Source organism: Macaca fascicularis, chromosome 2 (genome assembly GCF_037993035.2).
Source record: "Macaca fascicularis isolate 582-1 chromosome 2, T2T-MFA8v1.1".
In the NCBI taxonomy this organism is placed as follows: Eukaryota; Metazoa; Chordata; class Mammalia; order Primates; family Cercopithecidae; genus Macaca; species Macaca fascicularis.
Genome location: NC_088376.1, coordinates 10,764,318 through 10,835,277, shown reverse-complemented (window position 1 = coordinate 10,835,277; position 70,960 = coordinate 10,764,318). Strand labels below are relative to the sequence as shown.

Genomic DNA, 70,960 nt, shown 5'->3' with positions numbered 1-70,960 from the left:
CATTTTCTTCCTTAAGAGGCTGGGCCAGGTGCGGTGGCTCACGCCTATAATCCCAGCACTTTGGGAGGCCAAGGCAGGCAGATCACCTGAGGTCAGGAGCTCGAGACAAACCACCCAACATGGCAAAACCCCATCTCTACTAAACATGCAAAAAAAATTAGCCGGGTATGGTGGCCCATGCCCATAGTCCCAGCTACTTGGGAGGCTGAGGCAGGAGGATTGCTTAAACCAGGGAGGTGGAGCTTCCAGTGAGCCGAGATCGCGCCACTGCACTCCAGCCTGGGCGACAAGAGTAAAACTCTGTCTCAAAAAAAAAAGAAAAAAAAAAAAAAAAAAACAGGCTGGACATTTCTGCACACTCTTGACAACTTCAGAGGAGACTGATGCAAAAAACATACACCATCTTCCAAGAACCTACAACATAGGCTCCCAGAACTAAATAATCCTGAAACGAGACAATCTCCTTGTGGTTTGTTGTGGTGGTTTGTGGTGGTGGTTTGTTGTGGTGGTTTGTTGTGGTGGTTTGTTGTGGTGGTTCGTGGTGGTTTGTTGTGGTGGTTTGTTGTGGTTTGTTGTGGTGGTTTGTTGTGGTGGTTTGTTGTGGTGGTTTGTTGTGGTTTGTTGTGGTGGTTTGTTGTGGTGGTTTGTTGTGGTTTGTTGTGGTGGATTGTTGTGGTGGTTTGTTGTGGTGGTTTGTTGTGGTTTGTTGTGGTGGTTTGTTGTGGTGGTTTGTTGTGGTGGTTTGTTGTGGTTTGTTGTGGTGGTTTGTTGTGGTGGATTGTTGTGGTGGTTTGTTGTGGTTTGTTGTGGTGGATTGTTGTGGTGGTTTGTTGTGGTGGTTTGTTGTGGTTTGTTGTGGTGGTTTGTTGTGGTGGTTTGTTGTGGTGGTTTGTTGTGGTTTGTTGTGGTGGTTTGTTGTGGTGGTTTGTTGTGGTTTGTTGTGGTGGTTTGTTGTGGTGGTTTGTTGTGGTGGTTTGTTGTGGTGGTTTGTTGTGGTGGATTGTTGTGGTGGTTTGTTGTGGTGGTTTGCTTGCTTATTACAGCAATTATCTTATTGTCTGTCAATAGTATTTTGTAAGTCTGGCTCCTTGCAAAAGGCTTTGTTGTAAAATGACTTTCCTCAACAACAAAACCTGTGCCTTCTGGCCAGGAGCTATGACTCACGCCTATAATCCCAACACTTTGGGTGGCCAAAGTGAGAGGATCATTTGAGCCCAAGAGTTTGAGACCAGCCTGGTGAACACAGTGAGACTCTGTCTCCACACAAACACAAAAATAAGTTTTAAAATTTAGTTGGGCATGTTGGCATGCACCTGTAAGTCCCAGCTACTTGGGAGGCTGAGGTGGAAGGATCACTTGAGCCTGGGAGATAGAGGCTGCAGCTAGCCATGATTGCATCACTGCACTCCAGCCTGGGTGACAGAGTGAGACTCTGCCAGAAACAAAAACAAAAACAAACATCAAAAAGAACTTGCCTTCCTGTCATGGCTTCCCTAGAGAATTGCCTGGAAAATACTAATACAAAATACTTGTGAGACGTTGAATGCATATTGACTTTAGCCTCTGGTCTTACCATTGTCTGTCCTGCCTTTTTGAAGCCACATCTTACAGCTCACATCTTGTAAATTCTTCTTTAGATGTGTGTTTCTGCTTAGTCTCTCTCCATTGTCATCATAATGGACTGCCACTCTGATTCAGGACCATATTAGGTCTCCTGTAAACTGTTTTAAAATCTTCCTAACTAGCTTTCTCATCATTGATCCAGCCCTTCCCTCCACTCTCATCTGCCACTAACTGCTAACCTAGTCTCTTCCAATTTATTCTATACTGTACGGTCTGAGTCCAACTCTGAATACACATCTGATCATATCATTGTCTCCCTTCAAAACTTCAAATACAAATCACTGTTTCCAAAAAATACCCACACTCCTTATGCAGGTTTTTGAAGCCCTTAAGGATGTAGTTCCAACTTCTCCTCCTTCAGTTTTATTTCCCACTGATGCTTCACCCTTCAGAAAACATATGTGCTCACTATTTTCTAAAATGGTCCACAGATTTCAGTCTCAAACTGCTTGTCTTGTTCCATCTGTATGCAATACATTCGTGCCCATCTCCTTCTATCAAAGTCTACTTGCTCCTTAGAGAGCATTTCCAATTTCGTATCTTCCTGGAAGAAGTGGATCTTGATATTTGGAGACCTGGAACTTATACAATTTGGTATGGGGTAGGGAGCTTTTTAGGGGAAAAAAACCAAAATTATGAATAAAAATCTCTTCATAGAGAAAGTTTAACAGAGATTCATAGAACAAAAACATTTAAACATATTGAACACCAAGACTCTGAGATAAATGCACTGAAAAACAGCCGAGCAGGATGATTGTAAAGATAAGAGTAAAGTGCTTCTTCCTCTCAAGAAATGTATAACAGAGCAGGAGCTATGGAGACATGCTAACAGCTATCATACAGAACAGGATGAACTCATTAAGTGCGGACTCCAGAAATAGGTTGTGGCAATGTGCCAGATGATGTTCCAATGTCCTTAATGCTGTCTCAGGCTGTCAAAGACTACTTCCTAAAGAATGTCATTTGTTGTGGGACTTAAATAAAGGGAATAAGCAAACTTTCGGTGAAGATTGGGAGCCCAAGAATTGAAAGCTTGGAGATCCATGTGTTTGAGGACAGGGAACGGTAAAAATCTCCAGTGTGTTTCAGAGCAACACATAGTGCTATGGGACCAATGCCCTGTGACCACTTCTACGTTGGACCACAGTGCCAATGTACAAGTTGATGACCTGAGAGACGAGCCTGATACACTAGTTGTGGTTATGTTCAGCTTCAAATGACAAATAAATAACCATGGCTTCAAAAGCAGAGAAGTTTATTTCTCCCTCATACAAAATTTCAGGTTGATGGTTCAGGGCTAATAAGGGATGATATTAGCTACCAAGGTAACTTCTATTTTGTTCCTCTGCTGTGTGTGGTCTTGACCATGATCAAAGATGGTAACATCTGTGTTGAGGCAGCAGGATTGGAAAAATAAAGAATAAAGATGAAAGTGAAACACACGGTCATCATCTATAGGAGGTGATATTTTCCAATGGTTATTATAGTGATGTTCTTCTTACAATATGATTTTGACATATCTTCTATTGAAAGGTAGGGTCTTTGCCCCCAGTCTTTAAAACTAGGCAGATTTTATGACTGTTTTGATTAATAGGCTATATTAGGATTGACACTATGTGAGTTCGAAGCTAAGTCATAAAATAAATTTTTACTTCTGCGGTCCCCATTGAAATATTCATTCTTATTGCCTTCAGCCACTAGACCAGTTTAATTGCCCCAAGGTGGCCATGCTGTGAGGAAGTCCAAAAGCCCATATGGAGAGACTACCTGGAGAAGTCTCAAGACCCAGTGAAGGAAGAGAGTTACCCAGCCAGCCCTAAACACTGGTTGCAACTGCAGCTACTGTCTGACTGCAATTCCACAAAATACTCACAATCAGAACACCTTCCCATATTTCTGGCTCACAGCAACCACAAGAGATAAGGAAATGATTGCTGTCATTTTGTGTTACTAAATTTTGGGATGGTCGGTTACATAGCAATAGACGATCTAAACATTGTTTAAAAAGTTTTTCTAAATTTTTCACATTCAACTTCTGTGTAATTTATATTCCATTGGCCAGAGTTTAGTCACATAGCCATACCCAGCTGCAAAGGAGTCTGGGAAAAGTAGTCTTTATTCTACAAGGCCTTGTGCCCAGCTAAAATCTTACTCCTGTGGGGAAAAGGGACAACAGATATTATGAGACAACTAGTGATCTTCCACAGCTAGAAAAGTACCTCTTTTAAAAACCAGAAATGTATGAGTATAAAATACTAATTTTAAAAAATTATTTAAATATCACCTAATATGCATCTAAATCTGTATCAGTTATTTATTTATAATCATCTTGTTCAGTTAAGATTTACGTTGGTTTAAAGGAGTAGATTTTTAAAAGGCTAATTAGAAGTAGTAACTTCAGGTTCAAGATAGTGAACTCCACCCAAGCACCTACTATCCAAACCTCCCAAACGTTCCAAATTCTCTGTTGGTGCAATGGGAAAAATGCAAAGTAGGGAGAGATCTGTATTTACTGGAAGTCACAGATGCTCAATAGCAAATTTCTCAAATGTTTGGAGATGTATGTACTATATAGTAGCAGTCATGATAGGATTGATTTTGGACCAATCTGTGCATCTCCATATGCAAAGGAAAAGCTCCTTACAGGAATAAGAGAAAAAGACCTTTTCCTCCAACCCTAGAACGCAAGCACTAACTAATGTTTCCAAGCTGGGAGTGGCAGGGTGGGATATTGTGAAATATATATTTGACTTTGTCTTCATTTTCTGATATATATCTCTGAAAATTCTTGAAACCTCTGGAGTAGTAAGAGTGTCTTTTGCATGCAAATGAGATGACTGATGGCTGGCAACCCCTAGGTAACTTCAGGATGGAGGTTAGTCACCAGAAAGTCCAAGGTGAGGTTAGAGAGTCGGAATTTTTAGCTCTATCCACCCAACTTCTAGGAGACGAGAGGGGCTGAAGGTTGAGCTAATCACCAGAGGTCAATAATCTAATCAATCATACATACATAATAAAGCTTCCATTAAACTTAAAGAAGGCTGGGCACAGTGGCTCATGCCTGTAATCCCAGCACTTTGGGAGGCTGAGGTGGGCAGATCACAAGGTCAGGAGTTCGAGACCAGCCTGCCCAACATGGTGAAACCCCATCTCTACTAAAAATACAAAATTTAGCCAGGCATGGCGGTGCGTGCCTGTATCCCAGCTACTCAGAAGGCTGAGGCAGGAGAATTACTTGAACCCAGGAGGCAGAGGTTCAGTGAGCCAAGATCACGCCACTGCACTCCAGCCTGGGTGACAGAGCAAGACTCTGTCTTGGGGAAAAAAAAAAAATCAAAGAAATAGGATTTAGAGAGCTTCTGGATAGCTGAAAATGTGGAGGTTCCTGGAGAGTGGTGTGTCTAAAGAGGGCATGGGAGCTCTGCCACCCTCCCTCCATGCCTCGCCCTATGCATCTCTTCATCTGTATCCTTGAAATATCCTTTGTAATAATCCGGTAAATGTCAATGTTTCCCTGAGTTCTGTGAGCCACTGTAGCAAATTAATCAAACGCTAGGAGGGAGTCATAGAAACTCCCATTTATGGCCGGTCACCAAAGGTTCAGGCCACAACCCGTGCTTGTAACTGACATCTGAAGTGGGGGACGATTTTGTGGGGTTGAGCCCGCAGCCTGTGGGATCTGGTGCTATCTCCTCCCGGCAGGAAGTGTCAGAATTGAACTGAATGAGAGGACACCCAGCTGGTGCCCACCAGAGAATCGGCTGCAGATGTGCCGGAGACTCAGTTGACTATTGGTAGGGAGAAATCCCCACACATTTTAGTGACCGGAAGTTGTTATACTGAGAGGAGAAAATATATTTTTCCCCTGTATCCTCAGACAGGATCTGCAGATGAAGACAGGTGGAAGGACAGTTGATGGGGGCGAATCTCTATCCTGCCTCTAGAACTGCACCAGGTCCCCACACTCGGAGCATCTGGTCACTGTGCTAACTTCCAGATTAAATTCGCACGGAATACAAAGAGGAAGCTTCCAAAGTCAGTTCCTAATGAGAGTCTTCACGCCAGTCCGTGAGAGAGGCAGTATCCCCACAACTTGTTCTGTAGCAAAACATGAAAAGAAAATGCTTTGCCATGTTCCTATGGTCACGGAGGGAGGCTGCATCTGCGTGAAGCCCCCTTTCTACCACCCCCTTTGCAAGTCCTCTCTTGTGGTAAAGAAAATTTAGGCAAAATTGGCATTTCCCTTCTCCCTTTGTCTGAGACCAAGTATCTGAAGAAATACCACATAATCGCTAAACGAACTCTCGCAGTTCCATGTCCCCATAAAAATCAGCAGAGAAACTTCAGTAAGCATCTGCAAAATTGTAGTTCAAATACATAAAAACAATCTAAAGAATCAGAGGAAGTGTCTCTTTCGCCTGTGGACAAAGTTACTGCAAGAAACAATAAAACAAGAAAAAAGCCTTAAAAACTCTCCAGCTTATATTCTTTACAAGCTCTGTGAAGTTATTGCATATGTTTGTGTGTGCGTGTGTGTGTGTGTGTGTATGTGTGTGTATCATTGCATCAGGCAATGTGGAAAAATAAAAGAACATCGGGTTGATACCAGAATTTTACTTTGCCACAGTAAATTCCAGAGACATTGAAATAGTGCCTTCTAAGTTTTGAGAGGAAAAGAAGTTAAAAGTGTGATAAAAGAATGTAATGGTTGGCTGTGCCATTTTTTATCGGTAAAAGCTACAGAAAGTCGTTCCTAGAGAAGCATACCATCTATGTACCCTCTCGGAAAATGTTACTTTCCAAAGTACTTTAAGTAAAATGAAGAAAATAAGCAAAATAAAGAACTCAAAAGTAAAGTGGACTGGTTTAAAAACGATGAGGACAAAGAAACCTGTAAAGTTTAAAAGTTCATTACTAAACTTCTTATCAATATTATGGAATACAATGCATCTGCCTAATATAATTTGTGAAAGAGAATGTATGAGTGGTATTCTATGGCTTTAATTATAAAATAGTAGATTATTTTGACAAAATTGGAAATCCAGTTTGGCAGGGAAGAAGTTATGTTAGATTCCTTCCCACTTACCAAAAGAATTCATAGCTTATGCAAATATTTGAAATAAATATAAGAATATAGGTTAAAATATACATTTGTTTTACAACTTTCAATAGGAAAATGATTTTTTAAGGTCTAACAATTCTGTAAAATAAATGTTTAAAAGATTAAGAAACATCAAAACAAATTATTTTTACCCATAGGATTTTCCTTCTCCTTAATTTCTTGATCAGCCACAAATATTTTGTTTCATTTTAATCCAAAATTTAAAACATGCTTTTAAAATTTCCAGACACTCTAATTTTATTTTATTTTAGTTTGGTATTAATTTTTTTGTTTTGATTTCTCTGTTAAATATATTACAGTCAGAAACATTTTTTCTGCATGATTTTATTTCATGTAGGTTCATTGAGACATCTGAGAACCTCACAGACACTAGAAAAAGAAATACAGCATCCCTTTGTCAATGTCCTTTAGCCAAAGACCACCAGGAACATACCCATCACTGAACACAGCTGAGTTTTTTTGACACTTTGCTACAAGTGAGGATGCCCACAAGAATCATGAAGCATTTCAGTAAGAGCGTATTAAAATATACTGTGGCGTTTGAGCATATGTTAGTTGGTTTGGGAGGGAGGTTCACCTAAGTGGGGCTTTGTTCTGAATTGGTTGCTGTCAAAAAGTGAGAATCACTCTACGATTGGGTACTTAGTGAATCTTCCCTAGAAGGTGAAAGGAAAAAGCATGAAGCTTAAAGCTGTGATTGGTAAAGAAATAGCCACTCATACTGGCCAAGATACAGGGTTGTTTAGTCATATCATGGTTTGGACAATGTTCACGTCTCTATCTGAATTCAGACGTGACTATATAAGGTGGCCTCGGGCTTGCCTTGATCTGTCATCATCACAGAGTGGCCTTGCATGAGGCTGGTGTTCTGTGGAATTGTTTATGTACAATAGGAGAGACCTGCAGCCTGGCTGTGAGGCTCAGGCCATCCCAGGTGTCAGAGCCTGCTGCTCTCTTTCCCATCTTTTATATACCTACTTTGATAAGAGAATACACACACATATACATATATAGTCAAAGGTTTCATATACTTTATTTTCTCTTATTAGGAACATTTAACTTTGCTTAATGAATGTACTACATATAATGTATATGCATATATGTACATTTCTAAAGGTCTAATTCATTTTTATTGTAGAAACAAACAAAAGGAAACAAAAAAGCAAAAGGGAAACCGTCAGTACTATAACTGTTCTCAATTGAATTCAATATGAGTGAACAGTTGGGACCAGAAACAAATTGTTTGGTTAGACTGATTATTAAATTAGTTAGTTGACTTTATTTTCAGCATTAAATAAGCAAAGCTTTATGTTATTTGGCTAAAGTTATTAGTTTTGTGATTTGCAGCCCGGATTACCACTCCCCACAGCGCACTTAAAGAGATAATTTATTTCTGTACCTAAAGATGAGAACTGAAACGATTCTCAGTTATGTGAGTGAGAAACAAAGATGGGTGGAAAAAGATCAGAATGGAGGGACTGCTGAATTCTCCCATTCAGGGACTAGGTCTAACTATCTTTGTGGTCCTGAAACTTAGGACAAGCCAAGAATAAAATAGTCCAGAATAGATATATGTTGAACTATGAATGAAAATTAAAGAAATACAGCTGTATTCTTTAGAACATACTCCTTGCCTTGTTTTTCCAAGGTTGGTAATGGGTTCGTCATCCTCATTCCACTGTATTGTTGCACTGGTTCTCTGATTTGTAAACTACCAGCACAGCATTCTTTTGTGTAGTTTACTGTCCTCTTCATCAGGTACTCTGCAAACAACTGCCAACCAGTAATCAGTGAAAACCGTATTTTCTTACTCAACCATGCAAAATTAGCTCAAAGATTCACAAGGGAGTTATTAAGCACTGTCTTGCAACACCTACAATACAGATATAGTTATATGAAATAGACAGAAACAAAAATAAGAAGCCACTCGACAGGTCACACAGGCCTCATAAGAGGTGAGGAACAAATATTTATTCTATCTTAAAGCAACAAAGGTACATTATCACTGGAATAATTTCACACCAAACATCTACAAGAGTTCTTGTCCAAACCTTTTTTTTTTTTTTTTTTTTTTGAGACAGGGTCTGGCTTTGCTGCCTAGGCTGGAGTGTAGTGGTACAATCTCAGCTCACTGCAACCTCCGCCCCTTGGGTTCAAGCGATCCTTCCCATCTCAGCCTCTCAAGTAGCTAGGAATGCAGGCACACACCACCATGCCTAGCTAATTTTTGCATTTGTAGAGACAGGGTTTCACCATGTTGCCCGGGCTGGTCTTGAACTCCTGTGATCAAGTGGTCTGCTCACTTTGGCTTTGCCAACTGCTGGGATTACAGGCGTGAGCCACCATGCCAAGCTTCTCCTGAATTTCTCGTCAACTATCGTAGCAAACAATTTTTGCGCATTTCTCAGAAACATCTGTATCTAGATTTCTAGAAGTCTAACTTCCCTTTTTTGTCTTCGGATATTAGGTTTAAGTCCAGTTGTCATCCAGATGTTGGTGGGTAACTCTGCCCTCCAGGCAAGGTGCCACGGTCCTTGCCTACTATCTGAGCTGCGTCTCCATAAGTGTTCATGTTGCTCAAATAGGTTAATTTAGGCGGGGTGTGGTGGTTCATGCCTGCAATCCCAGCACTTTGGGAGGCCGAGGTGGGCAGATTGCTCGAGCTCAGGAGTGCAAGACCAGCCTGGGCAACGTGGTGAAACCTCGTTTCTACTAAAGGTACAAAAAATATCTAGGTGTGGTGGGGGGTGCCTGTAGTCCCAGCTACTTGGGATGCTGAGGAGGGAGGGTCATTTGAGCCCAGAAGGCGGAGGTTGCAGTGAGCTGAGAATGCACCATTGTACTCCAGCCTGGGCGACAGAGCAAGACCTTGTATAAGAAGAAAAGAAAAATAGGTTTATTTAATTTTGTATTTCTTAGCAGTCTGGGCTCCTGTATCAGGTTTAAACTAATTAGCTCACTAGGCTTACAAAACTGGACATCTCACAAAACCTCAGTTTCCCCTCTGTAAGTGTGAATAACTATAGTGTATATGTCATGGGTTTTTATTAAACAGAAATTAAACATAAAAGCTAGCACAGAGCCAACATTTCCTTCCCGTCCAGCTTGGGGGTATGAAGTATTGCAGTGCATGAAATATATACAACATTGTTCTTAGGGAGAGGAAGGATGTAATTGGGAACATTGCATCTAACAAGACAAGAACTTGATCAGTGAGCCATTCTGATTAAACAGTTACTCTAAGCCAGGTGCTGAGGATAGAAAGATTTAAAAAAAACCTGACAGCGATGGGCAGATACACCTGCAAACAAGTAATGACAACACAGCACGCCAAGGGCAGTAGCAGAGGTAGCCTCAGGTGGTGAAATCCCAACACTGCCTGGGGCTGTGAAAGAAGGCTCACAGGAAAGCCAATGCTCAAACCAAGCAAGACTGAAGGAAAAACGTTTGAAAACCAGTGGGGTAAGGTGTTCCAGGGAGAGGGAACAGTAGAATTTGAAGGGCACTGGCTTAATTGCAGTAGCAGGATGGTACAGTGGTTGAGAACTCATGTTTTGGGGTTACGGCAACCCTGGATTTCAACGTTAGCCCTGAGATTTACTAACTAGGTCACCATGAGCCAGTTTCTTACCTTCTCTAAGCCTCAGCCATAAAATAGGGATAAAATAATACCTGCCTCGAAGGATTGTTTTCAGAATTCGATGAGTTAATGCACATAAAAGTGCTTAGCATAGCATTTCATGCACAGTAAATAATTGTAATAGCAAATGTTTATGGATCTCCTTCTCCACAAATGTTATTTTTTATTATTTTCTGGAAATGAAGTGTACCTGGCTAATGAGACTAAGTTTTACCCAATGGCAGGAGGGAGCTCTGGAAGAGTCCAAGCACAGGACTGTGTGCATCATACATGATCATTAGAAAATCACCCTGGGACGGTGGCAGAGTGGAGAGTGGAGTGTAAGGAAAGAGGCTATAGGCATAAAGATTATTAAGGAGGCTACTAAGCAAGAGACCCTAAATGATTGGATTTGGGCAGCAGTAGGGGAAAGGAAAGAAAGGAGACCAACCCCAGAGGGACTTGGGAAGAACAATCAACAGGACACGAGACATGGTGACCAATTATTGTGGGGTGGGGTAGGGCCATGAGAGAGGATCAGGGGACACTACCCGGATTTCTGAGAAGTAACAGAAGTGGGTTTGGATGGCAATGTGACAGGCCCAGCTTTAGTCATGCTGCCTTTGATGGGAATGCTCTGTGAACAGGCCAATTGGTCTGTGGGCCTGGAGCTCACGGAAATGCTTAGAGAAGCCATGAAGACCAGGAGTTCCTATGGGATGAACATGCTGGAAATTATGAGTGAGTATGTTACTGAGAAAACATGAGCAGAGTGAGACGAGACTCCCAGGATGGGTGAGGGAAAAGCTCCCACAAAGAATATTACAGTGTAGAGAAAAATGAAAGAGCAGATGGAGGAGCAAGTACTGCTGTGGAATCTTCAAGGAGGGAGTATAAAATGCAGCAGGCACATCAAGTAAGATGACTACAGACAAGTGGCCAATGGTTTGTCTCTAACTTAGAACGCCTGTGGTCATTCAGGTGTCTATCATTAGATTGTCTGAGGTCACCCAGGTGTCCCTATCATTAGAATGCCTGGTATCAGTGAGGAGTGTCTCCCATTAGAATGCCTGTGGTCGGCCATGAGTCTCTATTTTTAGAATGCATGAGGTCGCCCTGTTGCTTCTACCCTTAGAATTCCGGGGATTGCCCGGGTGTCTCTATCATCAGAATGCCTGGGGTTGGCCAGCAGTCTCTGACCACAGACAAGTGGCTAATGGTTTGGCAGTGGAGTGTTTAGTGACAGTTTCAGAAACATGAAAATGAGATTTCCATGGATTCAGGAGTAAATAAAGAGATGGAGATAAATGTAATCTACTCCTTTGAGAAAGCCTGATTTTGAAAGAATTTTCTTTTTAATGAATAGTCCAAGGGGAATGTGGAATCAGAGCAGTGTCTTTCTAGTTAACTATGGAAAAGACACAGGTGTATTTATATACTGAGAAAATGAGCTGGTAGAGAAGGAGAAGTAGAATATGTTTATCTTTCGTTTTCCCAGATCCCATCTCTTTTCATCTGTTCTAGCCCCCTTGTCCTCACTTCCATTTTCAGTGGCTCATCATCACCCAACTCGCAGTCCTCACCACAGATGCCCCAGCCTTGCTGACCCTCTGAGGCATGACCTCTCCCTTGACACAGTCTTGGCTGTTTATCCTTACCCCCATCAACCACAATTTCAGTAAGAGATGCTGCTGATGCCACTTCATCCCAATCCTGTCCCTTCATGTTCCTTAAGATTCCCAGGGTTGGCCAAGTTCTCTGGAGATCACTTGACTCCCAGGCTCTTTGATGTCCATTTTCCCAGAAACCACCATGCACCTGCAGCGGGCAATGGCCCCGAGGGGCATACACCCTGCACTGGCCCCACTGAGCACCTTCTGCAGTTGACAAAAGTGAATCCAGAACCTCACGTGCCTGCTAATTTACAACCACCCCAGCCTGATGCTCTTCCTGTACCCTTTTGCTGAACCCAACCAAATAAAGGCAGAGGTTCTTTCAGATTGCCTAGTTCTTTGCTCTTGCAGGTCCACAGAGAAATCTGATGAGCCACCAGGATTCCGTTGTCAGTGCTGGAGAAGAGTAAAGCCAGCCTGGGGAGACAGATAGCAGGTGGGGCACAGTACTCAAAGCAGCCCCTCTCTGAGAGCACATCTAACCAAACACTCCATCCCTGAACGTCACCTTCAGCTCTCAGGTCCCACTTGGGGGCTCTGAAGGTGGGCTGTAGAAAGATGTGAATCTCAGGGGACAATTAAGGGTGTGAATAGGAGAGTTTCTGTTTCCAGTTCCAGACAATGATGAACACAGTGTCATCGGACCCCAGCTCATGAGTCAAACTGCCCGCTTCACAGCGATGCCTGAGGGAATGGGCACAGCAAATGCATTTACCTTGATGGGGTGGTCCCATGGACTACCCAAAGGGGAAGGTGCTGGGGGACAGGTGCTGTCTGCCTCCACTTATGCCTCCCCTTGGGCATGACCTCCCCTGCATGGAGACACATAGCCCTGCTCTCACCTGGAAGATCCACACCTGCAGATCTGCCTCATCTGCCCCTTCTCTCACCATCTCCAGGAACTAGGATGGCTATCAAATTTGCCACAGTGTATTTTCATACAGAATGACGGAGAAGAATCTCCCTGCATCGTGGGTAGCTAGTTGTGCCATGTCCTACCACATCTCCGCTGAGCACAGGAACGTATAAACACACTTTAAAACATGTGTATGGGCCAGGGCTGGTGGCTCACGTCTGTAATCCCAGCACTTTGGGAGGCCGAGACGGGCGGATTGCTTGAGGCCAGGAGTTCAAGACTAGCCTGGCCAACATGGTGAAACCCTGTTTCTACTAAAAACAAAAAATTAGCCAGGCATGATGGCGCATGCCTGTAGTCCCAGCTACTCAGGAGACTGAGGCAGGAGAATCATTTGAACCCGGGAGCTGGAGGTTGCAGTGAGTCGAGATTGTGCCACTGCACTACAGCATGGGCAGCGGAGTGAGACTCCATCTCAAAAAAACAAAACAAAACATGTGCATGATCCACCCTGTGATCTGCTTCGTATCCCAGACCCAGTTGACCAGACCCACTTTCCGTCTCCTCTCCAAGCACCCACCAAACCAAGACATGCACACCGAGCTATCATCTTGCAATGAATTTCCGCAGGTCCCCCAGCTGCCTTTTGGGGCATGGCTTCTTTCAGTGAAAAAGAAAAGCTAGAAGTTGTGCTTCTGCTGAGATTCTTGCAGCCTCCTTACAGCTAAGTGTTGCCTGACTGGGACTCATCTCTGATATCAGGGCATCATGCAGCCAAGCCTGCTACAGCATGGACTTCCATGTTCAGGTCAGGATGGTGGATGGCTAACACAGGGCCTTCTGGAAGCATTCTGCCAGCCCAAGTACACTTCACAGCTTTGATAACATTCTACAGGATACCAAGAAAGTTTATAAGGAAGTGCTAGCGACGTCACAAGTCTACGACTGACTCCCTATGAGAGCACTGCCAAGAGAAGTAGTCACTGAAACCCACCTGAGGAGCATCCTAAATTAAAACATTTTATGACCTTGCCCGTCTCAAGAAACGCAGGCCCAGCCTAATACTCCATAAGGAAGGTGGCCTTGCTGAAGGCATAGTCTCTATGCCATCTATACTCCTGATCTTGTTTTCCCTTTCCCTTGTTCTCCATTTCCTCCTTCGCAGTCCACCTCGGTTTCCAACACTTGTCTCAACCTTCCATTTCCTTGACAACTATTCTTGGACACACTTTTCTGTCTCAAGCTTGTATTTCCTTCAAGATACAGCAATGGGCCAGGAGTGGTGGCTCATGCCTATAATCCCAGCACTTTAGGAGGCTGAGCAGGACAGATGTTGGAGCCTAGGAGTTCGAGACCAACTTGGGCAACGTGGAAAAAACCCCATCTCTACAAAAGAAATACAGTAATTCCAGGTATGTCGGGGTGCCCCTGTGGTCCCAGCTACTCATGAGACTGAGGTGAGGGATCACTTGAGCCTAAGAGTTCAAAGCTGCAGTGAGCTGTGACGGCTCTACTGCACTCCAGCCTGAACAACAGAATGAGACCACGTCTTAAAAAAAAAAAAGACACAGCTGTGGCATTTATGGTCTCTGAACCCTACAAAGGGGCTGTAAACAACTGGCAATTGGCACCCCACTCCTATGGTCTACTTTCTTTCCCAGACCTAGCTGACCAGACCCACTTTCTTCCCCCGCCCCCTTCTCCCCCACTTCCACCCCACCCCCCACCACCAAGACAGAGTCTTGCTCTGTCACCCAGGCTGGAGTGCAGTGGCGCGATCTTGGCTCACTACAACCACCGCCTCCCGGGTTCAAGCAATTCTGCCTCAGTCTCCTGAGTAGCTGGGACTACAGGTGTGCGCCACCACACCCAGCTAATTTTTGTATTTTTAGTAAAGGCAGGGTTTCACCATGTTGGTCAGGCTAGTCTCAAACCCCTGACCTCGTGATCTGCCCACCTTGGCCTCTCAAAGTGCTGGGATTACATACAGGCGTGAGCCACCATGCCCAGCCCAGACCCACTTTCCATATCCTCCCAGGAAATAAGGTAAGACAACACAAGGACCTGCAGATGCTGCTCAACAGAGAGCCACAAGCACAGAGGACATCTATTTACAGTATTTATCTACCTTTACCACACCCCACCCCACCTTTACCTGCCCCCAGAAGGCTTCATGTTGCACCTTTAAACCTGTGCCCACCTCTTAGTGGTAGAAGTCCACATACATTTAAGTGGGAATTTCAAGTTCTGGACCGGAGTTCACCAACAGAAATTTCTGTAATGATGTTCTATATCTGTACATTGCAATATGTTAGCCACTGGCCACATATGGGTACTGTGCACTTGATATGTGGCTGATGTGACTGAGGAACTGAATTGTTAATGTTATTTCATTCTAATTAATTTAAATTGAAATAGCCACATATGGCTAGCGGCCAACATATTGGACAGTGCAGCTCTAGACAATTCCAGCCAAGCTGACCCTAGAACCAGAGTAAAAATACTAAGTTTCAGAACAATGGGAGCAGGCTCTCCAGGAGAGGACCAGGTACCTTGTCCCTAAGCCTTGAATGGGGCCACTGCCCTCTCCAAAAGGAAGCAAACCAGGATGGGCAGAGGCAGCTGAATGTGAGTTTGAGGACGAGGCAGGGTTAAGACAGAATCTAATGGGGTCATAATGGGGGATGATATATGGAAATGAAGCATAAGGAGAGGTAGAGATGGAGGTGAAGGAGGGAAAGGAAGCAGGTCCCTCCTTGTTGACTTAGTACTAGCACCAATCTTGGCAAGCTCTAAAACCTTTATTACACCCTTTTCCCCTTCCCCCCTTTATTGCCACATCCAATGAAAGAATCATTACATATCTTCTAATGCAATCCCCTCATTCCACAGATGCATAAACTGAGGCCCAGAGAGGTGACCGGGCTGTCCAGTCATATGTTGAATCTGCAGCAGGATCAAGATCAGACTGTGTCCTCCCCACTCTCAAGCCCATGTGTCCTCTCCCACCCTTAACCAGCTCCACTAAAGGAAGGCAGGGCTGCGGAAGGAGAACTGCAGGTAGACAGCGAGCAGGCAGAGAGAGGCCCAGAAGAGGCACCAGCGAAGAGACAAGAAGTTATAACCGGATCCCGCCTGGGCCCTCGGCTTGGAGGCTTCAGAGAATGTGTAGGCGGTCGCTTCCTCCTCCAGCAGCTTCTCGCTGGGCTTCCAGTGCACGATGCCCTCCTGGCAGGCCTCGCAGAACTCTGTACGATGTGGCCGGTTGTCCGGGCGGCTGGCCACGTGGATGCGGTACTGGCCACCGTCCTCGTCGTAGCACTGCTCGCGCAGGCTGGTGATGAGGTTGTCCACCAGGCCCTCGATGTTCTCCTCCAGCATGCTGGACTCGTCCTGCCTCGCTGTGCCACACTCATAGCACAGCTGCTTGAAGACACGCATGCGCACCGAGCCCATCCGCCGGGCACGGTCCAGATGCATATGGAAGAGGATGACCACGTGGGCAGACTGCCAGGTGTGCCAGCACCAGGAGCAATGGAACCTGCCGGGAGGAGAAGGAGGGGTGGAGAAGGTGGGCCTCCCAGAGACAGCCCGCCCTGAGGAGCTCTGAGGGGGGAAAAAGGCCTGTGTGCCCGTACTTGGAGATGGAGGCAGAGTATTTACTGCCCTGTGGATTCATTAGCACTCCAAGGCCTGCCTGCTATCGCCTCCTCCTGGTGAGCACCCCTGGGACCCAAGCAGCATCCTCAGGAGCCAGTGCCCAAGCCATCTGGCATCCAGCAGTGCTCTAGAGCGTGCCTCCTGCGGTCTCAGCTACCCCCGAGCCCAATGCACTCAGGTCTTGCACCTGGGCGCTGTGCAGGGTCATTCCCCTTCTCTGGGCTTCATTTCTCATGTGTGAAATGAAGTGTGTTGGCGTTCAATAAGGGTCCTTCCTCTGTGACCTCCTGCAATTCTAATAAGAAGGATGACATACACCATCTAACTCACGCATCTTGCTTACTCTGGGGAGAAGAGACGCCTCTACTTGTGCCAAGCACAGACCCTGGCTCACTGTAGGTCCTCAGTATGCCACTGAGAATGACGGGATGGGTAGGATCAACTGGCTTTGGGAGGAACTACCAAGTTTAGTTACTACATCTTCACAAAGAACACTCCCCAGTCTCTTGACAAGTCATCTCTAGATCCCCCTCTAGCCCTGCAGTGGGGACTGGAAAAGTGGGTACTCATTCCCATTGCCACTCCTCACACACACAGACACACGCACACATGCTTTGTCTCTCTCTCTTACATGCACACAGGCCACTTGGCCTAACCTGGGTTTTCTAGAGTCCCAACCTCAGGAAGTGTGGTGGGTGGTAGCCTGGGGCTCATCTAGGCCAGCCCCACTCATTCCACCCCACCACTGCCTGCACACTTCAGTGATGCACCTCGTTACCTCCAGGGCAGTTCTTTCCTTCCCTGAGATGAGCCTCCTCCAGGCCTCTGTTACAGAGGCTTCACGGGCGGTCCATCCACTGAGCTGACCCTGCCCTCATCACTGGCCCTTTCTGGATCCGTTGTATGATGGCCTTGAAGGACTTCTGATGAGGAACTCAATTCAATCCAACAGACACCACTCAACACCTACCATATGCCAAACACCACTCGACCCAGGCTGTGGGATAGAGACGAGGCCAAGCCAGTCCCTGACCCTTGAAAGCCTGATCACATGAGCATAGAACAGTACCCAGAATGGCCCAAGTCGGGGTTGGCAGGCCAGAGGAACCTAGTTGGTACTGAACCAGGAGAGGTTACCCTGCCCCCAATGCTGGGCGAGAGCTGCAGGGCATCTGACTGTTTAGAGACAGAGTGAACCTGTGCACAAATAAGCTCATGGGCAACAGTTCTTCAGCCCTTCCTGAGGCCAGCTGGGAGCCACAAGTCACCAGCCAGGAGTAAGAGGAGCTTATCCCTGAGGCAAGAGGAGACATAAGTTTGCTGAGCTCAGCCCCTAAACTCTGGATCCCAGGCAGTCAAGTTTCCAGGCCTCTGCCACCTCTCCCAGCAGGCAGTTCAAATGCTGTGTGTTTTCAGTCTCCTTCTGCACCTTTTTACATCCCCAGAGTTGCTTCACCTCCATCAAACCAGACCTCACATCTTAAATTCAAAAATATCAGATCTGGGCGCAGGGGAGCTTAAGAAGCATCTAGTCAGCCCTTTATTTCACTGAGAAGAGACTGACGCACAGATAGTAAGAGAGGCATCCATGTACACACAGGTAGTTAGAGGCAGAGCCAGTGCCCAGCACATAATAGGTACCCAACAGATGCTTCTTGAATTGATAGAACTGACATGAATCAGCCAACCTCTGGCTTTCTGTGTGTGTGTGTTTTTTTTTTTTTTTTTTTTTTTTTTTTTTTTTTTTTCACAAGCCAGGTTTACTCCAATAATTCCAGGTCTTGGGGCAAGAGTACAAATGTGAGCTCCCCACCCACATCTTGCCTCCTCTGTTCCCATCCTCAGCACCATTCTGTACCACGAGAAGCTTCAAACACATACACGTGTGAACAGCCCAGCCTTTGTGTCCGTGTTCTGGCTACATCTCCAAATCACAGTCACCTATTGGCCTCTCTTGAATCAAAGGACACAGGGAAAAGGCCTGCACAGACCCTACAGATGGCCTCCTTTTAGATCATGATTTGGGACTGGGACTACCGAAATCCCTGCCCAAACTACCACAAGACTTGAAGTAGTTTGCTCAGGGATTTCTGTAGTCCCAGTCCCAAATCATGATCTAAAAGGAGGAAAGGCATGTGGACTTCAGATGGCCTTGTCCCCTTGGCCTCAAGGACTCTTTGCACTGCGTTGGATGTGCAGTTCCTATAAAGGGTGGGACCATGGGCTCTAAGTTCCTAAAGAAGGTTTTGCTCAAAGTTAAATCTTTTTATCACAGGTACATAGATAATAGAGCTAGAGTGGGTAGGATCGATTATCTAAGACCAACCCCCTCATTTTGTAAATATAAAAACAGAGAGCCAGAAAGGGAAACAGACTTGCCAAGTTTACAGGGCTACTTAGCTGTATATAGCCAGTTCATAGCACATAGCAGGTGGTCAATAAATATATCTGTATTCAGATCAATTTGGATTAATTCACTAAACATATCTAGGACCAGAGCATAGCTACACCCCCCATATCCCCCCAACTTCTAGGTTAAGGCTTTCCCCAATGGAACTCATAGCTTCCTTCCTTTAGTTCCAACTCACTCTTTAAATGTCAGAGATTGCAGGGACGTAGAAGATATTACAGCTCTTCATTTAATGTGGACAACTAAGACCAAAAGATAGACCATAATTTGCTCAGGGTCACCCAGGAAGTTAGTGGTATTGCTAGGATTAAAACCAAGAACTCTGTGACCCAGCCGGCTGTTCTTTTTTTTTCCCCCATCTGAGCTGACACCAGAATGAGCCTGCCCCAGGGACGGGGCTCTATCTCTCCTTGGAAAGTACCCCACATCTGTGACCCATGGGCTGTCTTCAAGGTCCCTCCCCACTGAGCCTCTCACCTGCCTGAGGCATGCTGCTCCACATACTGCTTCCAGCCAGGGGCCAGCTCACTGGGCTTGAGGTTGGGGTCTATGATGAGCTCCCAACTGTCTGCAGGCTTTGCCACCTCCATCTTCTCATAGAAGACTTTCTTCCACTCACAAGTGGTCAAGCTGGTACACATGGTCCTGCTGGCAGAGGTGGCAGTTCGAGCTCAGCCCTGGTGAGAACACAGAAACAGCACGATTAGGTGCGTGACAATTCAGTGTCTAAGATCTGAGAATCCTTATTGGCAGGACTGGGAGGAAACAGGACCCAGCTCCCTCCTTTGTTACCCTGGAACCTGTTACCATGGTAGCCAGGAAGGGCACCAAGAGGGAGGGCTGGGGAGAAGGGAAGCCCCAAGGGGGAGTTTCAGGGCCCTGAGCTAGGCTTGAGAGGCAGCGCTGGGTAGGACTGAGAGGAGCAAGCATGGTGGGAGGCCCCAACCTCAGACCACACTCACCGGGGTTTCCAGAGGTCTCCAAGAGGCAAGGATATTTGGTGGCCCTGCTTCACCCAACTGTTCTTCTAGCATTCTCCACATCGTGTGCTATAGTAACTATGACACCCTAGGAAGTCAAAGAGAAATGAGGGACAGGGAAAGGCAGAGCCTGCTGCTTCCACACCCCCTGATGTGCTGTGACCATCACTTACCGTGTGTCTAGCACAAACTGCTTGACCTGTGTGCTGGCCAAGGCAGATCAGATCAGGAAACTGAAGTTTATGCAACCCCTAAGTGACTCATCCAAGATTCAGATCTAGGCCTTCTGAAACCAAGCTCATCTGTTTATTTATTTTAGTACTATTGTGCTCCTAACAGGGAATTGAATGAGAAGTAACATCTCTTTGTCGAGGGCAATCTCAGACCAGTTGGTGAGCTAGAATGTAATTTCACATGCCATGAAAAACACAGTAATAACATTTCAGATTCATAGCACCATAGAACTGTTAGAGCCCATATTCAGTTCCTGGTCCCAAGCCAGACTAAGGCGGCTACTGGAGGAGTGAGTTTGTTCTGTGCTGCAGGCTCCTGCTGCCTCCATTGCTGCTAAACTGGAGCAAGAGAGCATCCATAGCTCTGTGATGCCCAATTTAAATTCTTTAGAGACTAGAGGGGAATTTGATTTCAAATTTGGTAATCCAGGTGAAGACATGGTCACCTGAAGAGAGGTAGCCTTGAGCATGGGAAAGACCAGGCATGTGGCTGCTTACTCTAGCTTTGGTCCAATCTCCAGCTGTAATCATCTTATAATTCTTTAACCTAGATCCCTGGACATGCGGAGTTTCAACAGTAAATAGCATCAAGAAGTGAAATAGGTTGCTAAGAACCAGAAGCTCTTGGTGTTGAGTTGCCAAGTGGTTTTCCGGAAGGGTGAGGTCAGGGGCAATGTCACTGGATTCTCTCTTGAAATGAAAACGTACTACTCTAGTGGCTTTGTGCTAAAGACCTCAGAAAGGACACAATTGTCTTAGAAACATTGACTGGTAACTCTAGAAGAGCTCTTTTATTTTTAAAACTCTGATTTGTTTCTTCAACTCTTCATTTCTTAACCAAAATTTCTTGACATTGAATTAAGACAACTGAGGCCTAGAAATGGAAAATTACTGGCCCAAGCTCTCAGGACTAGGTAGCTCAAACCTCACAGGGGATTCCCTCAGAAGCCAGTTACCAGACCAGGTGAGACAGAGGGATCCATGAATGGCCAGGAATTGAATGAAGCTGAGATGAGCTTATGGCCTGGCCTAGCCCCTCGTGCCAGGAATGAACTTCTGAGAAATATTATACCCTTGTTCCCAGAACAAATGGCAATAAAGGAAAAACAGAAAGAGGATGAGAATTGTCAGGGTTTACCTGTTGTGTGTGTGTGTGTTTTTTTTCCTCAAATGATGCAATCCCCTTAGGCCTAGTGTCAGGTTTAATTTAGCATAGCAGCTCTCTAAGCAGAGAGCAATATAATTCATCTTTCTGTATAACAGCACCATTTTCACTTTTCATACAATCGGTGAGCACAATTACTACTTCAATTTTCTGTGAACGGCACTATGTTATTCCAGATCCCACGATTTAAGAGCTTACCAATGTATATTGTATACAGCTGTGGCCATATCACACTCTGGCAACGTCATTATACATCTTTTATCTAGGTAGTACTTTTTCAAATAAAGAAATTGTTATTTCTTTATAAAATAAAATACTGTGCACCTGTATTCTGCAAACAAATCAGCAAGGGGGAGAGGATGGATAAAAGAATGACTTCTCCCCTTCAATTTGGACTGCAGGTTAATGAAGAGCTTTGTAAAATATTTATTATTCAAATTTTACTTATTAGAGTAATGTAAGAAATGCCAGTGTGGAGCCTAAAATGACAAAGTAATGAAGAGTTGAAAAGGTGTGTACATCGAAATCATCTAGGGAGTTTTGAAAACGATATATACCTCTGCCTCAGATTTCAATACATGTTCTTGAGGAGACAAATTTGCTCTCCACCTGCTCCAGTCCTGGGAAGGATCCCTTCTATTGCCAGCCATTGTTACTGATGCGATATGTTGTCCCACAGGCCACTGGAGGCCAAAAATGAAAAACAAAAAAAGAAGATTGAGTAAAATGAGCAAGTGGTTTATAATATGCCTTTCCCAGGAAATAGATCCAGGACAAATACAAGCTGTGTCCTATCTTCTCCTGTCTCTCTGCAATTCAAAGAACCACAGACGATGCTATAGGGCGAATCCAAGATCCCCTGGGGAGTATTTTCAAGCGATATTAGGAAGGCCTCTCCATCCCCAGGTTGTAGCACTCGGCGAGAGCATGGTCCAAGCTCGCACTCTTTGGGTGGGAGCTGATCTCTGAATCTCAGGGGAGGCCACACAGAGCAGTCCGTGGCTCTCTAATACGGCACATAGTGTAGAAACAACATCCCAGGAAGACTTCATGCTACCTTTTTATTAACTGGCAGCAACCGGAGCAACTGCAGGCAGGTGACGTTCTGTTTCTGCTGATGTCCAAGGGTCCAAATTCTACGTGCTGTGCTTCCCAGTACCCCAAAGGCTCTGGAGTCTGTATTAAGAGTGGCCATATCTACTTACCTTTTTTCAGGGCCTTATTATCCTACGTAGAGATTTGCTGAAGAATTATCACACTATTTATGATATGTAAATAAATTTAAAAAAATGGAAATAGGGTGTACTCCATGCAAGGGAGAAAAAAAAAAAGAGATGGGGGTTGAGTTAGGAAGGAAGAATATAGAGGGTCTGGGGACACTTTCAGCGGGTACAGCCTATGCTGCTTCTGTCCAAGAGGCTGACGGCCTTCTTCAGAGTTCCTTAGGTATACTCAGAGAACCTGTTAGTTTCTGCTGAGCTAAGGCTCAACACACACAAAAACAGCCATGACTCCTCTCTGGGACACTCCCAGCCATCAAGGCAGGGTGAAAAGGGAGCATGGGATAGATTATGCCAGCTTTTAAAGCATCCATTCTAAAATGACAGTGCTGGGGTCAATATCCTGGGCAGATTTTAAAAAATACATATCTTTCCTTTTAAACCCACATTTACCCAGGAGAATGTGTGTAGTTCCAGCGCTTTCCAGGAGATACCAATTCACACAAGGAAAGGACCCATTAAAGCTGAGTCCATTCCTGAGGCAAGTCTTTTACTATAAATAGAACTAATTTTACCTTGAGTGTCTATCTTTAGGAACCAGGTCACCTTCCAAATACTGATGGGGATTTCTCGATGAGCAGTCAGAAAGGCTGTTTGGCCCCAACACTGAGCTCAGTTAACTTTCTTGGAGACTTTCCATATGCAGAATTGACTGCGTACTTCAATTTATATGGGAATGAGGAGGAAAAGGACTAATACACTCATTAGTATTGTATTTACCCTTAAGGCTGTATACTGACTTTCCTTTTTTCTTATCCAAAAATGAAGATAAAAGTGTTCAAGTGCATAAAATTGGACAAACATTACATAGATATTACATAAACAGGCAGTTAAAAGCCCCCAGTAAAGATTTAAACAGACACTTAACTCTGACATTGGAATCAGAAGATACGCAGTCGATAGGAGTCACTGGCCCAAAATGATCAGGCTTTGCTTAGAGTTAAGTTAAATATGCTAGAAACACTTCAATTCATTTCCCCAGTTGTCAAGCAATTGGAAAGAGCAGATCTACACACTATAAAAATGTTTCTCACTCCCAAGGATAAGGCAGGCAGGTTTAATAGTAAAACAAAGCATATGAGTTGCAGATCTTACACGAGATGTAAAACAAAGATGTTAAACGAAGACGTTTTACATGAGATGTAAAACAAAGCATATGAGATGCAGATCTGTATATTTCTCAGGAAGTTTGAGCTTTCTTGATACATGCTGATAGACGCTATAGTTAGAAAGTTACGTTTCTTGCAAAGTCCCAAGGTGAATGTAAGACAAGCTTGGAAAGAGAGAACGCTGCAAGAAAATCCACTGACAAGAATAAAAATAATTTTAAAAGAGAAAGATCCATTGTTAGTGAAACAAGAAAATGGCCACAACTACAAGCCAGAACATCTAACAATTATAGTTAAATTTGGATATAGAGTGGGAGCACATGAAGTACCAATGCATGCCTCACTTCATCTCACACAGACTGAATATTTCTTTTCTTTTTTTCTTTGTTCTTGGGACAGACTCTTACTATGTCACGCAAGCTGGAGTGCAATGGCATGATCTCAGCTCACTGCAACCTCCACCTCCTGAGTTCAAGTGATTCTCCTGCCTCAGCCTCCTGAGCAGCTGGGATCACAGATGCGCACCACCACACCTGGCTAATTTTTGTATTTTTAGTAAAGATGGGGTTTCGCCATGTTGGCCAGGCTGGTCTCGAACTCCTGACGTTGTGATCCACCCACGTTGGCCTCCCCAAGTGCTGGGATTACAGGCGTGAGCCACTGAGCCTGGCCAGAGTAAGTATTTCTTTAAACATGATCCGCCCCAGTAACAATGAACACACCTACCATGCACATCTGGGTTCCTAATACCGTTCTCCAATTAAAACAACAGCAGCAAACTAGGTCTTCTTGGAAAAATTATATCAAAGCTCATTCATTCCTATGTCTGGAGGTTGATGCTGCCTGTGATACGGGACCACAGCTAGGGCTATGGGCCAAAACATCTACACATGGCCTTTCTATGGAGCCTGGGCTTCCTCACAGGATGCTGGTGGAGTTCCAAGGGCTGGTGTCCCCAAAGAATCAGGCAGAAGCTGTGCCTCCTTTCATGAGCTACCCTCAAAAGTCACAGAGCAACACTTTCACCATTGCCCAGATTCAAGGTAAAGGAACATAGACCCCACATTTGGAGAGGAGGAAGGTCAAAGCTATGTTGTAAGAAGAAGATGCAAGTCGGGAGGTACCGTTGTGACGGTCTTTGGAAAACATGCGTTATCACAGCAGGTAGGGAAGTCAATAAGGCTTCCACAGAAGAAGTGTTATGTGAACAAACCCTTACAGGATGAGCAATTGGCAACTAAATAAAAATTTTTAAAGGGGTGCTTTTCCCTAAGGAGGGGAAGGCATGGGCAAAGACTTAGAAAATGAAGTGATACAGAATCATTCTTGAAACTCCGTATCATTTAGGACATCTGGGTCACACAGAAGAGTGATGGAAGTTGAGGCCTGAGAGATATGTGGGACCTGAATTATGAAGGAGTTTTTAACGTCCTGGGAAAAGTAAGATTTTGCCTTAGAGGGGATGTGAAATTACTAAATCGTTTTAGGCCTGAACTACATGATCGTATTTGCATATCAACAACGTGCTATTTAAGCACATTGCTCTCTCTCCCTTTTCCCCATAAATTGGCTGGTGTCTAAAAATGCTGTTTCCATGACACACTTGCCGTGAATTCTAATCCGCTTAGCTCTTTGCAAATCTAGATCCCTCTGTAGGAGGTGTGAAAAGGACCTTCACTCCGTTATCCAAAAGTGCTCTCTAGCGAGAACACTCCATTGAATACTCTTTTGTACACTCCCAATTGAAGCCCACTGGATTAAGTGTCATGAGAAGATGGAAAAATAGTTTACAATGTTTTATATTGAAAAGTAATTAATAGAATTGGAATATTAAATTTTTAATGAATTTTTATTGTCAATAAAGCTTCTATGGACTATTTTCCCCCAATGAAGGTACATGTGAACAAGAAATAGATACTGATGTTTGTAGTCTCCAGTAGTACATCAGCATGTCACAAATGAACACAGACACCCAGGGGCTATATCTACCAAATTGCCTTAAGTCTCCTACCTAGATTTTTCATGCTATAGGAAGACAGAAAAATCTTAATGTGGATTTATGCTGGTAGGCAGGGGGAAAGAAGGAGTTTGAAAATAATTTACAGTGAAGAGTAAACTCTGTGATGACAAAGTAGCAACTGTTGGCGCAGGTGCCATAACAGTTACTTAATCTGTGTCATGCCCTGAAAGGCAATTAAGTGAAGTCTGAGTGGGTGAAGAAACTCTTAAGATTCAGTCCAAAATGGTTTGAATGTCCAAGGGGACCCATTGATGGAAGCTGGTCATGGGCAACACCAAACTCATTCTATCCAGAGAATTTGTATGATGCAAGAAATAGCAAAAGTTTCAAGCTGATTCTTGAGGCATCAGAAGCTGGGCAAAAAAACAGCAGACTAGTTTCTCATCTTAAATACTAGTTGCAGGAGTGGACCTTAATTTAATATACCTTAATTATAATAAAAGGTAATGGTGATAAAGTCCTCACTATGCACTATGAGTTTTTCTAAGTACTTTATGTATATTAATTCATTTAAGCACACACAATAACCCTATGAGGTGGATACTATAATTATTTTCCCTGTTTAGATAAGAGGAAACCGAGACTCAGAAAGGTTGAGTGATTTACTAGTGGTCATATAGTTAATAAGTGACAGTTCCGGGATTTGGACTCACACAATCTGGCTTACTGACTATGCATATTTATCCACTAAGCTATTCCGTAGGTCCAGTTTTTTGTTGTGTTTTTTTTTTTTCCTGTCTTCCCAGGAGTAGAACCTAGGCACAGTTTTTAAAGTAATAAACTCACTGTAAAATGTCAAATGATACAAAAATATATTAACTATTAAATGAAAGTTCCATATCCTCTTCACCCCACCTCTCCCTGCCATTCGTTTTTTCCAAGTTACTATTTTTTTCCAAGTTACTATTGTTAAACTACTTTTTCCAAGTTACTATTGTTAAACATTTAGAATTTATTTGATTAAAAAATGCATTTGATTTTTAAAACATTGCAGTGTTTTATAGGATCCCTAATGTTTAAAAAAGTTACATGGCATTGACATCTTCCAAGTTTGGTGCACAATGGCTTGTAAGACATAGATTCGAAGCTTGTTTGTGAGCCTCTGTTAGCTGAGCACTATCTGAAACCGGCATCAGCACCTCACCGTGGCTTGCATGTTCCACTGCACAGGCAGTACCTTGGGAATTTATTAAAATACTGTCTCTGGTGGGCACGCCTGTAATGCCAGCACTTTGGGAGGCCGAGGTGGGCAGATTACGAAGTCAGGAGTTCAAGACCAGTCTGGCCAATATAGTGAAATCCCATCTCTACTAAAAATACAAAAAATTGGCCAGGCATGGTGGTGCACACTTGTAACCCCAGTTACTCAGGAGGCTGAGGCAGAAGAATTGTGTGAACCTGGGAGGCGGAGGTTGCAGTGAGCCGAGATCACACCATTGCACTCCAGCCTGGGTGACAGTATGAGACTCTGTCTCAAAATACATACATACATACATACATACATACATACATACTGTCTCTGTGTGAAAATGTTTATCTAAAGAGGGAGGAACCATCATTAAAAGTTGAAAAAAATCTTAACATGATGTGAGGACATGCACTGGCAACATGTGCGTGATGAATAATTTTATGTCAACTTCACTTGGCCAAGGGGTGCTCAAGTATCTGCTCAGACACGATTTCTGGATGTGTCTGTAAGGGTGTTTTTGGAAGAAATCAGCCATTTGAACCGGTGAATTGAGGAAAGCAGATGGCCCTCCCTGTGTGGATGGGCATCATCCAATCCATTAAGGGCCTCAATAGAACGAAAAGGCAATGCAGGAAAGTTGAATTCACTCTCTGCCTGACTTTTGAGCTGAGACATTGATCTCCTCCTACCCTCAACTCCTGGTTCTCAGGCCTTGAGACTCAGGCTAGAATGTACAAGATTAGCTCTCTGGCTGTCAGGCCTTCAAACTATGCCTGTGGCTTTCCTGGGTCTTCGGCTTGCAGCTGGCAAGACTGTGGGACTTTTCAGCCTCCATAATCACATGAGCCAATTCCTCATAATAAATGTCTTCCTAAATATCCACACACACAATTTATATAATACATATATTATATGTGGGTGTATGTGTATATCCTATACAAGCACACACACATAAACATCTATCTTATTGGTTCTGTTTCTCTGAAGAACCTGGGAACCATACGATATGTATGGTTCTCCATATATTTAGGTTTATATATACATATATACGTGCGTGTATACAATATACATATACACATGTGTATATATTACCTAAATATATGGAGAACCATACAAATACACATACACACACCCCCCCCCCCCACATATAGATCCTATCAATTCCGTTTATCTGGACAACGCTGACTAATACACCATGATTCTCTCTAAATGGGATTTCAGAAAAAGCCCAAAAACCTTTGCAAATATTTCTGGGTTTTCGACTGGAGGATTCCTGAAAGCGTAGGCAAAGATTCTCTGGCAATGTCAAGGGTCCACTGTTGGCACAAAGCTCTCTATGGGGAGTCAGGAGACCCAGGTTCTTATCTCAAACTTGTAATAACCCTAGATAAATCAGTTGAGTATCCTGAGCATCAATTTTCTAGATGCCGAATTAGAAATTTCAAAGGTGCTGACCTCTAAAACCCCATTCTCTGCTTCGATTTTGGATGTCTAAAAGCACCATGTGAAGCAAAGTGCGCTCACTGCTCCTAATACGCGTAGCCACCCCTTTTGCTGTTTCTGTGCATCGCTATCCTGGTTTTGGTGTGCTTTTGCTTCCAATGGCTCAAAGAGTCTTCCAGCTTGGCCTGCACTTTAGGATCCAAGGAATATAGGCAGTGTCCAGGGGAGTCTATTTTTAAATGCATTCGGTAAGCATCTATTAACACCTTGTCAGGTGAGGCTCTGAGGCTACTGGTATGACTGAAACATGGTCCCTGCCCTCATGGATTCAGTCTGGGGCAGAGATAGTATTACCTTTATTTTTTTTTCAGCCTTGAAGCAATCGACACCTGCACCGTGCACTATGCCTTTAGGGAACCCACTGCTCTTCTGTTAGAAGGAAACTCTCAGCTTTCCTTGTCTGACTCATGAGTTGTTTCGAGGGAATTTTTTAAAAAATGTATAAACAAGTGGAATTTTTCCCAGTTCCCTTTTTATTGTTGATTTCTAACTTAACGGTACTGTTCTCAGAAAATGTGGTCTGTATGGCACCAATACATTGAAGTTTTCTAAGGCAACTGTTGATCTTTCTTAATTATGATTTTCTGTATTTAATTTTTAAACATTTATGCTGAATCAATTTAGAGAGATAATATGTTAATTACAACCTCAGACTCTAGAGCCAGATCTAGATTTTCCTCTCAGCTCTGCCAATGACTGGCTGCATAAAATTGGGTGATGATCTCAGTCTCCACATCTGTAAAGTAAGAAAAATAAAACAGACTATTTTTATTTTTAAAATAAATATAAATATTTTATATGTATAAAATATAATTATTTTATAATATTTATATTTTAATATATATATTAAAGTTCCGGAGAGGATCAAATAAGCTCATACTTGCACAGAACCAAAAACAGTTCTTGGCACATAGTGAGTGCTCGATAAATGTTATTTAATATTATTTTTCTACTTACATTATACATTCCATTTATAGAACATTCTCAAAAAAACAAAGTTATAGAGGTAGAGAACAGATCAGAGGTTGCCAGAGGTTAGAGATGAAGGGAGGGAAACAGGATGACGATAAAAAGGTAGCACAAATTGTCTTCGGTGTGATAGTACCGTTGTATATCTTGATTGGGGTGGTGCCTACGTGAATCTACAAATCCAACAAAATTGCATAGAAACACACACGCACACATATGCACACACACATACACACGAGTGCACGTAAAAACGAGTTAAGTCTGAAGGTGGTCTGTGGATTATACCCACTGTGTCAACTTCCTGGTTTGGATATTGTGCTATCGTTAGGTAAGACCTTACCATTGAGGGAAACTTGGAGAAGGGTACACAGGACTTCTCGACACTATTTTTTGTAACTTTTTGTGAATCCATAGCTATTTAAAAATTTAAAAAACTTCTAAATGCTCCTGGCATATGGTGAAGGTCTAATAAATGTTACTACTTTTTGTCATAGCTGTTTTTCAAGTTTTTATGTATATTTAACACATACTAATTTTGAAATTAAATTCAGAACAATAGATACTATTTTAAAAAAGACAAAGTGTATCTCAGCCAAGTTCCATATTGTTACACGTAGAGGAACTTTGAGCCCTTTGTGAGTTGAAAAATGAATTAGAATTTCTGATAACTAGTGTCATTTTGTTCGCTCCTTTTGAATTGTGAGAATATCGGGAGGTATGAATAAGAAAACCCTAAGTCCCGAATCCATGCGTGTTGGTCTCGTGGATGCAGGAAAACTTGGGAACAATAGATGAGAATGGGCTGGCCCCCAGCAACTAGAACTCTGTGGCCTCAACGAATGGTTTATATTCCCAGAACGCCCCTAGTGAGACCAATCGCCTACGTCCATCACTCAGTTACTTTGACCAGAAAAGTCCTTGTCACTGTTTCCAAAAGGGGTCCTGAAGATTATCCCATATTGTCTTCGCATTTGCAGTCAAAAGCTGAGGCCCAGGGACGGTAGCTGATCAAAAGCAGAGCCTGGTCTTCAATCAAGGCGAAAGCTGTTTGCTCTGGGTCTCACTGTGGCAGGGCCTAGGACAGCAGAGATTTGATGCTGTCTCCCACCCACAACTACCCAGAGTCACTGAGTGTCATCAGGAGAACAATGCTTAAGGGGCACCTCCTCAGGCCCTCAGTACTGAAGGGGAACCGGGAGGGGATTGAGATGCACCCAGCCCACAGCCTAGGCACCAGCCGTCCAGGGACACCGGCCTACACTGTGATGCAGGTGGTGAGCGCCATGGCATGTCCCGGTGGCTTCCTCTCTGTCCACGCCCAGAATTTACAATTTCGACCCTAAGAGAATACCAACCCTAAAAGCCTAAATTTTCTTCTTACACTGTTGTGAGTTGAAAAAGCTGTGCTCAGGGATAGACAAACGTTACCAGAGGAGGGTGTCCAGGTTCTTGGCATTTTGAACAAAGAAATGGACAAAACATACAAAGTTATGAAAGAATAAAGCAAAGAGAGCATAGATTTACTGAAACGAAAGTACACTCCACAAAGCAGCAGTAAATTTGAGCAAGCACCTCAGGAACGCTGGTTACAGAATTTTCTGGGCTTTAAATACCCCTCTAGAGGCTTCCCATTGGTTACTTGATTCACACCCTATGTAAATGAAGTAGTGGCTCACAATCAATCTGATTGGTCATGGGAGGTGACCAATCGGAGGCTGAAGTGAAGTTACAAAGTTACACTCCTATGCAAGTGAAGAGTAGGCCTACAATCAGTCTGATTGGTTGCAGGAGGGGACCAATCAGACGTACTTTCATTTTTAATCTGCAAGGCAGAAAAGCAGGAGGGGTTGGGGGAGCAGGTTGCAAAGGGAGTAGCCTCTGATCCTTTTGTTACTTGGGTGTGAAGAGGTGGGGGGGGGGGGGGGTGTTTCCCTTTTTTTTTTTTTTTTTGAGATGGAGTCTCTGTGGCCCAGGCTGGAGTGCAGTGGCGCGATCTCAGCTCCCTGCAAGCTCCGCCTCCCAGGTTCACGCCATTCTCCTGCCCCAGCCTCCCGAGTAGCTGGGACTACAGGCGCCCGCCACCTCGCCTGGCTAGTGTTTTGTATTTTTTTAAGTAGAGACGGTGTTTCACCGTATTAGCCAGGATGGTCTCGATCTCCTGACCTCGTGATCCGCCCGTCTCGGGCTCCCAAAGTGCTAGGATTACAGGCTTGAGCCACCGCGCCCGGTCTAGGATTTTCCTTTTCATTCAGTTCTAGGAAACCAGTGCAAATTGGCCTTAGGTTCTCTGTCTCCAGACCCTATTCTCCTGCCTCACAAAGATAGGTGTACCTTTTTGTTAATTCACCCACTGACACACAAAGTTACTGCCTGTACTAGCTGAGTGTCTGACAGCAAGTCAGAAGGCAAGTGGTCTGTTCCCAGCCCTCACCCACTAGCCAGATGTTCTTAGGCCCTCCTCTCCGAACCTCAGTTTTGTCATCTGCCAAATGGGAGATCTTGCTTCCTTAACCGGCGAGACTGTGGTGAGGATTAAGTGAACCCTTGGAGATGAAAGGCTTTTGTGATTTGTAAAGTTTTGTTATACTAGACACTAGATTAGTGTCATATCATAAACCCCTGCCTCTCTCCACAGTTCTACTAGGAATTGACCTCTTTTGCCCAAGAATTGAGATATAACCCCTTACATTTTCAAGAAGAACTGGAAATTCTTGATCCCCAAAGGAATGATTCAGAGTGGAATTTTACACACATTCAAGTAGATCTCCGAAAGAAAGATTTGGGGGCCAGAGCCCCCCAGTCAATTCTGTTGAATGGCTCTGCTGAGATGACGAAAAGGATTTAGAAAGAGAATAGGTACAAAGGCATAGGAAATCAACTCAAAAAATAGCACTGGTCCCATTTATACCTTCCTACTTCCCTGGAGCCAGAAAAAGTGGCACCTGCAGCCTTCACGACTTAGTCTACCCTGCCACCTTGTGGCTATTTGCTAGACTGCACCAGTAGAACAGCCTCAGAGAAAGCAGGGACCAACAGGAACCGGTAATCAGGCACTCACTCCTTTACTTTGTCACTCGACAAACTTGTACAGATGCTCACAGTTGCTCAGGCTGAAGAAATTCACAGTCTGGAAGAAGAGAGGGACTGAAGGGAGGGTAAATGGAGCAAAGAGACTTGCTAGGCAGGGGTCTTGGTGTTTGCAAAGACACTGAAGCCTCCCAGGTTTGGGAAATGGTGAGCTTCTCCATGTGACTGAAGAATAGGGTGCACCAGGTAGAAATGATGGGATATGAGGTTATAGCCTCACTATCAGAAAATGATATGTATGAAACTGTAAGCCTGTACGTTAGGAAAAAAAGAACACACAAACCAACAAAAAAACAAAGACAGACACAACTTGGTCCCTGGAGTGCAGGTCAGTTCAGGTTACAGGAACCATCCACTCCTCCGCAAATGGCCCCCAGACTTCCATGGCCCTTCCGTCCTGAGACTCCTAGGAGGAAACACACAATCTGAATCCCTCGCCATGATCAAAATCAGTTTCTAAATGGGATAGGATCTTGTATAGTCTCAAGTTTGAAAGGGACCTTAGAGTCATTTAATCCAGCCCTCCCTGTAAGCCAAGATTGCTGACAACTCACCACGCATCTTGAACTTAAATCGCCTTCAGTGATGAGTTCGGATGCTCATTCAAAGCCCGTTCCACCTTTAGATAGCAGGACATCCTTTATTCTATCAGGCTGAGTTCTTCCTGTTTATAATTCCTGTTCATTGATACAAGGTTCCCCCCTCCAGGGTTGTGCCAAAGAAGTAATCAGACATATGAATGTATATGAAGAAGGCAACCATTTAGTGGCAGCACTAAGGTTTCTGGAAATAGGAAATCATGGGAGTATTATTTCTGAGGAACTAATACTGACATAGGCTTTGGGGGAGCTGTGCCCTAGTCCTCATAGAATTTCTTTGCTTAATGTCACTTGGCTTCCTTTCCTTTATGGTAGAGTTGGATTTGATCAGAATTCTCACTCCTGGTTCTAAGTCAGAATCACCTGGAGAGCAGGCAGCAGAAGGTCTGAAAGCTCCCTATGGTCCAGAACTGCTGGATGAGACCATTAGTGGGGTAAGCTCAAATATTCCATGATTATTTAAGACATGATTAACTATAATAATGTTAAAGTCTTCAGTTCTTGTTAAGGGGTTTTTATCAAGCCCATGATGGTCTGGTATGTAAGTTCTTGGTGATTCCTATTTCATAAAGACCTACCTGGATCTAGAGTTTTCTCCCATCTGCACGATCAAAGTGTGGTTCACGGAGCACAATTATTTTGTTCTGTCGTGCTCTTTTGGACAGAGACCCACCAGTGACATAAAAGACAAAACTAACTAAAGAAAGAAGAGGAGACGTATTGCCTGATCTTAGCCAAGTGCCATGACCTTCTTGTTCCCCATTCACCTCATCTGTAAGAGATAAGAGAAACCCACTTCAGTGAGTTGTCATGAGGGTAATTGAGACCGTGAGTGTAAAGCCTGCTGGCAATGAGAAGGCTTTCCAAATCTCAACTCCCTGAGTCTTTGACAGCTAGAAGAAAGTGCAAACAAGAAGCTGGGGTGGTACCTTTTCTGAGAGCCGTTTTCCTCATCTTTCTTCCCATAAACAGCCTCTGTTGAGTTGTATCATGTCCCCACAAAATTCATATGTTGAAGTCCTAACTTCTAGTACCTTAGAATGTGACCTTATTTGGAAACAGGGTCATTGCACATATAATTAGTTAAGTTGAGGTCATTAGAGTGGGCCTTAATCTAACTCAAGTGATGACATCATAAAAAGGGAGGAACTTTGGATACAGAGACACAAACACAGAAACACCATGTGAAGATGAAAAGATTGAGGTGATACTTCTAGGAGCCAAGAGTGCTAGATTGCCAGGAAATGACCAGAAGCTAGGAGAGAAGTCTGGAACAGATTCTTCTCTGGAACAAATTCTTCCTTACAGCCCTCAAAAGAAACCAACAGTGGCAACACCTTGATCTCGGACTTCCAACCTTCAGAACCATGAGGGAATAACATTCTATTGTTTAAGCCATTTCAGTTTGTGGTGCTTTGTTTCAGCAGCCTTGGCAAACTAATACACCTCTAGAGGTGACTCCTACTGGTGACATCGAAGGACAGCTCTGTCCAGATGGAAGGAGGCACTGAAGTTCCACAGAACAAGTGGGAGACACGTGAAAACCCTGAGAGTGCCTCTCCATGGGCCAGCAGCTCAACAAGGCTGTCCACCTTGTACTGCCCTGAAAGAACAATTTGCCATTCTGAACATGCCCCTTCTCAAGATATGCTGAATCCATAGGAACATCATTTTTTTAAATTATACTTTGAGTTCTGGGATACATATGCAGAATGTGCAGGTTTGTTATATGGGTATACTTGTGCTGTGGTGGTTTGCTGCACCCATCAACCCGTCATCTACATTAAGTATTTCTCCTAATGCTATCCCTCCCCTAGACCCCAGCTCCCCGACAGGCCCCGGAGTTTGATGTTCCCCTCCCTGTGCCCATATGTTCTCACTGAGGACCATCATTTATTAGCCATAGTTTTATATATTTTGGCGTTTCCTTGTAATTTTCCTTCCATATATGTCCATGGTTTGTTTTGTGATTTTGACTACAAACCCTTTAAGGGCTGGAACCACATTACAAACCTCACTGGGAGTCAGGTGATGTTTGATAAGAATTCTTGGTGTGACCTCAAGCATGTCACCTTTCCTTTCAGGCCTGGTCCTTCCCTATGGAAGAAATTATTATCACTGAGCTCTCTCCAGTTACAATATTCTGTGATCCCAACTCCATATGTATTTACATACCCAGCCTGCCTTCTTGGGGTCCTAAAAGGAAAGAAAGACCCAGGAAACTCATCTCTTAGATATGTTGAGCAGCTGTCATCTGGGGTTAAATGAATCAGCCTCATTTAATAAGGGGCTAGACCCCAAAGGTTTGGGAGCAATATAGTACTCAGGAGCTGTAAACCCCACTAGGTCCCTTTCCTAGACTCCAAAGTCCTCCTGCCTGGGCATCTGTCTTTCTGGAAGGCCACTTTTTTATGTTATTATTTTTTTCTTTTTTTCTCCCATGAGTCATAGAGAACGAGAGAAGGCCACTTTCTTAGTGAATGCTGAAGCGTTCTCCTCTCTGGAAGCAGGCTCTGGATGCTGTAGGTCATGTGATGGGGAGCATGCCCACGGTAGGGCTGGGCTTCTGTGTACCCTTTGGAAGCCTCCTGTCTCTGCTCTGGGTGGGGAAGGAACATTGCCTTTCCAACTGGGTACAGTATTTTGGGCAAATGACATCTTGTTTCCTACCTTGGAGGGATTACAGCATGCCTTGGCCTCCGCTATAGAGAAGCTTGGGCCTAGTCAAAGAAGTGTAAGGGTCCTTCTAATGACAAACACCCCAGAAGCGTGGCTATCTGTGTGTAAATTATGCTCTTTTGGTTCCAGGAAATAGGCTCATAGAGGCCAGTCCAAGTAATGGCAGTGGTGTAGAAATGGAGGCAGTGACCCCACTATAAAGTGGTTATAAGAGGGATGGATTATCCTAGAAATCTAAGACTAGAAACCCCCACACAATTATAAGCTTCATAAAACTAGATTCTGAAAGGTCATCCTAGTTCTGGAACTCTGCCGTTAATGACGCCCCAAGTACTCTTCAAGGTTCAGCTTTTCTCTGCTTCTCTTCCTCATTCTAATTCTCTTAGTGCTTACCAATGCATGTCTCTGGTAGAACACAAGACAGCTTATTATTTTTATTAAATTTTTTTGAGACAGCGTCTCACTCTGTCGCCCAGACTGGGGTGCAGTGGCACAATCTTGGCTCATTGCAAACTCCACCCCCTGGGTTCAAGCTATTCTCCTGCCTCAGCCTCCCTAGTAGCTGGGATTACAGGCTTGCACTACCACGCCTGGCTAATTGTTGTATTCTTAGTAGAGACGGAGTTTCACCATGTTGGCCACGCTGGTCTCGAACTTCTGACCTCGAGTGATCTGCCTGCCTTGGCCTTCCAAAGTGCTGGGATTACAGGGGTAAGCCCCTGCGACCAAACTTATTATTAATTATTACTATGAGTGAGACAGAGAGAGAAAATAGAAACCCAGATTCCAAAGGGAATAGCTCATTTCTGCAAGAAGCCTGAAGCCTAACGATTGAATTGAACCAATTAAAGTTCTACTGACAACCATCATGTGAACTCAGCCTACCTGGACACTTTCAGCTGTGTGACCTCGGACTAGTTCCTGCCTCCCTTTCCCCATTTTTAAAACAGAACACGTGTAACCAGGCATGGTGGCGTGCCCCTGTAGTCCCAGCTACTCTGGAGGCTGAGGCAGGAGGATTGCTTGAGCTCAGGAGTTCAAGTGAGCTATGATCATGCCATTGCCCCCCAGCCTGGGTGACAGAGCAAGACTCCATCTCTAAGAAAAATAAAATAATAATAAATAAATAAATATTAAAAAGTAAAATGGAACATTGGCCTCTGGTTGTCCTTCCCTTAGGGTTGTGTAAGGAGCAGGAGCCTGTTCTCCACTCCCCACCCCAGGCTCTGGGTGGCAATAGGAAAGTGCCTTCACGCCTCCTGCCTCAATCTTTTCATGGGTCAGATGCAAGATCCGAGCTAGGTGATAGGACCGCCCCATTCCTTCCAACTCCTAAATAGCTCTGCATAGTTCTAACCACCCTGCTTCTCTGGGATTACGCCTTACACATCCTCATCACCCTGGTCCTCAGAAACCTATCCTCTAAAAATCCCACAGTGTAGAACATCACGCATATTCCATGTATTGGTGAAAAGTTGCATTTACATCACGCTTTTTAGTAAACATTTTATATTCCCTTTGCCCTGGCTTATCTGCTCAGAGACTTTTCTTTTTAGTTATTATTGATTGTCAATTGGCTCCAGTCACTCACTCTTTGATCTTCCCTTTTGTTTAAATGGCCACCCACGCTATCTGCCCTCGCCCCTCCATCTCTCTATTAAACAGTAATGAAATGCAAACAAACTTGGAGGTACTCTGGGAGCAAAGGGACCGTGGGGCCAGCTTCCCTTAGGCCTGTGAATTGTCATTCCTGAAGCTGTCTGTTTTGTAAGTTCTTCTGCCAAGTTTCTATGGGAGCAGAGGGATCATTTTCTCCCTTTTCAAAGAGCAGGGTGAGTTGAGGCCTCGAGCTGGCAAGTCCTTTCAAGTCATTTTCAAAGGAAACCTGAGCTGAAAGGCCACGCAGCTGGCAGAGGGTGCTGTGCCTTTCGGAGGCTCTCTGTGGGGCGCTGCGTGGTCAACTCCCATAGCTTCCCAGCACGTGCTCGGAGCCTGCTGCAAAGGCATTGCCAAGGGACACGACTGCCCAACAAGTGGGCCCACGGCCCTGGGGACAGGCTCAACTCCACATGCCCTCCCCACTGCCACCCAGGAACAGGAAGGGGGGTGTGCAGGCTTCTCCTCTGGGCCAGTGACCAGAACCACACTTGTCCTCACTATTCTCAGGTCAAACTTGATCCTTGGGGTTTTTTGAGGTAAAATAAAACTAGGTGCCAAAGCAAGCTAGGTGAACTTGCATCTGAATCAGGGAATCATAAATGGTGTAGTTCACTCTCATGAACAGGTTGGAAGGGGGACCCAGAGGGAAAGTACTTGTCTCAAGTCACACTGGAGGAGGTGGCTGAGTTCTGCCACAGGGCTCTTGGGACAGAGCACCTCTGCAGGGATAGAGGTTTGCTTGGCTACTAACCATTCATAAAGCTTCTGAGTCTGCAGATGTCTGCCAATCACCCAGCAGACACCAAAAAGCCCACATGCACTCAGGCTGAGAAATACATGTCTGGAGCCACATGCCTTCATATTGCCCCATGAGCTGAGTGGAGAGAAATTGTTTGTGAAGCCAGGAAGCAAGATGGGCCTTCTCACTTCCAAGACTGGGCAAACTGAGGGCCAGAGGAAGAAGAGATGCCTATGTCAGCAGAGCTAGCAGGGAAGTCATTAAATACTTAGCCTAGGCCGGGCATGGTGGCTCACACCTGTAATCCCAGCACTTTGGGAGGCTGAGGTGGGCAGATCACCTGAGGTCAGGAGTTCGAGACCAGCCTGGCCAACATGGCAAAACGCCGTCTCTATTAAAAGTACAAAAAATGAGCTGGGCATGGTAGTGCGTACCTGTAATCCTGGCTACTCGGAAGGCTGAGGCAGGAAAATCACTGGAACTCGGGAGGCGGAGGTTGCAGTGAGCTGAGATTGCACCACTGCACTCCAGACTAGGAGACAAAGCGAGACTCTGTCTCAAACAAACAAACAAACAAAATGCTTAGCCTAGAGCTGTGTGGGAGATCCTTCCAAAATCTCCCACCTGAGCTCTTCAGAAAGGGCCTGGAGTCCACAGTCTCTCCTGGTGCTGGGATCCAAATGTGCGTTCATGCCAAGGGACCGGGAACCTAGCCTCATCTCAAATGATGCTCCTTTTTGAGAATGCAGCAGCCAGCAGCCCCTCCCCTCCAAGAGCATTTTCCACCAGGTTAGGAGCTGAGGGAGCAAGACCCAGGCCAGGCCCCATTCCAACGCAAGAAAAGCCCTCCAGACCAAGCCCGCTTGACTTTTCAGCATTTTATTCTGATATTTGTACAGCTATATTTTACAACGCGGTGATGCAGTTTAGACACAGCCAAACCCTGTCTCCGGAGTAGTAACAACACAAGCATGACGCAGAATGGGATGAGACACACATTCCCAAAGAGAGTTTAGTTAGTAACAACTTCAAGTCCCTGTGTCTGCCTACACTTCAAAACGGGATGGCACACGCTCGCCCGTCATTGAACACTTCCGTGAAAAAAGGCACCGTGAGGACACGTTGTACGGGTATATACAAACTGAAAACTAGAACAAAATTACACGTTTTTCCTTCTGCAGATTTTTTTGTTCTTTTTGTTTTTTTTTTTAATACACACTTTGTAAATTGTAAACCTTCACTTGCAAAAAAATACAAATACACTGAGGCATTTTAGACAAAATATTTTCTTACTTATACAGATGCAATACTTAAAATATTCTCTTAAGTGCTCTTTCTCAATAAAGATTCTCAGATCCGTGTCTGCCTGCAGATACAAAATCGAGCCTTTGACGCAGTTTTATATTTTTAATATATCTTTTTTAGGTTTATATATATTTATTTTATATATATATATATATTTATATATTTACAACTCTGCCATATATTCCTTCACCTTTGGTTAAAAAAATTAAAGCCCTCTCTTTGATAACATACTGAAGTCTTGTCTTTTAAAAGAATGCACATTTACATACAAAAGAAACATCTGTTCCCACAAAACATATACATTCCTCATTTTGCAGACTAAAGTCAAGTCAGAACTTTTGCATACTCCCCTGCTTTGACATATAAAATGATTTTGCTTTTTGCTGACGTGGTTCACCTTACACATAGGAGAAGAAGCAATATGATTTTCTTAATGTTTTATGGCAGTGGGGGAGGGGGAGCTGCTGCGGCTCCCCGTCCCCCAAGCCCCGACCCCCACCACCCCCCACCCCCAGCTATGATTTGCACTAGTGGATGAAAGAGGCACTACATCATGGGATGAACATTGTAAAGTGTTACAGTATCCTTTGGGTAGATTCTGAGAAGGGGCTGCAGACGAAAGCATCAACACTCCATGCTTCAGCAGGCTTTGGGGAGCTCCGGAGGCAGGTCAGTGGCTGACACGCGGTATTGCACCTTGGTGTTGGTGATGGCGCCATGCTTCTGGCGCAAGTGAAGTCGCAGCTGGCTTTTGTGACGGAAATGCAGGTTACACTTCTCACACTGCAGGGATATCAGAGGCAAACTGTTAGCTGTCATCAACCCAAGAAAAGTGTCATTGCTCAAAGACCCAGAGAGGAAGATTCTCCCTACAAGGGACAGGGGCAGCTCTTGCCTCTCCAAGGCCAGGTGAAGAACCCATATACATCCGGGCTTCTGCCAGCAGATAAGCTAGCATCATGCAAATGTCCATTCTCTGCTTTCCCAAGTGTTGCTTCTGCTTCTCCCTTGCTAGAGATGTCCTTCCCTGCCTTAACTCCACAAGTTCAAGTCTTTTCCAAAAATGCAGTTAGATGCAAACTCCTCTAATTATTAAGTCATTTCTGAATCTCTCAAGGATGAAAATAATCCCTGTTTTCCTTTGAGCCTCTGTAAGAGTTCTACCTTTACCACACAGCCCTCCGTGTGCATGGATCCTTCTTAAGTGGGTAACACTTTGAGGGTAATGGCTATTTTTCTCTAAACTTTATAATCTTCCTAGTACCTAACAGAATGCACCTCTTATTCCAATTATGCAATTAATCTAAACACACCTGGACAAATGGACTAGATCAGTCTGAATTCATGGATATTCTGGAGTCTAGGGTAAATGTTTTAAAGTGATATTCTTTCGTAGGGTATGTATCTTAGGTAAGCTAACTAAACATTAGCAAGTGGAGCCATTTCTTGATTGAATTCAACGAATGGGTAACAAGCACTTTAGTTTAGATAAAAGTTACTTAAAAGTAATATGGATGACGAAATGTAAAGGGGTAATCTAGAGGAGATCTTGAATGAGAAAGGACATTCTTAGATAAAAACAGAAAATGTAAGTAAAGTATGAACTTTAGCTTGTAATTATATATCAGTATTAGTTCATTAGTTGTGACAAATATATGGAACTAACGTGATGTTAACAATAGGATAAAATGGGTACATGTTGGAGCCCTTGGTACAATCTTTGCAATTTTTCTATAAATCTAAAACTATTCTAAAACAAAAAGGGTAATAAAATATGTTCAGATAGAGTATATGTTTTAAAGTGAAAATGGAAATAGATTAAGACAATAAAAAATGAGCAGGGCCATGTGTAAAATCTCTGGTCTTGGGAGACATAGGGTCTGCTGTATCTATGCCATTCACCACTGTGTGTCCCCAGCATGTCATTTCTCTCTCCGGGCCTTGGATCTCCCTTCTGAATAGCGGGGTCAATACAGGCTGAAAGTCATTCTCAACTCTGATATCCTACGCATCTAAAATTCTAGCAAATCATTATCCTAGCAGATATTTATTTTACTATTACTATGTGCTTGTGCTACACGCGACACTTTAATAATTAGTTAATACTACAACTTCATGAAGTAGATACTATCATCAAACTCACTTTACAGACTAGGAAATTAAGGTGCTAAGAGGATAACTAATTTGCCCAAGAACAAACAGCAAGTAAGAAGATATTCACTCACAGCTTGATAAACCAGTGAACAAAAATAACCATGTTTTTTGCAGGTTAACCTCTGGTAGGTAGGTTAACCATTCATTGATTACTTCTTGTTCCCATCACCACCTAGAAGGATGTCATCAAATCCTCAAAGCAACCATAGGCAAAATGTACACAAATGAGCATGACTGTGTTCCAATAACCTTTTACTTAGGGACAATGAAATTTAAATTTCATATACTTTGCACACGGCACAAAATATTCTTTTACTTTCTAATTGTAAAAACCATTCCTAGTTCATGGAATGTTCAGACATTGGCACACAGGCTGTAGCTGCTGAGACCCAGCCCTAGAACACTACAACCCCAGGGACCCACCCACAGTGTCGTGCTGCACGGCTGGCCGCCTCCTCTTTCTTAAAATGACTCTTCTCTATGTTTTTTTTAAAATAATTTTTTCTTGTAACATCATTAATTCTTATAACATTCTTTTTGTTCTCCTCCTCCTAAGACTGTTCCTTCTCAAGCACCTTAGCTCCTCTTAAATGTGCATCTAGCCCAGTATGGGGTGTCCAGTAGGCACTCAATAAGCATTTGTGAAATGAATGAATCCAGGTGGAGGGAATCAAATATATGTATCCACAGTCTAGACTCTTCTCTAAGGCCCAGATCACCTAGTCTGATACCCCCACTTTAAAGATGAGTGCCCTAAGGCTTGGGCCAAGGTCAAGCAGGGTGTCTGGCCATCAGACTCAGATCTAGGTCTTCCAGCCATTAGTATAGTGGTTGCCCCACTGTGTGCTTGAGATGGGAGCAAACAGTTCTACTGTCTCCCTGCTCCACCTCCTTCCCTGCCCTCCACATCCCCGCAGGCCAGAGAGCAGCCTCAAGAGGCTTACGTACATGGTAAGGTTTCTCTCCCGTGTGGATTCGCAGATGGCTCTTCAGAGTCTGAAGGTGCCGGAAACGGGTGCCACAGATTTCACAGGGATAGGGCTTCTCACCAGTGTGGATGAGCACGTGGGCACGGAGGTGGGCCACCTGAACGAAGAAGAAAGCATGAGACGTCATCTGGGGTGGGCTGCAGGCCTCTGAGCAGCCCCTCATCAGCACACAGGGACTGACTGGGCCTTTCTCCGGGCCACTCTGCTCACCTGTACAAATCTGGCTCCACAGGTTTCGCATTTGTAGGGCTTCTCTCCAGAGTGGATTCGAGTGTGGGTTTTCAGGTTGGCTGGTCGGTTGAACTGGGCCCCACAGATGTTGCAGCGATAGGGTTTCTCACCTGTTACCGAGAAAAGGGGAAAAAGAAAAGCCATATTCAGTAAGGAAGGTCTCTGCAGTCCCTGGCTCCCGGATTCCTAAGCAGCCTGCTCCTCCCTGAGGCCACTGGTGTTTTCCTTTCCCTTAGGGAATGTCAGAGAGAGAATCCAGGGGCCTGCCCCATGCCTGCCAGCCCTCTCTCACACACACACCCGCATAGCTTGCAGGGGACCAGGGCCAAGAAACAAGTGGTGGCATGGAGTAGCAACAATGCCAGGTGCGGGATAGGAGAGGGGGAGGCTCCAGGAAGCCTGGGCTGTAGAAGCAGCTTTGTCATTAGGATTATCTGCCTGTGAAACCTGGACAAGTCACTCTCCTTCTCTGGGCCTCAGTTTCCCTTTCTGCAACCTGAGGGGCTACTTCAGATTACCTGGGAAGACTCTTCTAGCTTTTCCCTTGGATAAGACAGTTTCACTCATCAACTCATTCACCAGGGAGACACAATCAGGCTGCTCTAGTTCCTTTCTTTTAGAACAAACGTCTTTTTCCACTTGTGGCAACTACAGCTGGATTCCATTTGCAAGAGGGGTGGGGCTTGGGGCTGAGCAGATGCTCAGGCAGAGGAAACCAACAGAATGGCTGAACCTTCCTTCATGAAAGTTTCTGGGATAATAGGGCCATTTACAGTACTAAGAGAGACCTTAAACAACAATCAGGTCATGAGAAGCTACCTGGTAAAGGAATGTGAGTTGATAAGGAACAAGTTATTAAAAGAAATTAAGAGACCTTTTTTTTTTTTTTCAGGCTTTACAAAAATCGAATCTATTTGTCTTCCCCAGACTTAAGTCTCTTCACCTGTACAGTGGGATTAACACTTCTGACCCCAGCAAAGGCAGAAAAGCAGGATAGAGCATCTCAGGAAAGACAAAGGACACAGGGAGTGGATGAGTCAAGTCACCAAGCAAAGACAAGACAGGGTTAGGCCCCTCGTTCAGGCCAGGATGGGGCCTGCCTCCTGCCTTGCCCCACCAGGTCTTCAGGCCCCACGCAGCTTTCTCTAGGATCCTCTCCCTGTCCTGCCCCAATAGTTGTGGAGACTTCGGGTCATGTGCGGCAGGGCCATACCGGTATGGACGGTCTTGTGGCTGGCGAGGTTGCCCTTGTAGCGGAAGGAGGCCTGGCATCGATCACACTTGTAGGGTTTGTCACTGTGGGTCTGCAGCGTGTGCCTCTTGAGTGAGGCCTCCTCAGAGAAGCGGCAGTCACACTCATTGCAGAAGAAGGCCCCGTTCTCTGTTGGAGGGTGGTAGGGGGACACCAACGTCAGCACGAGGAAGGGAGGCAGGGCTCTAAGGCCACTCTCCTCTGTAGCTACCCCCTGTGCCAAACTGAACCCTCAGTCCCTCACTCACCCACCCGACATTCATGGGAGCTCAGAGCAAAGGATCTGTGGGGACTTTACTTTTAGCATTTAGAGTCTTAGCCGTGGAGAAGGGAGAAAGGAGATGGACTGAATCAAGGTACAGAAGGGAAGGTCAAACAAATAGGTGTTCAGAGGGCCTGCGCCAGTGTGAGGAAAGCTCAACAGAGATTTTCTTTCCCCAAGAGCTCTGAGAATTGATTTTTAAAAGTAAGTTTATGGTTTTATTTACACTGATACACAGAAGCCCTCAGGCACGACCCTTTACCTCTGAGCCTCTCTCTGCATCTCTGTCTTCAAAGTCAGATAATCAATCCCTGTCCTGCCTACCTCACAGGAGGACATTATATTACACAAAATCAAACACAAAGCATTCCAGGAACGTAAGGTATAGGTCAATTCAATTCTACTTTGAGGTCACTGAAGGAGGAATTAATGATGAACACTGTGGTCACCCTTGCACCTATCTGGATCTCATGTCTCCAAATCCTCCTGTGAGATTGGGAGACCAAAGCTGACGGTGGAAGTGGGAACAGAGGCCCAGAGAAAAAGAACTGGAGTGTAGAACAAAGGCAAAACTAGCCAGGGGGCAGGAGGGGACACTTCTCGCTCTCCCATCTATGGGTCCATGACCCTGTGCCAAATCTCTTGGTGTAAGCAGCTGATTTTTTTTTTTTCATTTGTTGTAACAATTTGAAAATGACAAGTCACGGCGATTTAACCCTGATTAGGTACTACTGGGCTCTATTACTGTAGCCAGAGCTGGGTGAAGAATTAGACTTTTTTGTCTGGTAAAAACCGGGAATGCCAACCACCGACTATCCAGAAACTCCAATTTAATAATTTTCTTCAACTCTTTTAACTCGACTAGTATTACTGAGTTCCTACTCCATGCTAGGCACTTACTACTACCTATGGGGGATGCAAGAATGAATAAGGTCAGATGCTTCTGCTTGCAGAATGTACAGCCTGGCAGAGAACAACATGCACACAGCTCAGTCCCAGTCGTTCTGGTATTGAGGAATGGAGAAAGCTCTGGGAGTTGCAGCCAGTCCCACAGGCTACTTTTGCTGGAATGAAGCTAAAAGACTGTATGGTAAGTCCTGATTACACCAGATTAACTCTAATACCCCATCCCTCACTTTGGTTAGCTCGATTCCCTAAGAAGCGAAGCGTGGGATGAACGGCTGCTGACTTGGAGCGCCAGTGGACTTGCAATTGAGGACTGCTCCAATCAGAGACAACAGCGTAAGTAAAATGGAGCACAAAACCCACGGAGCAGAGGGGTCTTCCTTCTCCCTGACAAGGGGAGGGAGGGAAAGGGACTCACCACAGCTGGAATCTGAGTACTCAGACTGGGTCTCTCCCATCTCCTCAGGGAACGTGGGGCCGGCGGTGTGGAGGCACATCTCTGCATGCTGTGGGGACTGAGAGCCGCAGGACGTGCACTTCGGGGGGTGCATATAGAGTGGTGAGTGGCTGTCACTGCTGCTGCGGGGAGAGCCTGTCAGGGACCTGTGGGCAGGAGTGAAGACAGCCTCAGCACCTGGGGCAGGGCCTCAAGACCACCCTCTCCTCCCTGTGTGTTGGCAAGCCCAGAGGCCGGGGCTGGACTGCCCGCTCAGGCTCTGAGCCCCCAGAGTTGTCCTCAAGTGTATCTCCAAACAGTATCTGCGGAAAGATCATTGACCAGGGTCAAACTGAGCCAGAGCTTCTCCGTAGCCCACAACCTCTCTCAGTCCAAGGGTAGCAGGATGGTCCCCTGCCACATCAAGACCACAGGAAGTGCCTGTGGGATTTACAGAACACTATTCTGCCCCAGAAGGGAATGATCTCTCTTGCTGTGAAAACATATACACTACTTCAGTGTAATACACTTCCTTACTTACACTAACTCAATCAATAGGCACTGATTCCACACCTCTAATAGGCTCAGCAATTCAGCCAAGAAAGAAGAAACCCTTGTATCCATCAGAAGAAATGACGTGGATCCCTGCCCAGGTAACCCCTGACCTCAGACCCAGACTGTCTCTGAAATCACCTGTTAACGATGTTATTGAGCCGGCTGGCTTGCGGGATGGTGGAGTCCTCCCCGCTGGCACTGAGCTTGGTTGGGGACTGGAGGTCAAGGTTCTCAGGCTCCATGGGTGGCTGGCAGGCAGGTGGGGCAGTGTAGACCCGTGGGGAAAGGCGGCCCAGCTCAGCCTGCTCTGGCCCCTCTGGTTTGGCATTCTGGTTGAGGCTGTTGAGCACGATGAACTTGTATTTCTTCCAGTTGCAGGCTTTGGGGTCAGTGGGGCTCTTGGCTGGAGGGGAGCCAGAGGCCTGGAGGATGCAGGCATTCTTACTGCTGCAGGACTCTGTGGGCGAGTTGGGCTGGCAGTCAGATTTCTGGGGGCTCTGTGGACTAACCAGACCCTTCCGGTTCAGGGGTGCATTGGGGGGCTCGAAATGCAGGGCAATCTCATCTTCTGAGGAGGGTCTCTCTTCTTCTTTGCTGGCCTTGTCACAGGGGAAGTAGGGGGCATTTCGGGCTGAGGGGGCAGCAGGCTTGAGGCCCTCAGCCACACTGTAGTGCATATCGCTTCGTGCCTCTTCTGGGACTGTTTCCTTGGGTGAATAGATATTGCTGTGGCACACACTGGGGGACACCTCCAAGGCCGGCCGGCTGTACTCACCGGGGACTGGCCTGGTACTATCGCACGGGAGGGCCCGCTCCTTGGGGAAGGGGTTGGCCACAGGCATCCGGACATCCCGAAACTCCTCATCGGAGAAGAGGAGGCTGCTGACAGGGAGGTGGCTGTACATGGAATAAGAGGCTGGCGGTGTGGACAGGCCACTGTACAGGCTGGGGGCAAAGGCTCTGCTCTCACACCCAGGGGCGTTCCTCAGTGGCAGGTTGTTCTCCACCACCTCACGACCCCGATAGGCCATGATGTCTTGAGGCATCAGCATCCGGCTGTTGAGGAACTCTTCATGACGGGGCTTGATGGCAGGAACCATCTCTGCTTCACTGTGAAAGAAAACAAGAGGAAAGACACCGGCCTCAAATCAGGACGGTTAAATAGATGAGCTTCCAGTGGCACTTACGTAACCACATCTGTGTTTGAATTAGCTAGACACAGGTGACATGGCTCTGGAGCTGGGAAATACAATTACAACGCATTTACACTAGAAGCCTGGAAATCTAGCCTACAATTGGGAAGATTGAGGCCCAGAGAAGGGAAGTGAGTTACCGGCATGATCTGTGCCTGATTAGACATAATCCTGTATGTTTAAGGCACATATCTATGCATGTGTGTGAATCTATAGCTCTTCTGATGTTATAAAATTTTATAGCTCACATAAAACTTTCAAAGCCCTTATCTCATTTCACCCATGCAAAATCCTGAAAGGAAGGAAAGGTGGTTATTATTATCTCCATTTTACACGTAGGGAAACAGGAAAAGAAGAATTTATACAATGCTGGTATGACACATTTGGAGGATCATACACAAATGAGTAACCTACTGGAGAAAGAACTTGTCCCAGATGCTGATGAAAGCTTACATAGAGAACAGGCAGCAAATGCCAATACAAGAATCCCTGGTCTAGAGCAGCCAGACCTGGTTTGCAAACCCAGCTGTGCCACTTAGCAGCTAGGTGACATGGAGCAAGTTACTCAGCCATTCTAAGCACAAGGCCTGATCCACTGAAAGTACTTGTAAATGATAGCAATGATGATCTTGCCACCATTAGCACCCACAGGAGACAAAGAACTCTAGCTGTATATACCTGAAGGAACATCATGTGGGTGAAATAAATACGCAAGCTCACCATGATGACAGTTAACGGAGCTAGCACCAATAAGAAGGTTAAAGAGAAGCCAAAAAGAGAAGCTTTCTAACTGTCCAAGGTATGCCGTGTGGTTCTGGGAACACTGAGTTTCTGGCTCCTGGAGGTTTTCAAACACAGCCTGGAAACCCCTTCTGTTTGAGCGAGGATGCAATCACCCTAGCATGGCTGGATCAAATGGTTCTAAAGAAGTTAAGCTCTGAGTCTCTGTTCCACATAGTGAAGCTCTTCCCTTCTTTGGATCTCAAGTTCCTCACCTTTAAATGAAGGTCATGTCTTATCACCCCTCAGGTGTACTCAATTCAGTTCAATAAATGTCCTGCCTAGTAGGAGCACTGTGACATAAAAGGTGAGTAAGACAGCCCCTGTAACCTTGAGCAGCCCACAGTCTGGTAGGGAACTAAGGCACATACGTAAATAGTTGTAATAGAAGTCTAAAGGAGAACTAAAATACATATGCAAATATTAAAATAGAAGGAAAGTTTAAAGCACAGGCAAAATGCTTCACAACACAGAGGAAGAGCTGAGGGAGGAAAAGTGGTAATCAGAAAAACTTCCACGGAAGAGCTGGCATCCAAGATTGGCCTTGCAGGATGGGTCGAGAAGAGGGTATATTAAGCGAATGGAAGAAAGCAAGAGGCGGTAATGCATAGGACCTATCTGCATAGCCACAGGAGTTAAGTCTGCCTGGGGCACAAGAGTTAAGAGCAGAAGTGTGCAAAAAGAGTGGAAATGTGGGTTGCAGCATATCGTAGAGGACTATTTTTTCTGTATGCATGAATTATCAAAGGTTTCTGATCAGGGACCATCTCTTCCATCTCCGAGGCTTCCACCCGGGCAGCAACTCACCTGGCCTTGATAAACTTCCGGCAGGTGTCCACAACATGCTCCATCTGCAAGTACATAGCTGTGGCCATCACAGCCATGATGTTGCCCTCCCGCAAATTGAGCCGAGATGTGTACATAAAGTCCAGGAGGATGCAGAAGCCCTCAGGGTTGATCTCAGGATCTAGATTGATCACACTAAGGTTGCATTTCAACTGGTCTGTGAAGATGCTATAGAACAGGCCACTGTAAAACAAACCAATAGCCCACTCTAGTAGATGTATAGAATCTGTGATCCATTACAGTCAGCACTGATACTCAGCCCCTTTCCCCTGGGCTATTCCCCTACCTCCAGAACTTCTATGGTAATTAATAATAGCTGCTATTTATGGAGAGCTTACCAAATGTCAGAGAGTCATTAAGCACCGTACATGCATTATCCTTTGCTCCTTACAGCCCTGCAAGGTAGGTACTATCATTCTCTGCCTTTACAAATAGGGGAACTAACGTCAGAGGGGTTAACTGAATCTTCTTAAAGTCACAGGGCCTATTTTCCTTTTAGTCTTAACTGCACAGATTACCAGAGTTAATTTAGCCCCCATTTGCAGTAACTATTCTTAGTCTATCTTTGGCATAAGCATTTCCTCTTGTTCCATTGCATTTCTACTTATTTTTTAAATTCTATCTTTTTTTAGAATTTGGGTATGAATGACAACTAAATAAAAATATGCCTACATCTATACTCTACTGCTTTTATCAAAGTCCATAGATTAAAAGAGGGTCTGTTATTCCTAGAAGACCCAAGTCAAACCCCAAGCAATGCCTCCAGGTGCCATGCTGTCTGGTGGTGGAAAGAGTACTCAATTGTAAACAAGAATTCTGGGCTATCGTCTTGATTCCTGATTCTGCTTTTTCTGAGTGGGTTGCCAGAAGTGAGCCAGACTTCCACCAAGTAGCTATGCAACTTTGGGTAAGATATTTAGCTTCTCTGCATCTTGCTTTACTCATCTTCAAAGTAGGAGGAACAATCATGTCTACCTTACAGTGTTGTGGCAAGAATGAAAATCTAAAGGATATAGAATGATGCCTGGTATATAGTAAGCATTCACTAAACATTATCTATTATTTTTATATCTCTATAAGCCTCTGTTATTTCCACTATTAAAAATCAGGTGCTTAGAGTAGATGTTGGATAAGTTATCTAATAGCAATAGAGATCCCTGATTCTACATAATTTAACCTCCCTGTGCTTTCCTTTTACCATCGATAAAATGAAGACAATAGTGCAATGCATAACACTGAAGGCTGCTAAAAAGATCCAGGGAGATGATATGTAATATAAAATTGCTTTGAAAACTCGAAATACTTGATGAACATGAAGAATCAGCTAGTTCACTCTCACTAACTCTTACATATACTCTGAACACCCATGGAGATTCAGTTGTAGCATAAAATAAATACATTTATAGCATAAAAGAGCAAAATATTTCAAATTAACTTGCTTAAGCTACTTAAAGAAAGTTCATTTGAAATCTTCTGTCATTTTTTCACTGGTTAACTGAAGTTGTTCTCCATGTCTGCCCCAAACACATCCTTTCTTGGGGCAGTAAATAATTTTTCTCCCTCTCTGCCCACAGAAAATGACTCTCTTTTCTAAAAGTGCATTCGTTCATTCATTCATTCACTTGGGAGCCTACTCTGCCAGGCCATGGTGCTGAGATCTGGAGACAAAGCGAGACGTCGCCCAGATGCAGTAAAAGGCCTCCATGTTCCGCCTTGCTTGGCCGCCAGCACCATCACCCCACTTTGACTCACCCACCCTTTCCTTTCAGACCCCTCACCTGCAGGCCATGAGGACCGTTTTATGGGCTCTAAACTGCTCACGGCTCACAACAATGACAACATCAGTCAAGATGTCTCGACTCCGGAGACGATTAAGGTTGAGAAGAACATCACTGGCATGGCGGGTGAACTGGATGCAGCTGTCAGCCGGCGAGGCCATTTTGTCTTCACTTGAAAAAAGAAGCCAACATCCTGTTAGTCCTCCAGAACCTGTTTCCTGCTTGCCATGGGTATCAGAGCAGGTGGCTCAGCCTGCTAAGGTACGGAATGCAACTCAGGTCCCTTGTGTTTGATCTTTGAACAATTCATAGCCCAACTCTGGCCATTATTCTTCACAGTTTCAAAATGGGGAAAATAACTTTTATCCAGCAAGCTGGGATAGAAAGTCCGTTAGGGGAAAAGCAAAGGGAATGAATGTTTGTTGAGTGTTTTTCTCACATACCAAATACTCTGCCAAGCACTGAGAGGCAGTGAGTATGTGGCAATGGAGAGACACTGGATTTTTTGCTTTTTTTTTCTTTTTGAGATGGAGTCTCACACTGTCACCCAGGCTGAAGTGCAATAGCGCAATCTCAGCTCACTGCAACCTCCGCCTTCCCAGATTCAAGCGATTCTCCTGCCTCAGTCTCCTGAGTAGCTGGGATTACAGGTGCCTGCCACCACGCCCAGCTAATTTTTTCGTATTTTTAGTATAGATGGTGTTTCACTATATTAGCCAGGCTGGTCTCAAACTCTTGACCTCATGATCCACCCAACTCGGCCTCCCAAAGTGCTGGGATTACAGGCATGAGCCGCCGCGCCCGGTCGAGACACTGTGTTTTAAGATTATCAGGCTAGACTTGCCTTTTGTTAGCTGTGGGACTTTAAGCAGGTTGTTTACTGGTTTTGGGCTCTGGTTTCCCCAAATGGAAGTAGTAATACCTATGTGGTTATAAAAGTTGGAAATACATTCTTTGTTCATAGGAGGTTCTCAAAACTCACAGCTATTCTCTTAAGTATCTTATTTCATCATCTCAGTCACCATCGGTCTCTCTCTACTGTTAGGCTTTAGAGTTGCCTGACTTTCGTACCTTGAGGAGCTAGCATATTGTTGGTGCACAGTAGCTGGCTAAATTAGTTTGTACAAAGAAAGAGTAACAGAATGATTGACCATGCAAGTGTTAAGACAGTCTAATACAGAGGTGAAGGATGAGGACTAGGAGTGATGTAGAGGGAACTGGTTATCCTTGTCTCATATAATGAACAGTAGCAAAGTTCACAGAAACACATGTATTGGCAAATTCAAAAGAAACAGTTTGTCCCAACATTTGGAAGCATATAATTTTATTTACTTACCCAATGCCTTGCTTCACAGTCCAAAATTTTGCTCAAAACCTGCAGAGAAGAGAAGAAAGCAAACAGAAATTGATTTAACGAATGTAAGATTGTCCACTATAGTCTTATTTTAGGACATACACATTTAGTTTTGCTTTGATAGTTGCAGCTTGCCAGCTGGTGTGGTTTTACCACAAGCTAACAAACATTTTCCAACTCTGCTCTTACGAAAACAACAGGCACCCGAAGCTATGAGATAATAATGTTTTTATCCTGAGTACTGGGAGTACAATTGCATACATTAATTAGTTATACATACATACATACATACATTTCCTTCTTCAAAGAAAAAATGTATACCATCCAAAGGCCACTTGAGTTTATGGGAAATAAAAAACAAGAAAAATGGTTCTGTCAACATTAACAATAATGATCCGTCTGTGGCCTAAATATACTGGACGTCATTCAAAACCTGCTACAATATTATCTTTCAAGTCTTAGAATGATTCCACGAGGACGATAGGGCCAATATCTTTATCCTTATTTCACTGGCAATGAAACTGAGATTTAAGGGTTCAAGTGGCTTGCTCAAGGCAAACAGCTAGGCAGTATTTCCTGCCTATCTGAAATATTAAGACTGAATATAGCTCTGCAGAACACAGCCTGAGACGTCATGTCTACGTATTCCTTGAAAACCTTTGTCTTGTTTTTCAAAGTTTTCTCTCCCTTCCCTACTGGGTCTAAGACCAGACAGAATGCTATTGCTTCCAAGTTTGTGCTTCTCCCTGCTGGTAAAAGACTTAACTATGTGATTTAGCTGAGAACTGGTCAGGGAGCACTAAACCTTAAAGAGATTTAATGAAATATGTACCTCCTTTCAAACTGGCTTCTCTAAAACAAAATCATTAAAAGCATAGGTGTGAGACCCTCATTTATGATCAAATGCGGGCTGCAAAACAAAACAATATTCAAACTGTCTTTCCTCCTGTAAAAAGAAAAAAAAAAAAAAAAAAAGCAGAACCTTTTAGAGCTATTTTCCGGGTAAACGGGCCTGAGGCCAGCAAGGTCATGTTGGGCCATGTAGATGGTTGGTGACCTGGCCCTAGGTCTTCTGGCTCCAATTCCTGTCCCCTTTCCAAATCAGCCTACGTGCTGTAGAACATGCAAGACAGCACCCTGATGTGGGTGAATCTCATTTTTAAGTTCCTTCCCCCACACAAACACTTTGCCCCATTCCAGGCTGCTGAGTCTTACCAAATGAGCACTCTAAAATGAGAGGTTTCCTTGAGTCTGTAACCAAACACTCTGACATTTCTCTGTGGTCCCAAGTGCCAGTCACTCAATCCCATCGGCTCCAAGGTTAGTGTGTGCATGTGAGCGAGTGAGGACTGGAGGGAAGGAAGTGGGGAAGGGAGAGGACAGAAAAAGACAAAAGAACCTATCTCCTCTTCTCCCCAGCCCAACTCGAGATAGGCAAAGAGAGATAGACTAACTCGGCCTTTACCAAATGTCAAGGATTTTCTCCTTTGCAAAAGAAAGCTGAGGACACACGGGAGGTTTACATGTAAACTTTCCTCTCTTCCCTCATGGAAGGGATCCTCAAACACTTCTGGAATACCTAGGCTGTTCTTTAACCAGCTTCAACCACCAGCTTGCTTGTGGATTTCCAGTCGCAGGCTTCTGGAACCACAGGAAGCCCAGATTTGCCATTTCACCATAACAAGTGGCAATGACTCACTCCAGATGCGGACTGAAACAAACAAATTCTCCTGTGTCCACTGTCAGCTAGGCCTTGGGCTTTTCACCCTAAGCCTCTGCCTGGCCAAAAACAAATGTACATACACAAGGCACAGTTTCACTCCTTTGTAAGCCAACTCTTCTTAAGAGCCCCACCCCCCAACTCCTGAGTGTGTGGGTTGAGTGTAGGCAGTGTTGTCACCAAATGCCGCAGGTGTGGAAGCACCACCAGTACTTGGTTTGTACTTTTACCGAGCCGTTAGTCCTTTCCCACCCCTCAGGATTACATCTTATCCTTATAACAGCCCTGCTTTATTAGGGAGGGAACTGAGGCCCCAGGTGAGAAGCCTTGCTCCAAATCTCAAAGCCAATTTCCAGCAAGTTCTGGACATGACTCATCTCCTAGATTCAGCCATTCCACTAATGCCACACAAAAGACTACCCACAAAAACAATCTCCAAGGAGCAGGGCTGTCAATGAGAAACTGCCACTTGCTGGCTGCCCCCAGACCTGGACTTCCCATCCCAATCAACCCGCACCCGCGCTGGGTCAGTAACCACCACGGTAGAGTTACATGTTTTCTCCTCCCTTCCTCCCTTTAGCTCCTTTGGCGCTTTCCTTGTGCATAGCCAACTAGGCTCCTTGAGAAGGCAGATCCTTTAAAAGAACTTTCCATTGAAGAAGAAAACAGGAACCAAAAAAAAAAAAAAAAAAAAAAAGCAAACAGAGAGAAGACAGCAGAAACGAGAGAGAGAGAGAGAGAGCGAGAGAGAGCGAGAGAGAGAGAAAATAAGAGCGAGAGGCGAGGTTAAGAGCCAGAGAGCGAGCCAATACAAAAGACCCCATCCTTTTCCTTCCTCCTCCCCTGGGCTGGCACCAGGAAGCCCCATTTTCTCGCTCACACATAAGAGCACAAACACCAGCCTTGCGCGCCGGGGCAAGCCTAGGCAGACCTCGCTACCCCACCCCGACGACTCCGTACCTGTCTTCCAGGGACTGCCCGCCCCTGGGCGATCCACCTCGAAACCCCCCGCAAGGCGCGATGGAGGCTTTGTGGTATGACCGTGGCGGCCCTAAATTTAGTTACATTCAAATAAAACCTTTCGTGCACCTCGGTAGCTAACATTGTGTGTATGCCTTTTTTTTTTTTTTCCCTGTTACGCCGTCAAGGCAGCGGGCAATGAGGGGAATGGCACAGCCCTCTCATTCCCGGAACGTAGTCAATCTCGGCTCTGCGGATTTCACAGAACACACTTTGCCTATCGCCGGCTCCAACAAGAAGTAACTTTCCAGGAAGCTGCCGGGCCCGGGCAGCCGCCAGGATCGCTGCCTGCGCTGTGCCGGCCGCCGGGGATTCACCCGGGGAGGCGGGGCCGCCGGGGAAGGCTCGCGGGGAATACAGCACACTTTCCCCTAAATCCCTCGTCCGCGCCGAGTGCAGGGCTCTCAGAGTTCACCTAGTCCAACCTCTCACCCGCAACCATTTATAAATAGGGAAGGTCAGACAAGTTAGTAGCAGAGCTGGGTCTAGAACCCAGGAGTTCGAATACAATCCGAGGCTCATATCGAGACTTTAAGTTGTCCGATTCCGAAGTTTATTTGCTTGTTTCCCTCTTTTTGCCTTCCATTCTCCCTCACCGCCTTTCTTTAGGGGAATGTTTCTTTAGGGGAATGTTTGGGCTAGACTTCAAGGTCAAAAAGATGGAGTCCCTAGGGGCTGAGGGTCTCCATCATAGGCGCCCCTGGCAAGGTTGGAGAAAAACTAAATCGAAAGCCCCTTCCGCCTACGTTGGCAAGAACGGGAACCCAGCTCCCCTTGGTTTCCGCCCAACGTCTTTAGAATAGGAGCTGCCAAGCTGTAAGGATTTTCGAAACCGATTTCCCCGAAACCGTAGAGACACTGCTTGGACTCGGCAGAGGCCGGGGCCCCGACCCCTGCGCACGCACTGGCAGTCTCCAAAGTTGCCTCGCCTTCCTGTGGCCCTCCCGGGTGCCATGTCCTAATTGGCCTCGGTAGCAGGCTCCGGGGTGCGCTTTCGGGGGTCAGGGGACAGTGAAAGACTCAGCCACAAAGGCCGCAGTCTGATCCTAAAACTAGCCAGTGGCGTCACACTGCGCCGCTCATCCCTTCTGCGGCAGCGGAAGGGTCAGAGTCGGTCTGCAAAGACGGAGCCTCTTTGGTCTAAAAATCCTACACTGAGGCTTTCTCACCCCTTCGCCCGGTAGGATAAAGGTGAAAGAGACGGTTGGGATTTAATATGGGGTGGAGATGAGAATCTGGGAAGTTAAAATTAAGTAAGTGCATTTATTGGAAATTAGGAGTCCCGTGGTTCCGGGAGCTCAAACCTAATGGTGTTTTTACCGCTGCCTAACACTAGAGAGAGCCCTCCATCAAGGTTTGAAACCGTCAACCCCTTTCTCGCCCCTCCCCTCCTTCCCATTGACCTAGTTTGGCCAGAGCCTCCCGATTTGGAGAATGCCTTCCGCCCTTCCCCCTCCTCTCTAGCCAGGCCGGCTGTTGGATTATTGGTAATCTAATAACTCCAATAACCCGCTGAAAAATCCAAAGGGAAATTTGAAAGTGTAAAGCACTGTTTAGGGACAAGGACAAGGAATTTTAATAAGGCTGGAACTGCCGTAGTGAACCCCGCATCAGGGGCCCTGCCATGGGGCTCCCGGTCTCAGCGGTGTCTCAGCCAACTAGCTGCACGGCTGCAGACACCACCGTGGTCCGGCGGCAGGGGGTGAGGTCAAACGGCGGAGTTGCTTTTATTCTTGGGGGAAGACACTCTTCGCCCTCTTGGCTGGGGGACGGGAGGGTGCAGGAGGCGACAGTGGATAAAAGCGAATTTGATAACGCGATGGCCTCGGCAGCCGCTTTGGATAACCGAGGTGTTCGGGGACATTATGTCCTGACTTTCATTTCTATCACGTTTCCTGCCAAAGTGCTCTTGCAAGCCTGCAAGCTTCTAGGAAATGCAATAAAACAGAGGGATGTGTTTTATCATCAAGATCTGAAGAGGAGTTGCAAAAGGGACGTTCCCCATACGCTCAGCGCGAGACAGCCTTCCAGAAGGGCCCGAAGACAATGCCAGCAAATCGCGTCCCGGAGCAGAGATCCCTCGGCCGTCCTGGCTGGACTGGGCTCAGCCTTTGCAAAAGGGCTGGCGGGGGAGGGGAGAAGCATGATCTCCTCAAGCAAACAATGCCTTTAAAAATCCGATCTGGAAAGAAGTCAGCCAAGGTCCTTATTCACGTTAATGAAGATGGAAGGCACTAACTGTCCTTGGAAAGCGATGAGTCAAACTTGACCGCGCTTCAAACACGTTCCCAGATTCGTTTCCAGCCCTAACAGAGGTGCGTTTCTCCGACGCGGCCTCGGACGGCTCCCGCAGTGGGAGAGGCTGAATTCGATCCCCGAGGACCTGGGCGGGGGAGACGGCGCCGTCTCCCGCTGCAGAGCGCGCCGGCTGCCGCTAGGGGCCGCCAGCATGCGGACGCGCGTTTGCCATCTTAAGTCACGAGCTCGGAGAAAGAAAACTTTACGGAGGAGCTGTTGCGGCACAAATTCTGGCCTATCCACATGACCCCCACCCCTCCCCCTCACACACACACACACACACATACACACACACACACACACACACACACACACACACACACACACACACACACACACACACACACACACACGGTTTCTCGCCAGGCTACTATGCAAAGGATGTTTATTCTGGCCTATCCACATGACCCCCACCCCTCCCCCTCACACACACACACACACACACACACACACACACACACACACACACACACACGGTTTCTCGCCAGGCTACTATGCAAAGGATGTTAGGAAGGGGAAGGGAGCGATTTCAGGATCGAGCCTCGCCCAGCAAGTCTTTGGCCCAGGCCTTAATCCCCCTCTTAACACGCAAACCCACGAGCTCCCAGACCCACACCCCTCAGCACCATCTAGGCTTTTCTTGTCTATTACCGAAAATCTTAGGCCATATTTTCTTAAAAAAAAAAAAAAAATCCTCCAAGACTGCTGCGGAGCGGTTTCCAATGAGCACTGGCAACAAAGGTGGCCTAAGAGGTTAACTCATGGTTCTGGCAGCCGATCCATTCTCATAAATACTTCAAAGGAGCTGAGATAAACCCGCCTGTGACTTTCAGTCACTGACATGAAATTCAGAAGCTTAAAATCTGGTCCTGGTTAAGACACTAACTCACCACTAACAAGCCTCCTTGTCGGGCCTGTTTCCTCAACTGTAAAACAGAGTTGTACGTCCCAAAGCCCCTGAGCTCCTAGATGGCATCCTTCCACTACCGACTTCCCCTAAGAAGGGCCACAGGGACAGGAAGATGGTGTGTTCGAAGCGGGTTATTTGTAGTTTCTCTTAGTGGAAATAGATGCTCATCGCTGAGTGATGGGCGAGCAGCGAGGCCTGATTTTCATCCCTCTTGTCAAAACTTTGGAGGTTGCATGCCATCCCCATTGGAGGGTGCCCTCCTTCTGTCAGGCCTAGCATCTGGTCAGGGCACCGCCGCCCGGGAGGTGGAACCGCGAGCCCACCGCCCATGGCCGCGAACTCGATCTCAGCCCACCGCTAGGTGGCAGGCCAGCCCGTCCGAGAATCGCCGCGCGGTCGCAGCTTCCCCACTGATCCCTACCCGCCCCTCTTTATTTTCTGTCTGGTGGGGGCGAGGGTTGGGGGTGTGATTGCCTCTAAAAGCAAAGCTAGAAAACATTTAATTTAGTGGATGGCATTCCGTTCTTCCCGATACTCCCGCCTGTAGCAACCACAACGTGGTATCTGGGGGCTGGTTTCATGTATCATAAGTTGATTTCCCCCCCCACCCCCCAAAAAGCTTTATGTACTGGGAAGGGAAAGAAGGTGCACTTGTCTTCAAAAAGCAGAATGGCACTCGACGGCATTGGCACATATTCTTGCCAAACACTGGTCGTCCAGCAAAGAAAGTCGGGAATAAACTCCTGATCTTCTCGGAGGAAAGGGGCGCTGGGGGCCGAGAGCTGGATCCCACTCAGGCTCACTGCGTCTGGCAAAGCGGGGGAGTGGGGAGTCGGGTATGGTCTTTTGGTGAAGTTGTGGGTCTCGGGAGGGTTGGGGGGGCCGTTCCTGGCTTCCACTGGGGCAAAGAGAAACCAGCCAGTTTTACCACTACGCTGCACCCTCGCTGTGCTCGCGGCGACAGCGGCGGTCCCACTTGTTGCGCAGTGCTGGAAACCGGCACGCGCCATTCGATGTTGACTCACAGAGGGCTACAGACCAGCCTACCATTGCTCCACGCCATCCACAAACCTCCTCAACACACCCCCTACACATACGTCCTGCCACCGCCGGCAAAACTACAGCATTTCCAGCCACTGTGGTGTTTTACACCTAAACATCCCTCGCTATCTCGGTATCCGACAGGCAGCAGAATTAAGATGCCCTGAGAAGTCAGTCCAAGGGGAAGGTCGGGCTACCTCCGCCTGGAGAACTCTTCTACTTAAAGTCAACCAGGGACCCTCCCCCCACCATATATATATATATATATATATATATATATATATATATATGAGAACCACGTTGCCTATTATAACACCATCCTAGTTGGAAAGCAACATTTTTCTTCCCTACTTGATAAACTGCGAAGTCCTTTTTATCCGTTAGTTTTATCTCCCCCCTTTTCTTTAAATCTCTGGGGGGAAAAATGTTTCATAAGTTCACTTCCCAATATTTTTCAAAAATTGACTTTTGCCAATAGTTTCACCCACCGAGGGGTGGCGCTGCTGTACCGCCTCCTCTAAATCTCTTAAGTTTTTCACAACAAAGTGGGTTGTGAGTGTCATTACCCTGTTAGTGTCATTACCCTGATAGAGGGAAGGAAGGGTTTTGACATCTAGCCATGGCTACCATTTACTCAACCAATAACTGGAACTCTTCAAGGGCTCAGCAAACGACAGCTTAAGAATTTAGAGTCCCATTCCTATCCACCAAACCCAGAATAAGTTAGTCTTTTCAAGAAAGCATTGGAATAAAACCCTTCAAAACTGAAAAGAAGAGGAAAGGGACAATTGGAGAATTCCCACTTTGTCTGGCTGTCTCCTTCAAGTCCCTAGTTTTCATGAACAGCATCTAGCCTTACTGTCCCTATCAACAGACCCTTAAAACTAGCCAATGCTTCAGCCTCTAGTATTGGAAAGTCTTCCAAATAGGATACTGAGGATACTGGAAACTTCTATTTATAAACTTGGGGTGGCGGTGGGGGGGGGGCGGGTGGAGAGAGAGCTCCCATCTACAGGTTTCTATTTTGGCCTGAAGACTCAACTGCAGTCATTAGAGTAAGGGAATGCCCATCTCCTGGTACTTGTTCGCCATTTCTTCCTCCCCCAGAGACAAATACCTTTTCGTCTTTTTTAAAAAAGTATGTATTTTAAAGCAAGAATGTGATTTCATCTCTCTCCTTTGAGCTCATGTTTGCTACCTCCAGGAATAGCGTGTGGACTAGGGCCAGATGAACTTCAACTTGGGCTGCAGATTTACGAGGTTCTGTTCTAGTGCCAAAGGCTCTTGGTAGTAAATAGTGAGCAAAATAGATACCTGTCTCCTGATGGATCTTGCCGCCCCCTCTTTTTTTTTAAAGTTATTTATTAAAACCACACACACCTTGCAAAGAAAAAGGGAAACTGGCAGTCTCTGTAGAGGAAGCCGGTGGCATCGCTCAGAGCCACAAACTGTATTTCTAAACAGCCCTTTCCCTGGTTCCCTCTCTCCTGCCCCACTTTTTTTTAATCCAGACTGTAAAAAACACATCTACTGACACTCACTTTACTTTTGAAAAAGAAGAGAAAAAGTAAAGCGTTACAAGACTTTCCTCCTGGAAACTATAAACTGATTGAAAAAAAAATCCATAAAAGATTAAATCCTGGCGGGTTGTGGGGTGGCAGGGAAGGGGGGGCGGTGGAGTGGAGATTGGCTCTTTGAGGTGGTCAGGGGCCCTGTAACAGCTTGGGACTTTCAGCACCTGGTTTGGGGTCATTTATCTGCTCAACTGTCAGGACCCCCCACCCCCAAACCCCAGCCACCAACTCAACCATCGTAGAAGGGAACACAACACAGAGGGTCTTATTTCATTTTTTTAAAAAATCGGTTTGGTTGTGTTTTTGTTTTCCATGGGGGAGCTTTAAAACTCATTATTGCAACACTAGTTCCATTTTTCGCCAGGGTTCCAATAACACGGCATCATAAAGGCAACGCAACCCACAGTTCTCAAGACATTTACCACGGTCACTACATCCGGCAGCGGGGTGGCCCCTAGCTCCTGCTGCCCGCCCCCTCCTTTCTCCTCGCCCGCCCCCGGAGCTCAGCCGATTTCTGAGGCTCCAACTCTACCCACTCCCTCCCCGGGCCGCCGCCGCCGCCGCCTTCCCCCATTCTTACTCCCTCGAGGAGAGCCACAGGTTGCAAATCCAACCAACCTCACAATCTATTTTTGCAAAATCACTCACAAAGATCTCCCTTTCGCGCCCGCGCCCGCTCCTCCCGCGCCGGGTCCCCCCCAGCCACAGCCACAAAGTGCCCTTCTCTCCTCCCGAGTCTTGCACATAAGGAACGCGGGCTGGGGCTCTGTTCGTCTTTCTCCTCGCCCAAGGTAAGGACCTCGGGAATCTGAAGCCTGGCGTCCACTACGCTCAAGCAGGCAGCTCCCTTTTTACAGAGCTTGTACCATGGGAAAAAAATAAAATAAAATTTAGGAAAGGGAGGGAACAGCCATTGGGAGCCAACACAGAGTCACGCAGCACCCAAAATACAAACACCGCGGCCGCCAGAAATCCCGCCACCTTTCTCGTTCTCCCGGGCTGTCCTGTCGCGGTTCCCTGAGTCTCCCCGCACACTGAAAGGCATCGCAGGTGCAATGCGCACCCCTTTCCCACCCACCCCAGAAACCCTGTCCCGCCATCAGCCTCTCTCCTCGGGATGGGCAGGGAGAGCGCGCGGAGGTTCCCGACACCCTCGACTACAACCAAGAAAGAATAATTTTCAAAGTGTTCAACATCCCCGCCCCCAAGCTCCCCAAAACACAGGGGCAGGGGACACCAAAACACTCGGCTCTCGTTAGGAAGATCACGGCTCTGAAAGGAAATAGTAGACACGATACTTCATCTTATCTGGATTTATGACCAACAAAAACAAAAACAAAAACCCGAGGAGTTCGCTTGCATTTTTTCCTTCCAAATCTCGGTTCGGCTCGAAGGCAGGGAATCTAAAAGACCGAGGCCGATGGAAGAGAGCCAGCGGGGCGAGCGAGCGGGCAGCCTCCCTTTTTGCCTCCCGGAGTTACCCAGAAGGACAGGGGAAGGGAAGGAAGAAGAGGCGAGGAAAAAGAGGAGGGAGGGAAGGGGAGGCCAGCAGCGAGGGAGCAAGGAAAGCAGTTTGCAAGCGAGAAAAGAGGGAAAAAACACAGCCGCACGAATCCAGAGAGATCACAAGCCGTACGCAAGCAGCAGCAGAAAGAGCGAGAGCGCGAGCGCGCGTCCTCTCCGCGGTCTGGGGCCAGACAGCCCCCAGACTTGCCCGAATCACCCCCAAGCAGTGTCTCGTCCTCTCTGCTCCGGCCGCCCCCTAATTCCCCTCCTTCCTCGCCTCCACCTCCTTTCCAAAAACCAAAACAACACAAGGGAGGGTGGCAAAAGCCTCCCCGAACCGGCCGATTCACTCAAAGACAACAATAATAATAAAAAATACATAAAAATCTATATCCTAGAGTGGGAGAGACGTGGGACTAATCTTCGGCATTTATTTTAACACCTGACAGCTAGAATAAATAAATATATACATTTATATCAATAGATACACATAGAAAACTTGGAGCCAAAGCATTTGGCAAGAGCGGAAAAAAAAAGAATTAAAAGGTAAAATAATGATCATGAGCAGCGGCGGCGGCAGCGGCACCAGCGGCAACAGCGGCGGCGGCGGCAGTAGCAGCAGCAGCGGCGGCGGCAGCAACAGCAATAATCACCTGGTGTCCGGCCTTTCCTAGAAACTTCTTGCATCACCACTTCTAAGAACCCCAGTTCTAAGAATCAACAGAGCTCAATTCTCGGAATTTGAGCTTCGGACTTTACCACTGCTACGTGGCAGGGGAGGACTTGGTGTCAGCTCTCTGAGCTTTTTACCTCCCCTGGCCGATCAAAAGCCCTCAAAGCCACAAGATTTTTTCACTGTCCGGCATATTTCGAGGTCCTCATAAGCAGAATGTCTCGGATTTGGAGGTTCCGGTTCGAGGTTCGAGGGGCCTGAATATGGCTCTCCCTCCCCGGACCCATGACGATGGTATGGCCTGCTCCGCCACCGTCACGTGGGCTCCTCCTCTGTGACGTCGGCGCCTTCGCTGTAGCAAAGCTCGGCCTCTGGAATTCTGAGAACTAATTTGCTATTCGGTGACATAAGAGGGGGAGTGCGCTTTGCTTTCCCTGGGTCTGGGGCTAATTCCTCCTCTCTTACCCATAAACTCAGCAGATCGAGCTAAATGCACAAAAGGGAGCGAGAGGTTTGAACCACTGGAAAAAGTATGTTATATATAGTAGGGTTAGAGAGGCAAGTAAGAGAGAGAGAGAGAGAGAAAAAAAAAAAAAAAACAATAAACACCACAGCTCTTTCCAGCTAGAATATTAGGCACCACGAGAAAAATATTTGCCAAGCAGTTTTCGGTGGGTTCATTTGCTTTATTTTTATTTAGGACAGGGGTTTTTGCTGTCGTTCTGGGGTTTTTTCTTTCTGGTGTGGTGGCTTGGGATTTTTGGTTGCTGTATTTTGATGGTTTATGGATTTTTGCTTCTGATTTTTTGCCTTTTGCAAGTTTGTGGTGTTACGTAAATCATAGGATCGGCATCGGTTGGATTTTTTTGTGCGTGCCTTTTCTTTCCCTATCTAATCTCTCAAGCGTTTTAAAGAAGATGTGTTATTTCAATACTAACACTGTTGAAAGAAGCTTAAATTTTTGGCCATATGTAACAATCCCAGCCCCCACTTTTTTTTTTTTTTCCTTTGGTGCAATTTTCTTTTTCCCCTTGGACTTTTGCTGAAGTGTGTCTCTCCTGCACTTGAGAGAAATGTTCAAAGGATTTGTTTTGGTTTGGTTTGTTTCTTTCCAGGACAGCAAGTGGTGGGTTTAATCTGTTATTGTTGACTCTTAGGAAATTTCTTGTTGCAAGAAACGTGTGTGTGTGTGTGTGTGTGTGTGTGTGTGTGTAGGGGGTAGGGGGGTATGTGTGTGTGTTTTCTACAAAATTCTGTGAGCCACATACCTGTTTGTGTTTTGTTTTCTCTTAAGGTCTTGATAGTTTTTTTCGGGGCTCGTTTCAAGGTCGTTGTAAAAAAATCTCTTCAGTCTGTGTTTAAGAGATCAGCCGGAGGGAATTCTAAAGGCCTGCCGTGCCAGTATCACAGATACTGCCTGTATTTAGAACAGACTGCTACAACTACAACGCACTACACGCAGCACAGTCGTCTTAGCTTTGAAGCTGAGTTGGGGGTGGGGGGGGGGAGAGAAGAAGGGGAAAATCTTTCCTTCTCTTTTTCTCTATTACTTTCTTTTTAAAGGCAATTGCAGTGCAGAATCATTTCATTGTGGGTCCTAGTTTGTTTGTTCAGAGCTGCTAGTTTCCTTATTTAAATGTTGGTTGGGGTTTTTTCCCTCCTACTCATCCCTGAATAAGGGAGACTCTTGTTTCTTTTATGTCTCTCTCTTAAAAGAAGGGTGTGAGGGGAAAATAATATTTCAGATTCCTCAAGAATTAGCCCAAAATGTTTGGACCAGAAGCAGCTTTCAAAGGTCAGGCTGTTCTGAGCCTTGGCTATGAGAGTCCTTCAAGCGACTTATTAAATTACAGATGAGTTCTTAAAGGTTCCACAAAATCTCGTCACTTGTTAATTTCTAATAAAGATATGTCTTAAAATAATCTACCTATCCCAACCCAAAATTTGGGTTTATAATGGAGGAGAGATCAGAGCTGTGAAAGATTGCTGTTTGCTGGGATATTTGGAAAATCTCTTTCATTGACAGTCCCGTAAGAAGTTCCATGTATCACTGAAAATGTTGTTGGCAATGCACCCCACTACCCCACAACACACACACATTTTTAAAGGCTGTATTTTAGGTTTTAAAACCCAGAAAGGTGCAAAGAGGTTGATTATTTTCCACAAGGGCTGGAGCTTAGGAAACATGCGTTGAGTGTCTGTCCCTGTGAAATTTGAATATTTTAATACTTATTGACAGATGGATTACTGCAGCCTCTGCAGAAAAGCCTGTCTTGTGAAGGGTTTTTGAAAAATGTACATAGGCCTAATCCTGTCACTCTTGTTGAAATGTACGTTTTACCCCCAAAGACACATGATATTGTCAAGTTCAGATTTATTCTGCCAGAAGGCAGACTATCTGCTTTTTCATTTGAGTCCCCTTCCTTCTCATTTTCAAAGAGATTAAAATGAACCCCACTGGATGCAAAATGACACCCCGACTTTGCGGAAGGGATTTTCCTTGTGTGTTTATATGTGTGATAATTTTTTCTTTTATGAGCAATTAGCACTTTGGGATTTCTGAGATTTATCTATATGGTTTGGAATGTGAATTGTATAGCTCTGCCCTATTATTGGTCCTTCAAAAGATTACTTTTCTGATTTTTGGTCACATTTTTTTTTTGTCAAAACTGCCATTTAGCCTCATCCACCGCCCCCCCCAAACCTGAAACACACACAGCTTGTCCCTCCTGTGTTCCTTTGCCACTCCACTCTTAGCCCCATGGGGGCGCTGCAGAGCAAAGGGAAATCTGCTCCCTAAGGCAGTAGTAGAACCAGCCGGAGTGGGGGCTGGGAAAGAATTCACCCTTCTCATACCTCAGCCCTCTTTAATTCTCTGCAGTGAGCCCCTAGAGGGAGAACCCACCAGGCCTGGTTTATATATAATTAACCTCATCACCAGGGACCTCAGATCTTCCCAGCACATTATTTGTGGGACCAAGTGCCAGAATGCCACATTTTCCTACTGCTTTTTGCCAAATCAATGTGTTTACACTGAAAGAAATTGACCAGAACAGAAGACCAGTTAGAAAGAAAGAGAAAATGATTATTGAAATTGTTCTAAAGATAGACACTTACTTTTCGGTGAGTCTCTTTTACTTTCAATTGAATGCATGGTGAGGAAAATTGTGCACCCGCCTCTCAATCTCTTTTCAATTCCTAGGAAAGTAACTTTGTCAAATATTATACCAGTTGAATTTCTTCCAGAATGTCATTTCTTCTTTCGTTCTTGACCTCTCCTCAGTAACCAGTTGGCATCACTATGTGGGCCTCCCTCACTCCTGCAGTGCCGTGTTACAGGATTAAAGAAAGGGCTGACTTGAATGTATTCTGATTCTTTTAAATCATCCTTAAGAAGCTCTAAAGAGTGATTCCATGTCTGGGGTCGTATGAATAATTCCTGCAGACTTGGGGGTACTACAGATCACCTAGTCCCATTATTTAATGGTTACTGGAGGTTAATACTCAGAATAGAGGACCAGGCCAACCTCTTTGCCTCATGGACTGTGCATAAGAATAGGTCCCTGATCATTGCCGCTGGGTAAATATAAGCCTTATTACAAAATAAAATACCCTGGTCCTAATACTACATCTATTTAAGGAAAAGAACAGACTTCACATCCAATTCCCCCTTGCAAAATCTTCCCCACAATTCAGTCATAGCCGAAAAAGAACCTATCCTTGAAACAAACAGGGTTCTGTCCTCTTTCTAAGGGGGCTCACAAGAGGAAGTTGTTTTCACCTATCAAGAACCTCTGGCACCTTGGTAGGTCTTTAAGATATCACATCACAGGACTATAGATTTTAAAGCTGGAAAGAAGTTTTCAAATCAATCACCTCCTCTAGGTTTTCTTCTTTCAGGATTACAGGCTGGGTCCTCACTAGGAGGATGTGTGACCCGAGGAACACAACTGAAAATGGGTCTGCATGATTTGCTGGCCCTCTGTCATTTTAGAGGATCAGGGTAACCTGACAACTTGAGTCTGTAGGTGGGTATCTTGTTTCCTTATAGAACTGAGGAAAGCAAGGCTGCTATGTTCTCTTTGTAAACTGTAAAACTCAGAGCTAACTCCAAGTCATGATGAGTTTTGATGGTCATTTGGGTTTATTTATGCCTCTCAGCTACACTGAAGTACTTGGCACTACTTTTGATAGATTTGGGAGATATTATCTATCAGACTTGTTAAATTTTACCTGTTCATTTTATTTCAAATCCTTCATTTAGAGCTGTTGTAAACAAGCTCCTTGTAGTATCTTTGGAGAAAGAAAGGTGTTTTTAACATAGCAAGAGGAGCCGAAAGTTTTGAGACATTAAAAAATATATAATTTCCAGCTACTGCCTTCTGAAAAGGAAGTATTAATGTTTAATTTTCATCCATATGCTGCCCGCTTTTAGCCTTTATTGTTCTGAGATTTTTTTTTTCTTTTTCCTTTAGAAATCTTTTCAGCCTGGCTCAGAGTTTACCCCCAAACACTAATTTTCCACACTTTTCTCACTTACTTAAAATGGAAATAAATATCAGGAGCTTAAAATAGAGAAGTGATGGGGGTTAGGGGGTGTGTAATGATTTGTTTATTGCATTCGATCGCTGTTTTGAATAGCAGAGTTTTCACTTCCTGTGAAACCTTAGCATGAAGGAAAGCAGCAGCTGGACTCTGAGAGGGATGAGGGAAGGAAAGCACTTCAGTGTTTGTAAACTCAGGGTGGCTGGTCCACCCGCTGCCACTGCCGTTGCTGGGCTGCTGGCTGCTGTACTTAGCTGTCTCTACTACCTAAGGCTAGAAGTGGAAAAACTTGATTTGCGTGTTGTGCCTGCATTTTTTTTTCTTCTTCACACCGCCCTCTTGTACACCTGACCATGCAGAAGCCTATCTGAAGCCAGCTCGATGGCAGGGAGAGCTGGAGAGCGGAAGAATGTGCGGAGGGAGGGAGGGCTCGGTACTTTTCCATTCACATCTCCACAGTGGCTTTTCTTGTTTATTTCAACCTCCACCGGCAGAAATCTTTCAGCTGCCTTAAATTCGAGTCATTATACTGTTACCTGAGGTCAGACGACAGACACTTTGGTGCACGTTTCCTACATGTCAGTGTCTGTGTAACTTGTGTACGTACAGAGGCACACACACACAAATGTAACTCCACGGGGGCACAGTGTAGGGAGAAGGAAAAAAAAAACTGTATTTGTTGCAAACACACACACACAGACAGACGCACACACACACACACACACACACACACACACACACACACCCTTGGTTTCTAATTACAGCTCTGCCTGAAACTCTTGATGGGACATTGAGCAAAGCCACTTGTGAGGACTCCGTTTCCTCAGCTGTGTGAAGGAATAGCCCCAATGATTTGCGGGATGGCTGCGCTTAGTTCTCTACCTTTACATTTCAATACACATTTACAGAACTGTGCAAGAGGAGTGGAAGGGAGCTGTGTGTATATGTGTACCTGGGGCTAGGGAAGGAGTTAAAATGTAAACTTCTAAGTAAAGAAGGCAGTCCCAGAATCCTCACTCTATCAATTTTTAACCAATTGTAGACCAAAGTCTGGGATTTTGCTGAGTGGGTTCAAAAGCCAATTGAAGATTTTAAACGTTAAGAGGTGGAGGAAGCAGGTTCTAAGAACTTGTACCTTTGATCTCCAGCATTCATAATGAAATGTGACAGTTCCCAAGTGTCTTTTCTGCCCTATATTTCATTTTTTATTTTCCTTCTATTTGTTTTTGGAAACTGTCCCCATCAATGATAGGAAGGAGATGACATTTGTACACTGGGTAGTATGTGGATGTAAAAAACACATCATAACATTCAAGGGAAGGAAGAGAGGGAGAGAAAGAGTAAGAGAGGGAGGGAGGGAGGGAGGAGAGAAGGAAGGAAGAGAAAAAGAAAAAAAAAAAACCTAGAGAGAGATTCCTGGTAAGAAACATAGAGGTGGCTCAGCCATCACTGCATTAAAGGTAATTATTTGAAGTCAGAGGAAATAACAGATGAGGAGTTTTCCCTTACTAAAGGAAAAAAAACAAAAAAAAGAGGAAGAAGTCTTGATATATCAGAACGTGAAACCAATGAGATATTTTCCATCAATATTTCTTACCCTTTTTTGATCTTCATTCTTTAAAAAGAAAGGTCTAAAGTTTCTCAGGCCCAATTGTCTAGATAATCTAAAGCCTTTAACAGGCTTTGGCATTCCCAAAATATAATAAAATGACTCTGATTTATCAGCAGCAACCTCCCCACCCCCATTCCTCCACTGGTTTAGACTTTATGGAATATTAGGCCTGTATACAAAGACTAGGGGAGCCAATTGTATTCCCCCAGCGTAAGACTATTGAAAATTACAGTGTGCTAGAACTGGGAGGGCCTTTAGCCATTATCCAGTCTGATGTTCCTGATTTTATATCATTGGAAATTGAGGCCCAGACAGAATCCACTTGCTATATATGCTATAACACTAACACAGCTGGATTCGGAACTTTCAGGCCCTAGTTCTAAATCTAGTATGCTTTTCTTCTGGCATATTATGGAAAGAGGGTATGGGGTTGGCAGCCTTGCAAAAGCCATTTGTTGTGGCTGCACATTCAAAGAAGGCCTCAAATTTGGACTTCTAGGCCAGACACAATGACACAACTGTAATCCCCATACTTTGTGAGGCTGAGGTGGGAAGATCACTCGAGACCAGGGGTTCAAGACCAGCTTGGGCAACATATGAGACCCTGTCTCTAAAAAAATGGAAAAAAAATAGCCAGGCATGATGGCACACACTTGTAGTGCTAGCCACTTGGGAGGCTGAGGCAGGAGGATTGCTTGAACCCAGGAGTTTGAGGCTGCAGTGAGCTATGATGGCACCACTCTAGCCTGGGCCACAGAGTAAGATCCTGTGTCTAAATAAATAAATAAATAAAATTAGACTTCTGATATTATCTCCACTGAGGCTATACCTCTCTCTTTCAATCCTAATAGGACTGAAAGAAGATGACCATCATATGGAAGTTTTGTGTGTGGATTCCAGTGTAGGATCACAGGCTCCTATGACACCATGATTGAATGCTGTTAATAAATATAGGATTGTTTTATGCATAGTGCAATTGTATTGTAGTTGTGTGTGTGCTGGTGTTAAAAATATAAGATTTAAAATATATTTGTCCTAGAAGCAGCGACAAGCAACAAGCACACCTGGTGCTCGGATCTCAGTTTTGTTTCATTTTTGTGTTTGTTTTTGTTTTTGACACAGAGTCTCACTCTGTTGCCCAAGCTGGAGTGCAGTGGCACGATCACGGCCCACTGTAACCTCCGCCTCCCAGGTTCAAGCAATTCTCCTGCCTCAGCCTCCTGAGTAGCTGGGATAACAGCCATGCACCACCACACCCAGCTAATTTTTATATTTTCAGTAGAGACGGGGTTTTGTCATGTTGGCCAGGCTGGTCTCAGTTTTAATGTCATTTCTCAGCAGCTGGAACCAAGGCTTCTTGGAGAAATGGTTGAGTCTAAAACTGCGGCAGAAAATACACAAATGAGAATGGAAGCTCTTGTAGCACCTTAAAGTAGGGAATTATTCAAAAACAAAACTCTATTGGTGAGGGATATTTCAAAAAGACACAGGAGCCACTGGAAGAGCTCCCAGTAGCCAAAGCTGAAACAATTTGAGCAACAAAATAGAATAGTATTTTACATTATAACCCAAAGTCTAAAATAAATATTAATGAGTCCAGGGCTGGGTGCAGTGGCTCACACCTGTAATCCCAGCACTTTGGGAGGCCGAGGTGGGCAGATCACTTGATGTCAGGAGTCTGAGACCAGTCTGGCCAACATGGTGAAACCCTGTCTCTACTAAAAACACAAAAATTAGCTAGGCGTGGTGTTGTGTGCCTGTAATCCCAGCTACTCGGGAGGCTGAGACAGGAGAATCCCTTGAACCCAGGAAGTGGAGGTTCAGTGAGCCGAGATGGCACCACTGC

At 45.2% G+C, this 70,960-nt stretch overlaps 2 protein-coding genes and 2 long non-coding RNA genes across 10 annotated transcripts; 2 read left to right on the top strand and 2 right to left on the bottom strand.

Moving 5' to 3' along the window:
• Positions 1-15,675: 15,675 nt before the first annotated feature.
• Positions 15,676-19,691, bottom strand: RTP2 (receptor transporter protein 2). The gene is made up of 2 exons (XM_015444939.4): positions 19,441-19,691; positions 15,676-16,434 (listed from the first exon to the last, which is right to left on the bottom strand). Exons 1-2 carry the CDS (start codon positions 19,602-19,604, stop codon positions 15,918-15,920), a joined length of 681 nt encoding a protein of 226 aa, XP_015300425.3. The 5' UTR covers positions 19,605-19,691; the 3' UTR covers positions 15,676-15,917.
• Positions 19,692-19,843: 152 nt separating this feature from the next.
• LOC102115065 (uncharacterized) lies at positions 19,844-49,760 on the top strand. Its single transcript, XR_274201.3, has 3 exons — positions 19,844-20,017; positions 33,413-33,531; positions 49,716-49,760. It is a non-coding gene; the product is annotated as an uncharacterized lncRNA (long non-coding RNA).
• BCL6 (BCL6 transcription repressor) lies at positions 39,038-62,999 on the bottom strand. Of its 7 annotated transcripts, XM_045387170.2 has the most exons (11): positions 62,938-62,999; positions 53,431-54,581; positions 52,198-52,236; positions 50,862-51,032; positions 49,045-49,266; positions 46,403-47,374; positions 45,692-45,876; positions 44,067-44,234; positions 42,833-42,963; positions 42,582-42,719; positions 39,038-40,262 (listed from the first exon to the last, which is right to left on the bottom strand). In XM_045387170.2, the coding sequence occupies exons 4-11, from the start codon at positions 51,020-51,022 to the stop codon at positions 40,119-40,121; spliced, it is 2,121 nt and encodes a 706-aa protein (XP_045243105.1). In that variant the 5' UTR covers positions 51,023-51,032; positions 52,198-52,236; positions 53,431-54,581; positions 62,938-62,999; the 3' UTR covers positions 39,038-40,118. The 7 variants fall into 7 exon arrangements, 5 of the variants coding, with proteins under 5 accessions (XP_045243105.1, XP_045243106.1, XP_005545496.1 ...); XM_045387171.2 differs by lacking the exon at positions 53,431-54,581 and having other exon boundaries at positions 61,427-62,999; XM_005545439.4 differs by lacking the exon at positions 53,431-54,581.
• Positions 63,000-63,393: 394 nt separating this feature from the next.
• LOC102116457 (uncharacterized) lies at positions 63,394-70,082 on the top strand. The gene is made up of 2 exons (XR_001488400.4): positions 63,394-63,628; positions 69,966-70,082. It is a non-coding gene; the product is annotated as an uncharacterized lncRNA (long non-coding RNA).
• Positions 70,083-70,960: the final 878 nt, after the last annotated feature.

Excerpts from the sequence above, each read along its gene's own strand:
- RTP2 (XM_015444939.4), bottom strand. The coding sequence starts at position 19,604 with ATGTGTACCAGCTTGACCACTTGTGAGTGGAAGAAAGTCTTCTATGAG. Across the intron at positions 16,435-19,440 it reads GAGCAGCATGCCTCAGGCAG|GTTCCATTGCTCCTGGTGCT; the intron begins GTGAGAGGCTCA and ends TCCTCCCGGCAG.
- BCL6 (XM_045387171.2), bottom strand. The coding sequence starts at position 51,022 with ATGGCCTCGCCGGCTGACAGCTGCATCCAGTTCACCCGCCATGCCAGT. Across the intron at positions 45,877-46,402 it reads CTCAATAACATCGTTAACAG|GTCCCTGACAGGCTCTCCCC; the intron begins GTGATTTCAGAG and ends TCCTGCCCACAG. Across the intron at positions 44,235-45,691 it reads GTACTCAGATTCCAGCTGTG|AGAACGGGGCCTTCTTCTGC; the intron begins GTGAGTCCCTTT and ends ACCCTCCAACAG.